Source organism: Arvicola amphibius, chromosome 10, assembly GCF_903992535.2.
Source record: "Arvicola amphibius chromosome 10, mArvAmp1.2, whole genome shotgun sequence".
NCBI lineage: Eukaryota > Metazoa > Chordata > Mammalia > Rodentia > Cricetidae > Arvicola > Arvicola amphibius.
This window is the reverse complement of record NC_052056.1, coordinates 104671365-104743453: the sequence shown is the minus strand read 5'-3', so window position 1 is coordinate 104743453 and position 72089 is coordinate 104671365. Positions and strand designations below refer to the sequence as shown.

Below are 72089 nucleotides of genomic sequence, written 5' to 3'. Positions count from 1 at the left end.
TACACATGGAGAACAGAAGATGGTTTTGGAGCCCATAGAGATTGAGTTACAGGCAGTAGTAAACCTGTTGCCATGAGATATGATTTTTTTCTTGGCAAATTCTTTCTACCAAATAGTGTAAATACTTGCTACTAAATTGAAAATGGACTATAAACCCACAATCAGAGGTTATCTTTAAAATTAATATGTTTTAGCTATCAAAAATGAAACATAAGGACTAAGGAGCTAGCTGATGGAGAGCTAGCCTGGCATTTCTGAAGCCATGTGTTCCATCTCCAGCACTTTATAAACTAGACATGGTAGCATAGAAGTTAAAAGGTCATTTTCAGGCACACCATGAATGTCAGCTTGGGCTACATAAGACCTGGTCTCAAAAGGTGGAGATATAGAAGAATTTGGAGTTAGCTGAGCACATGAAAGGATTTCAAGTGAAAAGACTGGAGAATATTTTAACACAAAGCACATTGATGAATTTATAAAGCAAATTTGGGGTCCTGGAAGATCATATTGCTATATATAAGTGATTGTGTGCACTAGAAATAAGAAGATATGTAAGAACAGAAGATTCCCTTTACATTAGCTACTGATGCACACATGTAGATTTAAGCCTGGAATTGGGATGCTATCATTTTGCCACTATGATAGTGATAGTGGTTTTAAATTAAAATGAAAACCTAGGGAGGCTAGAGAGATGGCTCGGTGGGTAAGAGCACTTGCTGTACAAGCATGAGGACCTGAGTTTGAATCCTCAGTCCCCATAGCAAAAGCCAAGTGTGGTAACACATGATGCCTGTAACCTCAAATCCATGGATCACTGGGACCTGCTAACTGCCAGACTAGCTCCAGGTTTAATAAGAGAACCTGTCTGGAGGAAATAAGGCAGAGAGTGATTGAGCAAGATACTTGTTGCCTTCCTCTGATACCCATTCCCAAACCTAGTGTTGTGCACATATGCAATACACATGCACACACATAAATATGCCACCTGAAAAGATAAAATTCTTTAATTTAGATTTAAGTATGTAAAATAGCGAAGAGAACCAGTGTGTTTATTCAAAGAAGGTTTCCCCAGATGCCACTTATTCAACCCACAAAGAAAAGTAAATCTTCACTATAGAATAAGATAGAGTACTTGTACACCAGGGACTCACAGAAAGCATCAGTACTATTTGGGTACATGTCTCCTTACTGAATCTAGACTCAGGTATCTAGGCATAGTTCCTAGTTTGTCTTTCTGGGAAAGACATAAACAGCATCTGTGCATTCCTAAGTAACACAGAGAGTCCAATGAAGACTCCCATCATGGCTACCCTTCCTTTTTGGAATGAACTTGTGCCCATGTGCTTCTAGAAAATTCCATTTATATAATAGCCATCTCCTTCTTTCAGTAACCTGACAGAGGTATTCTTCTGCTAAAAAAAACTTCCCGTACATTTTCTGTACAACCTGTCCATTCCCTGAGATTTTCCTTGTACCTAGACCAGGGAGTCATTGGTTACCTTTATGAGACTCCTTGTCTGTGGAAATACTTTGAGTGTTCATCATCAGCTGAAGAAAATCCACTCGGTGCTGGAAGCAGAAAGAGAAGTTGCAAAAATGGAAGGTCAATGGTAAAGTCAGAAGTCAGAGGTCAGAGGTGGACCAGGAGTGCAGAAGCTTAACCTCCTTTCTGAGAATGTAGCTCCCTTAAATTCACAAGTGTGGTTAGTGTTGTTTGAGTCATCAAAGAACAAGAACACCAGTGGCTAAACCAGGAAGCAATACATGTATACTACCAATCACTCTTGCAATAAATCACAATAGGTACATTTTAAAACAATAAGTGATTCAAGTGATTCTCTGAAAACAATATTTCCCCTTTTAATCATTTTTGTCTATTCTTAGAGAATTTCATAAACATACAATAAAATATGGTCATATCTACTCCACCATTTCTTTCATTTAATTCCAATTATATCTCTTGTAATGTTTCTTCCAACAAACTTCATTACCTTTTCTTATTAATAACCCTATGAGTTCAATTGGAACTGCCTATATGTGCTTGACTGTGGGGTCATACACTGGTGCATGGGTAACCTACTGCTGGACACACCCACACTCTTCAGTCATCAAAAGCCAATAGTTCCTCAATTAGGCGTAGGGATTGAAAAGTTCCTCTCTCGTCTAAGGTGGATATTTGGTAGTATTAATCTTTCACAGATCTTATGCTTTGTGAATATTTTTATTTCAGTCCTTATGCAGGCCACTCTTGTTTTCATTCTTACTGCTAAGGGTTAACTTTCTGTATTATTTTCAATCAAGTTTTCAAAACTCCATCTACTCATCCTCCAGAAAAAAAGAAGTGCTCCTTCTATTTCTCTAAATCTAGCCTTCTCTGAATAAATTTAGTGATTGATGAAGGGAAATACACAGCTGACATGTTCACAGCCCAATACATTATCAAATCCTATACCTCTCATGAGACCACCACTTTTTACCTTCTGGTTAGAATCTAGGCGATTTTCTTTCATTCTGCCAACAAAGTTTTTGAAAAATGCTACAGAATCCTTTGGAAATATGGAGACATTCAGCATCTCATATATTGGGATGAGAAATGGAAAGATATCTGGAAAAGAAAGATAAAAAATAAGTTTTAGTGGAAATGCAAGTTTCTTTTAGAGAAATCATGAAGCAATCCAAATAATTAGTCACCAGTGTCTCATGCAGATCATTCTCACTGTGACCTTTCTCACACTGGGTCACCATCACAATGTTCCTTCTGCACTCTGGAGTAGCCATATGAATAAATCTGACTCTTGGTTTTAACTCTGCTCCTGACGTTTGTGTGAATCCAAAATACAGACAGGGAGCATTGACATGGTTCAATAGCTAAAGGATCCTGCAGAAAAGTCTAACAACATGAATCTGAATCCTGCATCCCATGCAGTGGAAGGAGAGAACCAAGTACTCTAAGTTGTCCTCTGATCTCCACATGTCACACACCACACAAACACCAAGACAGACAGACAGACAGAGACAGGCAGACAGACAGACAGAGACAGGCAGACAGACAGACAGACACACACACACACACACACACACACACACACATGCACGTTGTGGAATATTTGTTTACACTGTGTGAGGATATGTAATTGTGGTTGTTTTAACAAGAACTAATGGCCAATAGCTTGGGAGAAGAGAATAGGCAAGGTTTCTGGGGAAAGACATCAACTCTAAGAAGGAGTAAGGCAAAGAGCTGCCAGGAAAACACTGAAGAAGTCAGACATACAGTATGGAGGAGAGTTACCTGTGCCATATGAAAGAACATAGATTAAAAGAAACACATTAATTTAAGTTGCAAAAGCTATCTGGGAAAAATATATGTTAAAGCCAAGTTTTCATTATTAATCCTAAGTCTCCCTGTCATTATTTGTGAGGTGGCAAGTCAAAAAAAAAAATTTAACTGCACTCACACAAACACACACACATGCACACACACTCACACACATAAATAAATAAATAAACTTATTACTATTGAAAAAAATAATAAAGAAAGTACAGCCAAAATTGCATTTGTTTCTCAACTGACATGATGGAGTTTTGTTTAAACTGGCACCAGAATGGAGATGAGGAAAGTCAGAGTTATGGGAAAATTAATCATTACACTCTGATCAAATAAAAATATGTCAAAGAACTCCAGGAGGTGATAGTAACATTTGTTGAGATACAGTTTCATGACAGACTACATGCCTAGCATGCATGAGATTTTAGGATCTCCTCCACATAGCAAGGAATGGAAAATGTCTCAAAAGAGTATAAAATGAAGATACACCAAGATCATGAAGAGAAAAGGCAGAGAGAGGCTTACAGCCCTACAGTTTTAATCTCAAATATGGGAATAAAGTGAGAGCCAAGGAGGGGTGGTGTGAAATGTTATATCTAGGACATGGCACGGTTCACTTATTAACTGACAAACTGAATGAAACTGTACTAATTATATTGATCAGCATCCTAACAGGAAACACTGATTGAACTCAATGGGTGACTAAAAAAGAAAATGGGACATAAATTGGGAGGAAGATGTGTTGGGATGTCTCAGGGAAGTGGAAGGTGAGAATTAGGGGAGGGTATAATCAAGATAGATTGTATATCTGTATGATGTTGTCAAAGGATACATAAAAGAACTCCAAAACAAAGCCAGAAGTAATGGCTTAAGCCTTTAATCCCAGCACTCAGTAGACAGAGGAGGAGGGATCACTTTAAGTTCAAGGCTAACCTGGTCTACCCAGTAGCTTTCAGGCAGGCTATAGCAACACAGTTAGAGCCTGTCTAAAATAAAAGTGAATTTCCAAAATAAAAGTAATGGGCTACATATTTTTGAATGCATTAAAAATATTGGATTATGCCATTAAGGGGGTGAATTTTATTTCATTAGAGCTGTTAGTTTTGGTAAATGTGGAAGAGAAAGACAGAATTGAAAAACATGGTTACAGATAAGAGCATTGGGTCAAAATACAGAAAAACCATCATACATACTTATTGACAAGAATACTGGATCAAAAAAATCTATTTTTATGAGCTTCCTGGCCTTTTCCACAAAAGGGTCCTTTGGGTTGTTGAGGGAATCGACGCTCACACCAAATGCTGTGCTTGTAATCACATCCATGCTGTAGGCTCCAAACACTCTGAAGAGAGAGACATGGGATTTAACACATGCAGCAAGAAACCTGAAATATTCACATTCTTGGCCAAGACAGGCTAAGCCACCTCATCTCGGTATTGACCAAACACCTTCTCTTCCTACCCACACTCTACCCTTGTGAGCTGGGCACTCTCGTGTTCCTTTCTCAATTGTACATTTGTCACCCAGTGTCTAAAAGGGAAGAAGGAGCAGCAGGACATGTGGGACATACAGAAGGGTGACCCTTTTGCCCCAGTTGCCTTTCCTCTCCCAGAACCACAGTGGATGTACCACTACTCACTCTTTCATGTTGAGAGGCTTGCCTTTCTCTGCCTCTCTTCTCAAGTATTTCACCAAAATATCTCCATACTGGTCAATGATGGGGAACATCTAGGCATAAAACACAAAGGCATCCATGGTTATTAGGTGTGGAGACTCAAGTAACACAAACATTTCAGCTAGAAATCCTTTTAGTCACCTCTTTGAGTTTTCCACTGGTGAAGGTGGGAGACAGCAAGGCTCGAATTCTCTTCCACTCCTCATCCTTAGATATAGAGATGGCTTTGCTCATTATCCCCACTGGGCCCATATCCTAGATTCCAAAAATATACAAATATTGTTCTCTGTAAGTCCAAAAGTTGCTATGGTTGCAAAAGTACTAAGTGGATATTGGTGTATAACAATTAGTTACTGACTGTTTACTGTGTCTCAGTCCTCATGCCAGATACAAAAATAGTCAGAATCTCCTATAACCTTTAAAAAATCAGGTGCTCACTGGGTTTCCTGTTGAGATCTCAAACCCTTTTATTTCAGGATCCTTCTAAATGTAAATATCTCTGTGGTTGGAAAATTACTTCCAGGGTTGGGGTAGAAGATGGGTACAAAAATTTTAGTAGATTCTCCAGAGCTATGCAGATAAAAAATGGACAGACATAAAGTTAACTTTGCATCAAACAAGTTCTCCAGCTCTGTATTTACAACAAAAGCAATGTTGAAAAATAAGGGATTTCTAAATATGGTGTGTGTGTGTGTGTGTGTGTGTGTGTGTGTGTGTGTGTGTGTAGACTAGAGTACCAGTGTGCATGCTCATTTGGACACCAGAGGTCTGACATCTTCCCCTACAACTCTCTACTTCCTTGTTTGAGACAGGGTCCCTCAGTAAATCTAGAAGTTTCTGGTTTGGATAGGGTAGCTAGCCAGCAAGCCTGTAGGATCAATCTACTTCCAAACAGAGTTCTGAGGTAGCACATGCCTACTGCTATGCTCAGTTTTTATGTGATGCTGGCATCCAAACTCCGGTTCTTTATCTACTAAAACATCTCCTTGCCTGAGACACGTAAAGGATTTGGAGTTTGAGTTTTAAAGATGCATTTTAATATTTTATATATGTCTGTATGGATGAGTGTATAGAATGTATGCATATGTGTGTGCAGTGTATTCAGAGGCCAAAGAGAGTTGGAACTTGTGAAGTAGGAGTACTTCACAGTACTTGTTGATCAGTACTTGTTGATAGGTACTTGTTGATCACTGGATGTGGATGTAGGCAACAACCCCCCATCCTCTTTCAGACCTGTCAGTCCCTAGGTCATCTCTCCAGATGTTTGTTTGTTTGTTTATTTAGAAATAGTGCTGAAGATGTCTCTTTCCTTTATACATTATGCAGTGATAAAAGGAAAAATATAATTTCCCTGGTGGGAACTTCCTTCTATCTTCTGATGTGGGATTCCCCTCTGTATGATGTGAATACCATTGGCTGATAAAGAAACTGTCTTAGGCCTGAGCAAGGCAGAACTTAGGTAGGTGGGGAAATCTAAACTGAATGCTTGGAGGAAGAAGGCAAAGTAAAAGAGAAGCCACGAAGCTGCCACTAGAGATAGACATGCTGGAACGTTGCTGGTAGGCCACAAGCCTTGTGGTAAAACATAAAATAATGGAAATGGGTTAAATTAAGATATAAAAGCTAGCCAATAAGAAGTTAGAGCTAATAGTCCAAGCAGTGATTTAATTAATACAGTTTCTGTGTGGTTATTTTGGGAGTCTGGGCCGATGGGAAACAAACAAGCAGCCTTTTTACTACAATCTTCCACACTTTTATTTTATACAGTGTGGAGTCTCCCAACTGCCTTTATATTAAAGCACTCAGCACAACAGGAAGGAATGAAAGTGATTTCTCTTGATGAAGGGCAGATCCAAATTAGCCCTTCAGTCAACTTCACCAGATGACCAAAGGCTGAAAGAGGGACAGAGAGATGACTCAGTAGACAAATGTGCTTGCTGACAAGCCCACAACCTGAATTCAGTCCCCAGGATCTATGGCATTTAGAGAACCAATAGGTTTCCCGTGATAGAACAGTGGAGCAGCCATGATTATAAAAAAAGAGAAAGAACATTGAGCTCAGAATCATGTCTCACACAAAATTAACATAAATAAAGCCAGAGACTTGAGAGATAATCTCAAAGGGATATAATTGTACACAAGCAAATCCACACAGGCAGACCAGGTGAATAATCATCAGACTGCACACTAACTGCATAATCCACTGGGGAGGGGAATGGATACAAAAGGAGAGAAGAAGGCAAGCCATATGTGGTATCTAATGGGCTAGCAAGAGGGAATAGCAAGTCAAGGAGCTGCTTTCTATTCTGAGTGCTTGTCACCACATAAATCTAGACCAGTGATAAACTGTACTGCACCACATAGACATAAGAAAGGACCTGTGAAACAGGAAATGTAAACACAATCTAGATGACAAGTGTCCATCTACAACTGGATCAAAATAATATAGTATATTTACACTTTCTCCAGCCATCAGTATTAGCAAAATGAATTCCTAGACCCTGCTTGTATATTATTATGAAAGCCATTGTGAATATATATTCATTTCATTCATTAATTAAAGAAGTAGCCAGGTTGTACAACTTTATATCAGGTCTCGGGAGGCAGAGGAAGGTAGATTTCTGTGAATTTGAGGTCAGCCTAGTCTACAAAGTGAATTTCCGGGCATCCAAGGCTGCATGAGAAACCCTGTCTTGAAAAAGAAAAAAAAAGTGAGCATCCAAACAGACTAGGCAGGGGAGAGGACCTTGGACTTCCCACAGGATAGGGAACCCCGACTGCTATTAGGACTGGAGGAGGAGGGGAGTGGAGGGAAGGGGAGGGAATTGGAAGGAGGGGAAGAGGTGGAAATTTTTAATAAAAAATAAAAAAGAAAATAATAAAAAGGTTTTCTGGAAAAAATAAAAATAACAAAAAAAAATACAAAAAAAGAAACCAAATACAAAATCTTGTTAAGCAACACTGGCACATGCCTTTAAGCCCAGCTCTTGGAAAGCAGAGGCAGGTAGAGACAGGTAGATTACTAAGCTGGGGCAAGTTTTGTCTATAGAGTGTGTTTCAGGAGAGTTGGGGCTACATGTATCTAAAAAGAATTCAACGAGTAAAATGTGAAGGTTTGCATTATTAAATGGCTTATTATTATTATATGGCTTGGGAGAAGGCTCAGTGGTTAAGGGTGCTTGTTGCTCTTCTGTGGGAGCCAGGGTCAGTTCTCAGCACCCATGTCAGGCCACTCACAACTGGTTGGAATGCTAGATACAGGAGATCTCACACCCTCTTCTGGCCTCCATAGGAACCTACACACATGTGGCATTCAGCCATATAGACACGTCAATAAATATAACAAAATGAATCTTTCTTCTTTCTTTTTTAGTTAAAAAAGGAAGTTACTTACTGGTCGGTTTGTGAAGACAGAATAGGATTCCTTCACAAGTACATTCTTGATCATGTCTGGGTCTGTGATAGTAAACAGGGGTGTTGGACCATCAAACAACCTGTGTGGGGGGAAAACAACTGATCAACCTGTAGTGATATTTTATTTGTGTTTTATAAATAAAGTTTGTCTGAATACCAGAAAATAAAACTAAGTCACTAGAGGCCAGGCAGTAGTGTTGCACTCCTTTAATGCCAGGATTTGGAGGATGGAGGGAGATGGATCTCTGTGAGTTTAAGGTCAACCTGGACTATATAAGATCAATGCAGAAACAGATTCAGGTGGTGGTGGCTCACACCTTTAATCCCAGCACTAGAGAAGAATATAAACCAGGATGAGACAGAAACTTTTTCTCTTTCAGTCTGAGGATTTCTTAGCGTTAAGAGCTCTTTAGTGGATTTGCTGCTTTGATTTTCTGATCTTCAGGTTAAACCCCAATTATCCGTCTTTGTTTTTTTCTTTTAAATTATTCCTGCTACATTTGGTGCCAAATGTTTTGGGTATGAATTCATAAAAAAGCTGTTTGCCTGAGGCTTTTTATTTTATTTTTATTTATTTTTTATTTTTTTATTTTTTGGTTTTTCAAGACAGGGTTTCCCTGTAGTAGAGCCTGTCCTGAAACTAGCTCTTGTAAACCAGGCTGGCCTCGAACTCAGATATTCGCCTGCCTCTGCCTCCCGAGTGCTGGGATTAAAGGCGTGGGCCACCACCACCTGGCTCTGTCTGAGGCTTTTTAATGCTGTGGGATAATGCTCTTGTATGCTGTAAGGTTTTGTTACTTGTATTGGTTTAATAAACTGCTGATTGCCCTATAGCCAGAGAGGAAGTATAGGCAGGATAATCAGATTAGGAGAATTCTGGGAAGAGGAAAGGCAGAAAGTCAGTCACAAGCAAGACACAGAGGAAGCAAGATGAGAATGCCTGGCTAAGAAAAGGCCCTGGCTTTGATACTGAACCAAAACACAAATGAAAATACAGAATTTCAATGAGGATCCTATACCAATGTCTTCAAGACTTAGGTAGGATAGAAGCGAGCACAGAAAGAACATTAGAGCCAGTGGATGGAGACTAGAGCTGCAATGCTATCTTCCATATCCTTGAGTTCCCTGCAGCTAGGGCTACCTCCACAACCCCTGTGGGTGATTTGACAGTCAACACTCCAGTAGGAACCTCAAGGTCTTGAGCCTGTCTGAGGACTTGCACACAGCTAGCTCCTGGGATGGAAAAGCAAAATGACTCAATCAACACTAGTCCAATCCCTGAGATCTACAGGGTGGTGTGAAAGAACTGACTGCCACAAGTTGTCCTCTGACCTTTACATGTGCTACATGGGAGACATGAGCACATATAATAGAAAAATCAAAAGAAAATAGTTGCTGGGGGAGGGCAAGAAGTCTATGTCAGTAGTGAGCCATTGGTAAGTTATTCACACTCCTGTAAATACCCTCTTGCTTACTCATGGTTCTGTAAATCCAGTTAAATTCACTGTTATACATACAGACACACAAAACATATAAGAATTGTTAAAAATATTTCATATGAAAACTTATTAGGTCCAGGCATGACATACAACTTTAATCTCAGTACTTGAAAGACAGAAGGAGATAAATCTCTGAGTTCAAGACAAGCCTGGTTTACATAATGAGTGCTAGGACAGCAGGGCTACATAGAGAGATCCAGTTTTTTTAAAAACCAATAAATGAATAAATAAAATAAAAAGATATTAGGTCGGTGAAAAGCTAAAGAAAAATACTATCAAATGTTGACAATCAAGAATATTGCAAGAAGACATTCACACAGGGCCATTGCACAGACAACAAAGCCTGATATTGACTCTGAGTGACATGGTCTTTATGGGGTGTGCATCTCAGCAGATCCCTGTGTTCAGGATGGATGAGAAGATATGAAGAAGGAGGAAGAGCCAGAGCCTCCTCCCATTTGTTTCTGTCTAATAGTGTAATGATAACACCTACTCCAAAGCTCTAACCAAACTCCAGCATCAGTAATAGGGAACAATTCCTGCCTCTGCTTCAGACATTTTACAGAACCATTAAGGACATACAACCAAGGAAGAACACTTTGGTTTTTAAATACATTGGTTCTCCAAAATCAGCTCAAGAAGACAGGACAAAGTGATATACACTTCTATCAAATGTCTTGTCCAGGGTAGTAATGGCCCACACCTTTATTTAATTCCAGATCTCAGGAGGCAGAGGCTGGTGGATCTCTGTGAGTTCGAGGCCACCCTGGTTTACAGAGCTAGTTTCAGAACAGCCAGGGCTGTTACACACAGAAACCCTGTCTCTGAAAAACAAAATCTTGACAGGGGATGATAGATAGCTCAGCAGAAAAAAGGCACTTGTACCATGCCTGATCACCTGAGTTCAATACTCTAAAAGTAGAGGACCAACTACCACAAGTTTCCTCTGACCTACATATGTGTACCATGCTATGTGACTCTCTCCCAGGAAGGATAAAGCACCTTTGACTTAAAATAAAATATAAGCAACAATAAAAAATCTCTATGCTGCAATGGAATTTTATAATGCTAAGCATTAATCTCTTCCCAAGTGCTTAGCTATGTCCTCCCATCCCTGCTGTCAATAGACATGCTAAAGTCAACATTGAATAAGGAGTAAGAGCGTCTAAAGGGAAATGAGTGAATGTGGCAAAGAGATGATATCACACCCTGTGTAAACCAGGCTGGCTTCAAACTCGATCTTCTTGACTATGAATCCTTCAACAAATCCTCCCAATATGCTCCACTGATACTGGTGATATCACACATTTATCAGAGCAGATTAGAGGGATATAAAACAGTACATTTTATGTAATGAAAAGGAAGTTTCGGAAGAGAAAAAATAATATGCCTGCACTGGATAAAACACAAGGCCTTGCTGGCCTTGCTGGCCCATGTTTTTAATCCCAGAACTCAGAAGCAAAGGCAGGTACATCTCTGTGACTTTGAGACCAATCTGGCCTACAAAGTGACTTCCAGGACAGCCAAGACTGTTACAGAATAACCCTGTCTCATAAAATAAATAAATAAAGTAAAATAATAAAAAACCCATACAGGATGCCCAGGGTCCGTGGAGCCTCAAAGCCTGTCCAAAATTCACAGTATGTTCTAAAAATAATTAGACCTGCAATCCACAGCATTTAATGACACATGGTGTCACCATTATAACAGAAAGTTACAATACTTCATTTCTGAGCTGGCTTTTTCCTTGAGTAAGTAGGGTACATCCTCTTAAAAAGAGTCAACTCACGGAACTTTCCAGAAATACTCACCCCCATATTTTTCCATACTTTTTGTAGCACTCGACATCAAATTTCCATACACCCTGGAAAGAGAAATAACATGCAATCCATTATTGTTCTGTAAGAAATAATAACCCTTCTGTAGCCAGAAAACCAAGCCCTCAAATTCTGTGTAATGAGATTTACCATTTCTGACAGAGAAAAGTTCTTCAATTACATGTAGTGGTACCAGCAAGATGGCTCAGTGGGAAAAGGCAGAATGATAAGGCAGGACATATGACCCCTTTCTCTGGCCTCTGCATGCACAGTCATAGACATACACCAGATACACATCACACACACCTAATGATAACAATGGTTATGATATTAATAATAATAATAATAAAAATAATAATAAATTGTCTTAAAGAATGTGGTAGTTAAGCATAGGAAATTTGGGAAGAAAAAACTGAGATGACGGCAGAGTAAGCTTTGCCACTCACCCTCCCGATGTGAACTTGGGAAGGTCTGCTGTGGATTGACCATGGGTCAGGTATCAAATCAGGTTTGTTACAAATGATCCAACAAGACTTAAATGTGGCAAATGACATACTTATTACTGATGTTTCTATTTTGTTAAACCATTTTTCCCCAGTGGTTTTGCCTTTAATATTTTAAAATGAAAATACAAAGCCCATTGTGTAGTGCAGTATATGAGGTGACTGACAACCATCATCTTGTCTCAGATTTTCACACTGGCTGTTCACACTCATGTACAGGCTGGTGAAGCAGCTTTAGGTACATTTTAGTGTTAGAGCACTTGCCTGTCATGTCTAAAGCCATGGATCCCACTTTCAGCACCACACAAACAAAACAGAATAGAAAATCTGTCAGTAGGGCTAGAGATGTGACTCATAAGTTAAGAGCAGTTGTTGATCTTTCCAAGGGTCCAATTTCTGAACCAAATTCCCACATCCAACAACTTGTAACCATCTGTAACTCTGTCTCCAACAAATCCAGTGTCCTATTTTAGCCTCTGTACATACTTCACTTATGTACATAAACTCACTCGCAGGTACAAATCAAATATTTCTAAAAGAAACAATTACTAATCTGAATACAAGTTCCTATAAGTAGAGACAAAAGCAAAATGCTAATTCTCAAGAAACTCCACCATGCCATGAAGATCTTACCATGGTGAGGTTAGATCTATAGATATACCTTCAAGTATAATAATTATGCAAAGAACTCAAGTATATGAAAAGTCCCCAAAAGATGTGTATGTGGGTCTGTGTTATGCTGATGCTTCAGAAATAGTCAGCAAAAGGAGAAAATGTTGCTCATGAGCCAGATACAAAAAGGAGAATTTTAATTTAGTGAATAAGGATTGATGTCCTAGAAGCTTAACAAACCCCCTCAAAATTTTCTTCAAATAAGTATAGAAGTGCTTTCCTGGAATCTGCACTGGGTAAGAAACAAACTTCCTTTTGTTCACAAAGTCTGAGCAACATGTCCTGAATATCAAGATTAAATGGGCTGGAGATCTGCGCATTTTACCTAATGCAAACTTGAGGCTCAATAAACTGACATCAGAGCCAGTGAGATGGTTCCAAATGAAAACATACTTGTCACCAACTCTGACAATTTGAGTTTCATCCCTAGGGATCATATGGTGGAAAGAGAAAACTAACTCTCACAGATTGTCCTTTGCCCTACAAATGCATGTGGCACATACACACTCACTCCAAAATTAATAAACATGGGGGGAATTGATTATGGTAGCTGTGGAGATGGTTAAGTGGGAAGAACACACCATAAAAAACAGAGTTTGGATTCCCAGTATCTGTGTAAATAACAGTCAGAGGTTAAAGAACTCCTGATGGGGGATTTCCCTCTGTATGCTGTGATTACCATTAATGATTAAAGAACCTGCTTTGGCCTATTGATAGGACAGAACTTAGGTAGGTGGGGAAGATTAAATGGAATGTTGGGAAAAACAAGGACAGAGTTAGAGAGAAATCATGGAGCCACCGGAGACAGACATGCTGAAACTTTACTAGTAGGCCATGACCTCATGGTGATGGACAGATTAATAGATATGATTTAAATTAATATAAAAGTTAGTCAAAAAGAAGCTAAAACTAATGGTCCAAGCAGTCATTTAATTAATACAGTTTCTGTGTGATTATTTCTGGCCTAAGCTAGCCAGGTGCTGGGAACTAAGTAGCAGCCTCCTTCTACACACTCCAGTATCCCCACTTGTAAGAAGCAGAGTCAAGAGATCCCTGGAATGAACTGGCCAGTTAAACTAGTCAATTCAGAGAAAGCTAAGTTCAAGTGAGAGACCCTGCCTCAAAGTATGAAAGAAGATCAAAAATACCAACCCCTGGCTTCTACATGCAGGTGCATATCCATATACATGTACCTGCATGCTCATGGCACTCATGTACATACAAATACATAAATACACACGTCAAAACACATATACACACAAATATTTTATAGTTTTAAGTTGGCAATATATCCCTGATAAATCACTGGACATTATATAGCCTCATCAGAGCACATAGTATGAGGACATGGAAGCTCAGAGTTTCCTTCCAAGAAACATTTAATAGAACTAAACCATTATTGACTATCATGAATCAACACTTACCTTGTAATAATTCAGCAGAGTCCCCCAAATTGGCAGAGGTTTGGGTCCAGGAATTCCCTGCTTCTTAAAAATGTCATGGTTTTTAGTCCCAAATCTATAAAGTAAAACAGAAAAACTTGTCACCACACATACAGAAGAGAAGAGATAAACATGACCAAAACCACAACATGAGACAAACCAACAACTTAGCTGCCTCTCCAGTTTTTAGAGAGCTTACAAAAAGGTGAGGGATCCAGTGTGTATTGCAGCCCATGGTTTGTGTCTGTTTCTACTGAGTTCTTGTAGATTTAACGAGAACCTGAAAGTCAATCATTGGTGTGGGAGGTCCTTCTATCTATGTGTTGCTTTTATTGGTTAATGAATAAAGAAACAGCCTTGGCCTGATTGGGTAGAACTTAGGTAGGCAGGGAAGACTAAACCAAATGCTGGGAGAAAGAAGGGCAGAGTCAGGAGAATCCAAGGAGCCTCTGGAGACAGATGCTGGGAATTTTAGCCAGTAAGCCACAGCTTCGTTGTGATATACAGATTACTAGAAATGAGTTAATCTAAGATGTAAGCATTAGCCAATAAGAAGTTTGAGCTAATGGGCAAAGCAGTGATTTAATTAATACAGTTTCTGTGTGATTATTTCAAGGCTGAGCAGCTGGGAACCAACAAGTGACTCCTTGCAACAAATTGGCACCCACATGGGCCTGATTAACAGTGCCCCCAATCAGCAGGAAGAAGTATGGTTAAAACTATGCCCATATTCCCAAATATTATCTATAAATGTTTGTTTACATTTAAAGAGAGATATGCTATAGAGATTTGCATTGGTATGGATCTTGCTCTATTGATATAAATTTAAGGTCAATTTTGTTATATTGTGTATATGTATTTCTACTCTTGATTAAGGTATTGTGGTTTTGTAGCCCATTTAAAAATGTAATGTATATTTATGAAATATAGGTTAATAGATAATCATCTATTATAGTCAAGCATATAGTCATGTTAGTTAGACTTTCTAGATGGATGGATATGTATTTCAGATGGATAGGTATTCTTCAAACCTTTCAAAAACTACAGAAAATGGCATTTAAAATGTTTAAGAATTTACTACTTTTTATTGCAATGGGACTCCTCTGTTTCTGGCAGCACCAATCTACTTCAAGAGAAAGGTAGGCATTGAAGAGGCTCCTTATGGAGTTTGCTAGCCATTTGGGCAAGAAACTGCTCTTTCCTGGACTGCTTAACTGAACATGCAGGACTAACAGTGAAATGACTGCTGAACTTGCCTCAAGGTGAGATGGTACTTTAGGGTTCCTGCTTCATGAAAGGGTCTCCTAGACTTTCTCTAGGACACAGGAGAAAGTGAATGACAAACTGCCAATATAGGTAGAACTCTCTTTGAAGTTTCCTGCTTTGTGGAAAAGTCTGCTGGATACTATGGGCCTGTAGGCTCAAGATGGATGCCCCAACAGTACAATAGAACACTGGGTGACTGTCCAGGCAGCAAGATGTCTCTGCCAATTCTAGAGTTTTCAAAGTTGCTTACAATGCACCTCCTGTTTACTTAGGTAATATCATACCCTTCTAGAGTCCTTGATGGAGTTGAAGAATAGATATAGTTTTCCTTTTGTTATGATAAAAGATAAAGTAGATATAAATATTGTAACTATATTTCTTGCTTCATAACTGTTTTGTTATATGTAATTTTACTATGTTAAAGTTAAAGCCTTCCTTTTTCTTTAAACAGAAAAGGAGAAATAATGTGGGAGGTCCTTCTATTTATGTGTTGCTTTTATTGGTTAATGAATAAAGAAACTGCCTTGGCCTAATAGGGTAGAACTTAGGTGGAAGGGGAAGACTAAACCAAATGCTGGGAGAAAGAAGGGCAGAGTCAGGAGAAGCCATGGAGCCTCTGGAGAAAGACACTGGGAATTTTAGCTGGTAAGCCACAGCTTTGTTGTGATATACAGATTACTAAAAATGAGTTAAGCTAAGAAGTAAGAGTTAGCCAATAAGAAGTTAGAGCTAATGGGCCAAACAGTGATTTAATTAATACAGTTTCTTTGTGAATATTTTGGGGCTGAGCAGCCGGGAACCAAGTGACTCCTTGCAACAAATTGGATAGTACGAAGAGTAAATATTGTCACTAAACCTCAACAAGACAGAGTTGACAGTGTGTGAGTTGTCTCTAGCAGATCTCTATAATGTCAATATTAACTTTAAGCGTTAGTATCACTAGGAGTATAGCTTTGTAGTACAGTGCTTGCCTAGCACATATAGGCTCTCATATGAATATCATTCCACCAAAATAAAAATGCACAATGAACTCAGTTGTCACTTTATTTCTGTCCTTTTAGCAGCCTGCACCATAAAGGTACTGGCTACCAATGTTCATAATCTGAGTTTCAGCTAAAAGACTCACACGATAGGAGAGAACTGACTTCCCAAAGTTGTCTTCTGACCCCCCCCCAACACACACTGTCTCACATGCTGCCCCTAGCCCCAATAAATAAGAACATGTAAATTCAAAGTGTTTTTACAAGAGTTAATTTCAACTTCTGCTATTACTTTTTAATATTGTGTTCCAGTACCTGTGGAGGGCATGAGATCCCCTGGAACTGTAGTTGTAGATCATTGTGAGCCACATGTGGAAGGCAGGATACAAAAACAGGTCCTCTAGAAGAGCAGTCTGTATTCTTAGCCACTGAGACATCTCTCCTAGCCCTGATTCCTATGTCAGTTTTGACCTTCTAGTCAATACCAGAATGCATGCCTGAATATAACCCCAAACCAAAGACACAGTGGGAGAGGGACTTTGGTGGTTACTCACAGGTATAGGAGCATCAAACTGATTGCCAGGAGCACCCAGGTTTCCAGTGAGAGAGCTGAAATCAGGTCCATTGTTACTTGTCTATCAGCAATGTACCTTTCTGTGTTCCGACTCCAGTTGTGTGTGCTACACTTTGCAGGGCTTTCCTTCTGCCCCCTTGTGCTGAAGTGTTCCCAGCCTGTGGTATGTATACCCTAGAAGGATGGGTGGGGCCACGGCTCCAGCCAGTAGATGGCTTCATATCTGCATCATCTGGACTTTGGTATTCTCTTAGCCTTGACAGATTATAAAGTACCTGTACTTCCTATTTTGATGTTCTGTGAGTTAACATTCTGGGAAGAATCAATAAATGATGTTGTCATTTTAGGAAGACCAAAGGTTCTTACTTTTTACGAAAAATTAAACAAATTCATTGACATGAAATGCCCTCTCACCAAGACTTTCTTCATTCAAAAATACATGAAATAAAGCCAACATTTTGCCATCTGCATGGAGATATTTACAGAATGTCTTTGTCCCTCTCTAAAAGATATTTTGTCATTTTTGACAAGTCAACTCAGTAAAACAATAGCAACCTATTAGAATCTGTCCTTACCTCATTCCCTAACAAATAAAGTCACTTCACTCAAGGTATGACTCACACATGTATCTCCTTCCCTCTAGCCCATCACTAAGTGTCTTCCTGCACACCCAACTTATAAGATTGTGAGAATATTCTTATCAGTCAGCACCACTATGTAATAGAGTGTTATATAGTGGTCATTCAGACCTTTCAAATTTAGTTGGGAGAGGTGGCTGGGTCTAATATGTTCCAGGGGACGAGATGCTTTACACAGTTTAATGATGTTATGCTTTACAAAAGAAGGAAATAAGACTCAAGCCTGCAGGGGGCCCTAATAGCTATGTGTCAGTAAAACAAAGCTTATATAAAAAGGAGGAAGTGTGTGTGTGTGTGTGTGTGTGTGTGTAGGAGGTGATATGGTGTTCCCCTCTGGATGATGTGATTACCATTAATAAATAAAGAAAATACTTTGGGCCTATAGCAGGGCAAAAATTAGCTGGCTGAGAAAAACTAAACTGAATGCTGGGAGGAAGAAGGCAGAGTAGAGAGAAGCCATGGAGCCTCAGATGGAGACGGATATGTTGAAAACTTGCCAGTAGGCCACAAGCCTCATGGTAAAATATAAAATAATGGAATGAGTTAAATTAAGATGTAAAAGGTAGCCAATAAGAAGTTAGAGCTAATAGGCCAAGCAGTGATTTAATTATTACAGTTTCTGTGTGGTTATTTGGGGTCTGAGTGCCAGGTAGCCAGGAAACAAACAAGTGGCCCTCATAGAATGGAGGGAATCCCTCTTATTTATTGCTTGTAAATGTTCATGGAGCTTTTTTTGAGTAATGAAGGTGTTCTTAAAATCACTGACTGTGTAGTTTTTGTAGAACCATATTAAAACCATTGAAAATTACATCGTGAATGGATAAATCACGCAGTATGAACTATGCATACCATGAAAGCTGATATATTATCTAAAGTTTTTTATTTTTATTTAAGACCACTGATGCTTGTTTGTTTGTGAAAAAAGGAAAATCGAGGAGTAGTAATAACAGTCAGCTGGGAGAGATACTCTATTATAAAAAATAACTGTTGGACCTGGAGATATAACTAAGCAGTTCATAGTGCTTGCTACTTCCCAGAAGTCCTGTGATTTGCACTCACATCAAGGTGCTTGTAACTGCTTGTAACTTTATCTCCAAGGGGATCCAATGCTGTTTTTTGCCACCAAAGGCACCCAGGTACAATGGTACACACACACACACATACACACACACACACACACACACACACACACACACACACTCCTAAACCATATATCTCAGCAGGATTAATATCCATAACTACTTCTTTATTATGCTCTTATCTGAAGTAACTGAAGTTATGACATGGAATGAGAAGTGTGTGTAGCTTTCCTAGACTTGTCTCTTCATCCATGTAAAATAGAAATTGAAAAGAATTGAAGCAAGGCTCAAGTGACCTCCCAGAGTAGGCAAAGAAGGCCAGGGTGACATTCAGGATAGGGCATGAGTGGGCAGGAGGGCCCAGGTGACCTATGGGAGCAGGCAGGAATGCCCAAGTGACCTTAGAAGACAGGCAAGCAAGATAAACCTCCCAGAGCAGGCAAGAGGCCAAGGCAACCTTTAGGCACAGGCAAGCAAGGTCCAAGCCCTGAGCACCTAGGAAGGTCCAGGCCACCTCCGGGAGTACAAAGCAATCAGAACCATAGTCCCCACTTCACCTCAAGGAGTGCCCATCTCAGCCTTGGACCCACTGGCACTGGGAAGAGTAATTACCAGAGAAACAGACTCAAATACACTGATTGGAGGAGAAGATGAATAGGCAACAAGGTAAGAACACACTCAACAGCACAAAAGGCAACATAGCATCAACAAAAAATAGTGGTTCTATAAGAGTAAGACTTCAACACATCAACTCAGATGAAGCAGAAGAAAATGTTCTTAAAAATAGCTTTAAGAAAATATTTGAGACTCTTAAAGAAGAAATGAAAATTCCCTCAAAAAAGTAGACAAAAAGACAAACAAAAAATTGGAAGAAATGAATAATACCTTTAATGAAAACCAAGAAAAAACAACTAAACAGGTGAAAGAAAAAATTTAAGGCTTGAAAACCGAAATAGAGAAAACAAAAAAACCCACAAACCAAGGGATTCAGAAAGCCAGATGGTGCTGATCGGGTATGCTGCAGACACTAAAAGATCATGGATATAAGCCCAGACTACTGTAAGCAGCAAAGCTTTTAATCACTGTAGATGGAGAAAACAAGATATTCCATGACAAAACCAAATTTGAACATTAACTATCTACAAATCCAGCATTACAGAAAGTACCAGAAAGAAAACTCTAACCCAAGGAAAATGAACTGCACTGAAGGAAACACAAGTAACAAGTAATGTCACATTTCACACTAGCAAACCTCAAAGAAGGAAAACACACAAACCCTACCACCAAAAAATAACAGGAATAAATAATCACTGGTCACTAATATCACTTAATGGGCTCAATTCACCTACAAAAAGATACAGATTAACAGAATTGATCCAAAAACAGGATCCATTCTTCTGCTGCATACAAGAAAAGCACCTCAACCTTAAAGACAAACATTGCCTCAAAGGAGAGGGTTGGGAAAAGATTTTCCAATCAAATGGACCAAAGAAACAAGCAGGTGAAGCTATGCTAATATCTAACAAAAATGAATTTCAAGCTAAAGTCAATAAAAAATAGAGGAGAACACTTCATACTTATCACAGGAAAAGTCCATCACATACTTATCACAGGAAACAGTGTTCAAATGAATCACCTCTGGATAGAAAAAAATAAAGAAAGAAATTAAGGACTTCCTAGAATTCACTGAAAATGAATGCATAGCATATCCAAATCTATGGGACACTTGAAAGCAGTGCTAAGAAAAAAGTTTATAGCACTAAGTGCCTATATAAAGAACCTGGAGAAATCTCATACAAGTGACTTAACAGCACATTTTAAAGCTCTAAAACAAGAAGAAGCAAATGCACCCAGGAAGAGTAAATGCCAGGAAATACCAAATTCAGGGCTGAAATCGATAAAATAGAAACAAAGAAAGTAACATAAAGAATCAATAAGACAAAGAGTTGGTTCTTTGAGAAAATACTAAGAGACAAATCCTTATCCAAACTGACCAAAAGGCAGAGAGGGAATATGCAAATTAACAAATTCAGAAAAGAAAAGGTGGTCATAATAATAGACAGAGGAAATCCAGAGAGTCATCAGGTCATACTTCAAAAACCTGTATTCCACAAAATTAGAAAATTTAAAAAATATGGACAATTTTCTGGATAGGTACCTACCACATACCGAAAGTAAATCAAGAACAGGTAAACAGTTTAAATAGACTTTTAACACCTAAGGAAATAGAAGTAGACATAAAATGTCTTCCAACCAAAAATGCACAGGGCCAGACAATTTCAGAGCAGAATTCTACCATAATTTCAAAGAAGACATATTCTCAATACTACTCGAAATGTCCAGATTCTATTGCCATACTCATGAATATCTTGTATATCTCCATAGAACCTTCACCTGGCGATGGATGGAGAAAATGACAGAGCCCCACACTGGAGCACCGGACTGAGCTCTCAAGGTCCTGATGAGGAGCAAAAGGAGGGAGATCATGAGCAAGGAAGTCAGGACCGTGAGGGTTGCATTCACCCATTGAGACGGTCGGACAGAACTAACAGGAGATCACCAAGTCCAGTTGGAATGGGACTGATGGAACAGGGGACCAAACAGGACTCTCTGAATGTGGCTGACGGTGGAGGAAGACTGAGAAACCAAGGACAACGGCGATAAGCTTGAACTCTACAGCATGGACAGGCTCACTGTGAGCCTTGTCAGTTCGGTTGCTCACCTTCCTGGACTTAGGGGGAGTTGGGAGGACCTTGGACTTAACATAATGAAGGGAACCCTGATGGCTCTTTGGCCTGGAGAGGGAGGGAGTGGGGGGTATGGGTGGAAGGGAGGGGAGGGAAGAGGGAGGAGCAGGGGAGGAGAGGGAAATTTTTAATAAAAAAATAAAAACAAAACAACAAACACAAAAAGTAGAAAAAAAAGAAACACAAGGGACATTGTCAAACTCTTTTTATGAGGTGACAGTTACCCTGGTACCCAAGCCACATAAAGATGCAACTAATAAAGAGAATTACAGGCCAATTTCTGTCATGAACATAGATGCAAAAATATTCTATAAAATACTGTCAAAACAAATTCAAGAATACATAAAAAAATCATCCACCATGATCAAGTTGGCTTCACCTCAGAGAAGCAGGGATGGTTCAACATATTAAAATCTATCAAAGTAATCGATCCATATAAATAAACTGAAAGAAAACAATATGATTATCTTATTAGATGATGAAAAAAAATTTGACAAAATCCAACCAACAACCCTTCATGATAAAGGTCTTTGAGAGATCAGGGATTCAAGGAACATATATAAATATAATAAAAGCAATGTCGATCAAGCAGACAGTCAACATCAAATTAAATGGAAGGAAAATGAAAGCAATTCCACTAAAATCAGGACCAACACAAGGCTGTCCACCCTCTCCAAACCCATATGAGTACTTGAAGTTCTATCTAGAACAATAAAAAACAAAAGGAGATCAAAGGGGTAAAAATTGGAAAAGACTAAGTCAAACTTTTGTTATTTGCAGATGATATGATACTATACCTAAGTGACCCCAAATATCTGAGAAGGGAATTCATGCAGCTGATAAACAGTTTCAGTAATGTAGGAGGATATAAAATCAACTAAAAAAACCCCAGCAACCTTTCTATTTTCAATTGATAAAGGTATTGAGAAAGAAATCAGAGAAATATCACCATTTTCAATAGCCACAAAAACATATCTTGAAATTTGTAGGTAAATGGATGGATCTAGAAAAAAACATATCATGTGAGGTGACCTAGACTTTATGATATATATAGGAAATACACCTAAACATCAAAGAAAGAAATTGCCTCAGAGTAAAGGGTTGGGAAAAATTTTTCCATCAAAAGACCTAAGAAACAAGCTGATGTCACTATCCTAGTATCTAAGAATATAGATTTCAAACTAAAATCAATCAAAAGAGACAAGAACATTTCATATTAGACATAGGAAACATCCATCAAGAGGAAATCTGAAAACTGAAGACCTAGATATCAATCCACATACCCACAAACACCTAGTTTTTGACAAAGAAGCAAAAAATATAAAATGAATAAAGAAAACATATTTAACAGATTGTGCTGTCATAACCGGTTATCAACATGTAGAAGAATGAAAATAGATCGATATTTATCACCATGCACAAAACTCAAGTCCAAGTGGACCAAGAACCTTAACATAAAACTAACCACACTTAACCTCATAGAAGAGAAAGTGAGAAGTACACTTGAACATATTTGCACAGAAGACCACTTCCTAAATACAACACCAGTAGCACAGACACTGAGAGAAACAGTTAATAAATGGGACCTCCTGAAACTGAGAAGTTCCTGGAAAACAAAGGGCATGTCAACGAGACAAAATGACAGCCTACAAAATGGAAAAATTTCTTCAACAACCCTACATTTGATAGAGGACTGATCTCTAAAAATTACAGAGAACTTAAGAAATTGGTCATCAAAGGAAAAATAAACTAATAAAAAATAGTGTAGAGACCTAAACAGAGAATTCACAGCAGAGGAATCTAAAATGGCTGAAAGATACTTAAAGAAATGCTTAACATCCTTAGTCATCTGAGAAATGCAAATCAAAACAACTCTGAGATTCCATCTTACTCCTGTAAGAATGGCCAAGATAAAAAACACTGATGACAACTTATTTTGGAGACGATGTGGAGTAAAAAGATCACTCCTCCATTGATTGTAAGAGTGAAAACTGGTACAGCCACTTGGGATGTCAGAGTGGCAATTTCTCAGAAAAATTAGGAAGCAACTTACCTCAAGACCCAGCAATACCACTTTTGGGTATATACCCAAAAGATGCTCAATCATACCATAAGGACATGAACTGCACTATGTTCATAGCAGCATTATTTGTCTTAGGCAGATCCTGGAAACAACCCAAATCCCCCTTGACTGAAAAATGTATAAGGAAAATGAGGTACATTTACACAATAGAGTACTACACAGCAGAAATAAATAATGACAACTTGAAATTTGCAGACAAATGGATGTATTTAGGAAACATCATATAGAGTAAGGTAACCCAAAACCATAAAGACAAATATCATATTGCTCACTTATGAGTGGTTTGTAGTCATAAAGCAAAAAGAAACCACCCTAAAATTCAAAATCCCAGAGAACCTAGACAACAATGAGGACCCCAAGAGAGAAATACATGGATCTAATAATCTATTTGGGTCATAGAAAAAATAAAATAAATTGGGAGCATGGGGACCATGAAAGAGGGTAGAAGGGAAGGGGAGAGGAAGAGAGGGAGTGAAGTAAAATATATAGCTCAATAAAAACATATAAAAACTTGAAAGAAGAATAACACATTTTCACCTCATGAGATGTTATAAAAGCCATTGAAAATATACAATACCCTTTCATGATGAACAACTTGGAGATTTCAGGAATGTAGTAATATACCTAAACATAATAAAAGCAATATAGGGCAAACTGACAATCAACATTAAATTAAATGGAGAAAAATTCAAAGAAATTCCAGTAAAATCAAGAACAAGACAAGGATGTCCTACTCTTTCCATACCTATTCAATATAGTACTTGAAGCTCTAGCTAGATCAATAAGACAAAGGAGATCAAGGGCATACAAACTGGAAAAGAAGAAGTCAACAATCACTATTCACAGATGATAATGTACATGAGTAACCCCCAAAATTCTACCAGCAAACTCCCACAGTTTATAAATACCTTCAGCCATGTGACTAAATATGATATTAACTAAAAAAATCATTAGCCCTCCTATTTACAAATGATAAACTGCCTGAGAGAGAGATCAGGAAAACAACATTATTCACAATAACCACAAATAATATAAAATATTTTGGAGTAAATCTATCCAAGCAATTAAAAGACCCATATGATAAGAATGTTAGCCACTTTGGAAGCCAATATGGATTGCTCAGAAATTTGAGAATCAATCTACCTCACAACCCAGCTATACCAGTCTTGGCCATATACCCAAAGGATATTAAACCATACCACAAGAACTCTTGGTCAACCATGTTCATTGCAACATTATTCATAATAGCCAGGACCTAGAATCAACCCAGATGTCCCCAACCAAAGAGTGGATAAAGAAAATGTGGCACATTTACACAATGGAGAATTATTTGACTATTAAAAAGAATGGCATAGGGAAATCTGAAGGCAAATAGATGGAACTAGAAAATAAAATCATCCCGAGTGAGGTACTCAGATCCAGAAAGCTAAACTTTACATGTACTCATTCATAAGTGGTTATTAGCTATAAAGTAAAACAACCCAAAACCCTGGACAGGCTAGGTAAAATGGACCGCCCAAAGAGGAATACATGGATTTCCCTATGAAGGGGAACTAGAAGAGATCTCCTCGGTAAATAGCAGGCAGGTGGGAATGGGAAAATGAGGGATTATGTTGGGAGTAAAACAGAGGGAGAGGGTAAAGAAAGAGATGTTTTGATGAGAGTAGGGAGACAATATCCCCATGTCAGGTAGAAACCTGGGGCAAAGGAAACTCCCACAAACCTACAAGGATGATCTCAGCTAAGACTCCTAGCAATTGTGGATAAGTAGCCTGAACTGATTCTCTCTTATAATCAGATTGGTGACTACACCAATGGTCATCACAGATACTTCCTCCAGTAACTGATGGAATCAGATGCAAAGATCCATAGCCAAACACTGGGCCTAGTTTTGGGAGTACTGTTGAGGAGAGGGGCGAGTGATTGTATGAGACAGGCAGTCAAGGTCATCACAAGGAAACCCACATAAACAGCTAACTGGGACTCATAGAAACTCACAGATACTGGACCAAGAGCTAAGGAGCCCACATGAGATTGAACTAGGCCCTCTACACATGTGTGACAGTTGTGTAGCTTGGTCTACTTGTAGGACATCTAGAAGTGGGAGAGAAGCCTGTCCCTTAAGCTTTGGCAGGCTTTTGGGAACTGATTCCTCATAATGGGTTCCCTATCAAGCCATAATATGAGAGGAGGAGATTAGTTCCACCTCAACTTGATGTGCCATGCTTTCTTGATATCCATGGGAAGCCTGCCCTTTCTGAATATAAACAGAGGAAGAGTAGATTGCTTGAAGGGGACAAAGGGGAGGTGGAAGAAGGGAGTAGAAAAAGAGGAGTGAAGGAAAACTGTTGTTGGAAAATAATATAATTGAATAAATTTAATTTTGAAATATTAAAATAACAAAAATATATAAAAGAACTACATATAAATAGACATTTATAGATGATTGAAACAAACAAACAAACAAGCAAATAAATAATATCATACCCTACTGAAATTTAAAATGTTGCAATTTAGTTATACTTTGTCCTATGAGAGCTGGTATATTCAAATTTTGGTACCAAATCTCCTGATAATAAGAGATAGTGAAACCTTGGAAGATATACAACCTAAGTAGAGGCCAACCCTGGGTATCCCTGAGCTCTGCCTCCTGTTTTACCCAAGGAACACCTTGAGATTCAGCTCCCTGTTGCCCAGGTGATCAATGCTCAGCTGCAACCTTGGTTCATATAGGCTTAAGCATAGTTTGTGCACGTGGCAGTTGGAGATATCTACATGGTGTTTGGTCTTTCGGATTCCCAGAATGCAAGAGTGATGGAGTCATGGGGGTTCCACTGACATTTCCAAGGACATCTTGGTAGGTCAGACAAATGTCTTCTGCAGTATTAGAGCCCCTAAAGAAGGTCCCAAATGGGTGATGCCTGGTAGAAGTACGCAAATAAAGCTGAGAGTATTAAAAGACAAGGGCAAGCAACCTGTACTATGGAAAACCTACATAGAAAAACTGTTGTTAGTGTAGGAAGTCACCTCAATCATGTTGGAACCCATTCAGCCTCTCACAAGCAATGTCACTGAAGCAGATTTGTCCAAGTCCTTGTGACCCTGCTGCAGTGTGCACAGAATATCATTCTTGAATATTTAGGATTTAATACCATTCTTGGAAATATACCCAAGAGATGCCCAGTCATACTACAAAAGCTTTTGTTCAACTATGTTCATAGCAGCACTATTTGTAATAGCCAGAACCTGCAAACAACCTAGATGCCCCTCAATGGAAGAATGGATAAAGAAGGTGTGGCACATATACACATTAGAGTATTACTCAGTGGTAAAAAAAACAATGGCATCTTGAATTTTGAATGCAAATGGATGAAACTATAAGACACTATCCTGTGTGAGATAACCCAGACCCAAAAATACGAATATGGTATGTACTCACTCATAGGTGGATTCTAGCCATAAACAAAGGACATTGAGCCTAGAGTTCCTGATCCTACAGAAGCTAAATAATAAGGTGAACTCAAAGAAAAACATATATAGATCCTACTGGAAATTGGAAGCAGACAAGATCGCCAGGCAAAAGTTGGGAGCATGGGGGGTGGGGCTGAGGTAGAGGGAAGAGGAGATTGGGGAGAACTTGGGGGAGTGGGATGGTTGAGATGGAGGAAGGGTGGATATGGGAGCAGAGAAGAAGATATCTTAATTAAAGGAGCCATTTTAGGGTTGGTAAGAGGCTGGGTTCTAGAGGGGTTCCCAGGTGTCCACGGGGATGTCCCCAGCTAGGTCCTTGGGCAGTAGAGGAGAGGGTGCCTGAACTTGCCTTGTCCCATAGCCACACTGATGAGTATTTTGAATACCACCATACAACCCTCGTCTGGTGATGAATGGAGATAGAGACAGAGACCCACATCAGAGCACTGGACTGAGCTCTTAAGTTCCAGTTGAAGAGCAGAAGGAGGGAGAAGATGAGTAAGGAAGTCAGGACCGTGAGGGCTTGGTGCACCCACTGAGACGGTGTGACTGATCTAACGAGAGCTCACCAAGGCCAGCTGGACTGGGACTGAACGAGCATGTGATCAAACCGGACTCTCTGAATGTGGCTGACAATGATAATGGCACTGGGATTTGATTCTACTTCATGTGATGGCTTTTTGGATCCTAGTCCATTTGGAAGCACACCTTCCTAGGCCTCAATGGAGTGGGGAAGGCCTTGGACTTCCCACTGGTTAGGGTACCCTTCCCTTTCTTTAGGACTGGAGCTGGAGCGGGGAAGATGAGTGGGGGAGCAGGAAGGAAATGGGAGGAGGCTGAAATTTTGAATGGTATTATTTATAAAGCAATAAAAACAATTTAGGATTTAATGGTTGCATTGGTAGCTTTGCCTCCCTTCTCAGTGTACCTGTTTATGTTTTCATTTGTAGCTCCTGATCATTTGCCCATATTTTCTGCATTCCACAGCCCACATACACAAACACCCACACATAAATAAGTATGAAGTAAATATATTTGAAAATGATACACAGAGATGGTTCAGCACATAGAGCACTTGTTGGGGATATAGATGGCCTAAATTAGGATCTCAGCACCCATGTCACATGGTTCATACCAGCTTTAACACCAGTTCCAAGGAAACCAAATTGGCCTCTGCAGGCACTACTTTCAGTCTCTCTCTCTCTCTCTCTCTCTCTCTCTCTCCCCCTGTGTGTGTATGTGTCTCCCCTTCCTCCCTCTTTCCCTCCCTCCCATTCTCCCTCCCTTTCTCCCCCTCTCTCTTTCTCTCTCTCATACACACACAGAGACACACACACTAAAATGGGTCTTTAAAATAATGAAAAATTCATTTCATCTCAAAGTTCCATATCTAATTATAATAGTGATAATAAACAACTTATTTTGTATATGAGCAGTTAAACTGTTAGGTTTTGTTAACAAAAATATCCTCTAAATAAATGAAGAAAAACTTTCTTCACTTTTTAAAAGAATTTTATACTGAATACTGTATTTACATCATTTCCACCTTTCTGTCTCTGCCCTCCAACTCCTACCATTACCCCTACCCCCTTTCAACTTCATGACTTCATCCTACACAGTCCAAGGAGTGTTGCTTGAGTGTACATTAATTTTGCAATGACCACTTGCAGGTGTGTCAACTCAGGCCACAGGATACACAGTCAAAAGTAACTCTGAACTCAGACCAACAAAACATCATGAAATCATTTAAAACATTTTACATTCAGAGCTTTGGGAGAAAATTCAACTTTTAAATTTGTAACTCAGCTTGTGGTTCTGGGACATGAATTTTGGAGACAAAAATGCTGTGTTAAAATATGAAAAAGATGGACTCCCCTGCACTATCTGACAAGTTGATCATAACGACATTCAACTTTTTCTCCAGACATCTCCCACCCCAAATTATTTCAAAACTGACCCATCATTTTAACCGAAAGTATCTCAGTTGACTTTTCTGTCAAAGCGTGTCTTCATTTCGCAAGTCCATCATGCCAAGCCAGAGTAATCAGGAGGCAAAGTTTGAAAATCACTGACAAAAATAAACATTTGCTCGACCTCCCTGTTCTGATTGAACTCACCTAATATCGAGGCAGCTAGGGGCAGGGGAACTGAGTGTATCCAGAAGGTCATTTGCCCTGGATGGGTTCATGAGTTAAAGCTCTAGACCATTAACTGAGACAATGTCTCTCTTGATAATTAGCAAACAAATAATCAGCCATAGAAATTCAGCAAACAGAAATCACTTTTTATATATTCTTTAAACTATATTTACTTGTTTATTGGAGGGTCATTCCATCGTACATGTGTGGGTCAGGAGACAATGTTGAGTTATTTCTTTACTTTCACCATGTGATTCACCACCTGCCCTGGGGACAGATCAAGTCCTTAGATTTGCTAGCAATTGTCTTTTCCACTGAACCACATCACCATCCATATACTTTTTTTTAATGTGAAAAAATTATACTATAATATAGCTGTCTTAGGTAGCATTCACTATTCATTTGGCACAGCCTAGAGTCACCTGAGGAAGGAACCTCAATGAAAATCACATAATCCTGTAGGCATATCTTATAAGGATTGTCTTCATTATTAATTAGTGTAGCAGAATTCAGTCAATCTTGCGAATCATCATTCCCTAGGCAGATGATCCTGGGCTGTATGAGAAAGCTAAATAAGCATGAGTTCTCATAATTTCTGAATGGCTACAAAAAGTAATACATTTATAATATGGTACAACTCCCTGTCTGTCTACTTAATGGATCAACAGGAAGACATGACAGATATAGACAGAGATGATAGTACTTCTTAATTGCCCACATAATGGGTTTTAGAGTCACCATGGAAACAAACTTAGCATGTCTGCGAGAGAGTTTCTAGACAATGCTAAGTGACATAAGAAGATTCATCTGAATTGTAGATGACAACATCCCATATACTAGAATCCTGAAAAAAGTCTCTCTCTGTCTCTCTTTCTCTGTCTCAGTCTCTTTCTCACACAGGATACAGTGTGAAGTGCTGCCTCATGCTCCTGACACTATGCCTTCTCCACAGTGATTGATCACTGCAGCTTTGAAGTGTGAGCTAGAATGAACCTTAAACAGCTCCTGTCTGGTATTGTGTCACAGCCTCAGGAAGGCAAAGGAAGCAGGGTTGGGATTCTGGTGTAGGTGGCTCTGGACTTTCTGTAGACTCTGAAGACAGCTTCATCTGTGTTATAGACAGCTAGTGAGTTGGCATCCTTGAATATGATTGATGGTAAGACCCTTGGGGGATACAAACTTCCTTAAGCTCAGTGGTCTGCTTATAACATGGATGCCATATGGTACACACCTTCCCTTTACAAAAGTGTCATCTCCTGGCCCATGACCTGTTGTGATGGTGGGTGCTAGATCCATGGTTCTGGTCATGCCACCTTTTACCACGAGGAATGTAAACTGGCTTGCCACTTTAACCTAGTGAAATAAGTTCAACTAGTAATCCAGAGAGGACAAAGTTATAGATTAACATCACATTACCTAACGGATTTTCTTTATCAACAAGAATAAAACGCAAAGCTGAAGAGTTAGCACAGAAATTGAGAGCACTAGCAATTATTACACAGAACCTCTTGTGGCTCCCAGAAACCAGAGTGTTGACTCACAACCCTATGTAACTCCAGGTCCAGGGGACCCAAGCCTTCTTCTGACATAGGTTAGTACTAGAAACAGACATGATGCAGGTGAAATGTTCATCCATGTTTTGATTTCTTTTGTTTTGTTTTGTTTTGTTTTTGAGACCGGGTTTCTCTGGGTAGCCCTGGATGTCCTGGATATTGATTAGTAAACCAGGCTGACACTGAACTCAGAAATTCACCTGACTATGCCTCCAGTATGCTGGGATTAAAAGTTTGTGGTACCACATCCCTGCTTTATTTTTAATATAAAATAAGAATGTGAGGAAGAGGGTAGACATGACCAATGTAGCATATCCTTAGGCCCACAGGTGTTCAGGAACCTGAAACTAAATAAATCATGAGTCTAGGAAAATACCTACTACTACTACTAATTTCTTAAGTGAGTATAATAATCGACCTTAAACAGTACTTTATGAAAATAATAGAGAACCTTAAACAGGAGGTAAAAAACTGCCATAAAGAAATGGAGATGACAAACAAAAAGGTAGAAGAAATAAATAAATCTCTCAAAGATACCCAAGAAAAGAAAGAAAAACAAGAAAAAGCAATCAAACAGGTAAAGGAAACAGTACAAGACCTGATAAATGAAATGGAGGTAATTAAGAAAACACAATCTGAGGGAAGACTGGAAATGGAAATTCTGAGTAAATGAACAGAAATTACAAAGTATTATCAAAGGAATACAAGAGATGGAAGAAAGAATCTCAAACTCTGAAGATACTATAGAGGAAATAAATTCACAGATTAAAACTAAATAAATCCAACAAATTCTTAACACAAAACACCCAGGAAATCTGGGATACCTTGAAAAGACCAAACCTAAGAATAATAGGAGTAGAAGAAGGAGAAGAATTACAACAAAGGCTGAGAAAATATATTCAACAAACTCATAGAAGAACATTTCCTCAACCTAAAGAAAAATATTCCTATGAAGGTACAAGGAGCCTACAGAACACCAAATAGACTGGATCAAAAGAAAGCATCCCCATGCCATATAATAATCAAAACACAAAACATACAGAATAAAGAACAGATATTAAGAGCTGCAAAGGAAAAAGGTCAAGTAACATAAAAAGGGAAAGCTATCAGAATTACACCTGACTTCTCAATAGAAACCATGAAAGCCAGAAGGTCTTGGATAGATGTGCTACAGACACTAAGGGAACATGGATGCAAGCCCAGACTACTATACCCAGCAAAGTTTGCATTCACCATTGATGGAGAAAAAAAGATATTCCAGGACAAAAACAGATTTAAACAATACATAGCCACAAATCCAGTCTTGCAGAAAGTAATAGAAGGAAAATCACAAACCAAAGAGTCCAACAATGTCCACAATAACTCAGACATCTAGCGACCCTTCACCAGCACAACTAGAAGAAGGGAAACACACAAACGCTACTACAAAAAAATTACCTGAGTTAACAACCACTGGTCATTAATCTAACTTAATATCAATGGACTCAATTCACCTGTAAAAAGGCACAGGCTAAGAGATTGGATACGAAAACAGGATCCAACATTCTGCTGTTTACAAGAAACATACCTCAACCACAAAGATAGACATCTACTCAGAGTAAAGGGTTGGGAAAAGGTTTATCAAGCAAATGGACCTAAGAAACAAGCCGGTGAGGCCATAATAATTTCCAACAAAGTTGACTTCAAACTAAAATCAATCAAAAGAGATGGAAAGGGACACTTTATACTAATAACAGGAAAAATCCATCAGAATGATGTCTCAATCCTGAATATTTATGCCCCCAATATAAAAGAAACATTACTAGAACTCAAGGCAGCCATCAAACCACACACACTAATAGTAGGAGACTTCAACACTCCTCTCTCACCAATGGATAGGTCAATCAGACAGAAACCTAACAGAGAATTAAAAGACTTAATGGAGGTAATGAACCAAATGGACTTAACAGACATCTATAGAACATTCCACCCAAATAGGAAAGACTATATCTTCTTCTCTGCGGTTCACGGAACCTTTTGGAAAATCGACCACATACTTGGTAACTAAGCAAACTTCCACAGTTACAAAAAAATATTAGTAACCACCTGTGTCTTATCGGATCACCACGGATTAAAATTAGAATTCAACAACAATGCTACCCCTAGAAAGCCTACAAACACATGGAAACTGAACAGTCAACTACTGAACCACACCTGGGTCAAGGAAGAAATAAAGAAAGAAATTAAAGTCTTCCTTGAAGTTAATGAAAATAAAGACATAACATTCTCAAACCTATGGGAAACAATGAAGCAATGCTAAGAGGAAAGTTCATAGCACTAAGTGCCCACTTAAAGAAAATGGAGAAAGCACTCATTGGAGACTTAACAGCACACCTGAAAGCTCTAGAAAAAAAAGAAGCAGACTCAACCAGGAGGAGTAGAAGTCTGAAAATAATCAATCTGAGGGCTGAAATCAACAAAATAGAAACAAAGAAAACAAGCCAAAAAATAAATGAAACAAAAGCTGGTTCTTGGAGAAAATCAACAAGATTGACAAACCCCTATCCAAACTAATCAAACGGCAGAGAGAGAACAAGCAAATTAATAAGATGAGAAATGAAAAGGGGATCATAACCACAGACACAGGAGAAATTCAGAGAATCATTAGATCTTACTACAAAATCCTGTATCCCACAAAATTGGAAAATGTAAAAGAAATGAACATTTTTTGATAAGCACCATATACCAAAGTTAAACCAGGACCAGGTAAATGCTCTAAATCATCCTGTAAGTCGCGAAGAATTAGAAACTGTTATCAGAAACCTCCCTACCAAAAAGAGCCCAGGACCAGATGGTTTCAATGCGGAATTCTACCAGAACTTCCAAGAAGACCTAATACCTATACTCCTTAAGGTATTTCATAATATAGAAACACAAGAGTCACTGCCAAATTCCTTCTATGAAGCTACAGTTACCCTGATACCTAAACCACACAAAGACTCAACCAAGAAAGAGAATTACAGGCCAATCTCACTCATGAACATTGATGCAAAAATTCTTAATAAAATACTGGAAACCGAATCCAAGAATACATTAGAAAAATTATCCACTACGATCAATTAAGCTTCATCCCAGAGATGCAGGGCTGGTTCAACATACGAAAATCTATCAATGTAATCCATCATATAAATAAACTGAAGGATAAAAACCATATGATCATCTCATTAGATGCTGAAAAAGCATTTGACAAAATTCAACACCCCTTTATGATAAAGGTCTTGGAGAGATTAGGGATACAAGGGTCATTCCTAAATATAATAAAGGCTATTTACAGCAAGCCGACAGCTAACATCAAATTAAATGGAGAGAAACTCAAGGCCATCCCACTAAATTCAGGAACATGAAAAGGATGTCCACTCTCTCCCTATCTCTTCAATATGGTGCTTGAAGTTCTAGCAATAGCAATAAGACAACATAAGGGAATCAACGGGAGTCGAATTGGAAAGGAAGAAGTTAAACTTTCATTATTTGCAGATGATATGATAGTGTACATAAGCGACCCCCAAAACTCCACCAAAGAACTCCTACAGCTGATAAACTCCTTCAGTAATGTGGCAGCATACAAGGTCAACTCCAAAAAAATCTGTTGCCCTCCTATACAGAAAGGATAAGGAAGCAGAGAGGGAAATCAGAGAAGTATCACCATTCATGATACCACAAATAGCATAAAATATCTTGGGGTAACTCTAACCAAAAAAGTGAAGGATTTATTTGACAAGAACTTTAAGTCTTTGAAGAAAGAAATTGAAGAGGAAACCAGAAAATGGAAGGATCTACCTTGCTCTTGGATTGGGAGGATCAACATAGTAAAACTGGCAATTCTACCAACAGCAATGTATAGATTTAATGCAATCCCCATCAAGGTCCCATCAAAATTCTTCACAGACCTTGAGAGGAAAATAATCAACTTTACATGGAAAAACAAGAAACCCAGGATAGCCAAAACAATCTTATACAATAAAGGAACTTCTGGAGACATTTCCATCCCTGATTTCAAACTCTATTACAGAGCTACAGTATTGAAAACAGCTTGGTATTGGCACAAAAACAGAGAAGTTGACCAATGGAATCGAATAGAAGACCCAGATTTCAGCCGACAAACCTATGAACACCTGATTTTTGATAAATGAGCCAAAAGTTCACAATGGAAGAAAGAAACCATCTTCAACAAATGGTGCGGGCATAGCTGGATGTCAACCGGTAGATGAATGAAAGTAGATCCATATCTATCACCATGCACAAAACTCAAGTCCAAATGGATTAAAGACCTCAATATTAATCTGAACACACTGAGTCTGATAGAGGAGAATGTGGGAAGTACTCTACAACATATGGGTACAGGAGACTGCTTCCTACATATAACCCCAGCAGCACAGACAGTAAGGGCAACATTGAATAAATGGGACCTCCTGAAGCTGAGCAGCTTTTGTAAAGCAAAGGACAAAAAGGCAGCCTACTGACTGGGAAAAGATCTTCAACAACCTTGCAACAGACAGAAGTCTGATCTCCAAAATATATAAGGAACTCAAGAGACTAGACTTCAAAATGCTAATTAACCCAATTAAAAAATGGAGCACTGAACTCAACAGAGAATTCTCAACAGAAGAAGTTCAAATGGCCAAAAGACACTTAAGGTCATGCTCAACCTCCTTAGCAATCAGGGAAATGCAAATCAAAACAACTTTGAGATACCATCTTACACCTGTCAGATGGGCTAAAATCAAAAACACCAATGATAGCCTTTGCTGGCGAGGCTGTGGAGTAAGGGGTACACTCATCCATTGCTGGTGGGATTGCAAATTTTTGCAACCACTTTGGAAAGCAGTGTGGCGGTTTCTCAGGAAATTCGGGATTAACCTACCCCAGAACCCAGCAATTCCAGTCTTGTGATTATACCCAAGAGATGCCCTATCATATTACAAATGCATTTGTTCAACTATGTTCATGGCAGAATTATTTGTAATAGCCAGAACCTGGAAGCAACTTATATGCCCTTCAGTGGAGGAATGGATGAAGAAACTGTGGAATATATACATACATATATATATATATATATATATATATATATATATATATATATATGAGTACTACTCAGCGATAAAAAACAATGACATCTTGAACTTTGCATGCAAATGGATGGAAATAGAAAACACTATTCTGAGTGAGTTAACCCAGACCCAAAATGATGAACATGGGATGTACTCACTCATAATTGTTTTCTAGCCATAAATAAAGGACATCGAGCCTATAATTCGTGGTCCTAGAGAAGATAAATTAAGAAGGTGAACCCAAAGCAAAACAGATAGTTATCCTCCTGGATATTGCAAGTAGTCAAGATTGCCAGTCAAAAATTGGGAACTTGGGTGAAGAGTGAGATAGGGTTAAGAGATGATGGGGAGAGAAAAGTGTGAAGGGGAAGATGGGGAGACCTTGGGTGAATGGGATGGTTGGGATACAGGAAGGGAGTTTATGGGAGCAGGGAAGTATATATCTTTATTAAGGGAGCCATTTTAGGGTTGGCAAGAGACTTGACTCTAGAGGGGTTCCCAGGTATCCAGGAAGCTACCCCCAGCTAGTTCCTTTGGTAGCTGAGGAGAGGGAGCCTGAAAAGGCCAGATCCTATAGTCATAATGATGAATATCTTGCATATCACCATAGAACCTTCATCTGGCAATGGATGGAAATAGAGACAGAGCCACACATTGGTGCACCGGAGTGAGCACCCAAGGTCCAAATGAGGAGCAGATGGAGGGAGAACATGAGCAAGGAATTCAGGAATGCGAGGGTTGCTCCCACCCACCGAGATGGTGGGGCTGATCTAATCGGAGCTCACCAAGGCCAGCTAGACTGGGACTGAAAAAGCATGGAATAAAACCTGACTCCCTGAACATGGCGGACAATGAGGGCTGCTGAGAAGCCAAGGACAATGGCACTGGATTTGGATCCTGCTACACATTACTGGCTTTGGGGGGGGGGCCTAGCCTGTTAGGATGGTCACCTTCCTGGACCTGGACGGATGTGGGAGGAACTTGGACTTCCCACAGAGCAGGGAACCCTTACTGCTCTTCGGACAGGAGAGGGAGGGGGAGTGGAGGGGGGAGGGGTAGATGGGAGGTAGGGAGGAGGCGGAAATTTTTAATAAACTAAAAAATAAAAAATGAAAAAAGAAAATATAAACTGGGGTGGGACAAAGATAGAGGAGGATATGGTAGGATTTGTGGAAATTAATTATTATAATCAAAATATGAAGTTCTTATCCTACATAAAAAGGGATTTTAAATATGAGGACGATGCCAAGATATCCTTGGGAAGTGAAAATAGAAGAAATGTTGTGAAAGGACTGAGGGCAGATGCTTATATTAGTGGAAACATGAGTGATCCAGTTGCAGGGGCACAGAAGAGGAGAGTGGCAATAGATACTATTGGAAAATGGGGGCATTTCAGAGTCTGGTAAAAGTCTGATGCAAGGTGATCTCCCAGAAATCTACAAGAATGACTGTAATAAAGATTCCTAGCAATAGCAGATACATAGCCTGAACTGGTCATTGCTTATGACCAGCCTGGTTCCTAGCCCAATTGTCATCAGAGAGGCTTCATCATATACAACTGATTTAAGTAGTGCAGACTCACAAACAAACATTAGGTGGCATTCAGGGAATCCTGCTGAAGTGGGGGAGAAAGGATTGTAGGAGCCAGAGAAGTCAAGGGCACCACAATAAAACTCACAGAATCAGCTAACTTGGCCTCATAGGAGCCCACAGAGACTGAACTGACAACCAGGTAGCCTGCATGGGATTGACCTAGGCACTCAGCATGTATGTTAGAGCTGTGTAGTTTGATCCTCTTGTGGAACTCTTAACATCAGGAGCAGGGGCTGTCTCTGATTCTCCTATTGACTTTTGGAACTCTACTCCTCATTCAGTCCAGTCCTAACACATGGGAGGTGCTTAGTCTTACTGCAGCTTGATAGCCTTTGCTTTATTCACAATTCTCATGGGAGACCTGACCTTTCCAAAACAGAAATGGAGGAGGAGTAGATGGGGAAATGGGAACAGAGCAGGGTGGTAGGGGAAAAGAATGGGAGGAGAGGAGGAAGAAGAAACTTGCCAGGATGCAAAAAAACAAGCAAATGATTTTATTTTTAAAAAGAGATATTTATATTTTCAGTGTAATGTTTATTGTAGAATGTTGCAACTAAAATATCTGGTATCAGTTTTATGATAAGAGATGTCACAATGCTTCATATTTTCATAATACATATTATTGATCAAATTGCAGAGGGAGGCAAGGTTACTTTCACAAGAGCTCAGAAGAACGGATGGAGCCAACCAGATGTGGATTGAGGTGCTCCCATGAGGACCAGAGGAAATGAATTTCTCATCTGTTATTGACTTAGTCATTTTTCTTTATACTGAATATTCGCACTGACAAAGCTCAATGGATGTATGAAAGCTCATAATGATCTCTCAAGGCCACTCAACTAAATCCTATCTTCTGGGTTTTATTCAGGAAGTAAACTAAAGTTTCCAATCCTCTTAGGTTTCAGCTTCTTGAAGAACACAACAGAAACCCTTGATGGAAAATCACGCTCCAGTTATGATTGCATTCCTTGGCACAACTTTTAGAACAATGGGTTCTTCTGTTTTAAGCAGTGGTGTTCGGCTTAATTTCAGAGGGATCTGCAATAATGTAAAAAAATAAGAAAATTAACAAGTAAACTAACAGCAATCCCAGAAGAAAAGCTTAAAAATTTCAGGATGGAAATTCTTTGAAGAAACATAAAAGCTGCATTTTAACATCAAATATTGTGACTTTCTTATTCTCCAAGATGTGTCAACTAAATGGTAAGAGCATACATCCAAACAATGCATTGGGTAAAATGTTGATTTAGAATCTACTGTATACGGGACCTGAGATGAAGTCATGTTGGTTTAAGTTATTTCTGTCCTGTGTTGATTTAGAGTAAAACAGACAAGTTTAATATTTTGAACCTAATTCCTAGTTATTATGTCATATTATTTTTCTAAGCCCTGAAATGCTATTTCTTTTTGTTTGTTGATACTTGCAAGCTAACTCTGAGAAGATACATTTCAAGTCTGTGGACAGTCTTCAGCTCCTAGTTCATGTGTCGCTACTGCAGTTGAACCCATCTAGTCAAGGCTTTAGGAGGACAGATATTTGCTTGCTTTTCTAGAGTCGACTTTTGTCTTGCAAGGGAGGGTTTAATAAAGGATTCTGAGTTCTCCAGTGTTTTCCATGCCGTTTTAGTCTCATGCTATTCAGAGATGGTGGGGAAATGCCTCCGACACAGTTATCTTCTCATCACAGGAGAAGAAAGGGGAACAAAGTTGTCCTGGATATAGAGAAGTGTCAAATTTAAGATGACTGGAGTTTCCCACTGCATCTTCCTGTGTCAGGTTTGTCATGGTCTCTCAAAACTAGTACCATGCTTTGTCTGTCTAAATCCCTGTACATGCTTATGATTTAAATGCTTTAGTGAGAAAGTCGTAAAATAAGTGAAGCTATATGGAAGTAAAATGACACAACTGCCATAGCCACAAATCACAAATAAACATTTCAATCCCTCTAATCACCCTGAATAAAATTAATTGACAAAGAGAAGACAAATCCTAATACACAAGTCCTGTAAATTTTAGCTATCCTAGTGTGTGAACAGAAACATTTTTTTTTCAGAAAATACAAACTCTTTTTGCAAATGCTCTATCATATTCCTTTACAATATTATGTAGTGTATATGTGTTTTTCATAGAGGCATTCAAAACAGATGCTTATAAAAATATACATGCTAAGTAGGGTGGTGGTGGCATAGGCTTTTAATCCCAGCACTCAGGAGGCAGAGGCAGGTGGATCTCTGTGAATTCGAAGCCAGCCGTGTCTACAAGAGTTAGTTCAAGGACAGGCTCCAAAGCTACAGAGAAACCCCGTCTTGAAGAAAACCATATATATATATATATATATATATATATACATATATATATATATATGTATATATATATATGGTATCTCTACTAATGGTATCTCTTATAGATTTAATTGGCTTAAAATTTTCTTGAAAGAATATTATAATTGTTAATCGTACTTTAAACCATTTACTGGGGATTTTCAATGCACAAACACTCCTCGAAGAACCAGTTGCAGTTTGTGGAAGATATAAGATAAGGTGATAAAAAAAGAAAAATTATGTTCTTCAATACAGAGAGAACAAACATAGTCAAACTGATGACTTTAATGATGAAGTATTAGCATAGGTTATGAAAAATGCCTGAAGGAGCCAAAAGTAGAGCATAAAATAAATGAGGAAAGAAACTCAAGAAGAAGAATATTGATTTGAGGAATGAAAAGAACTTAAGGTAGGAAAGCAGAATAAAAGTGGGAAAGATACATGATCTATGGAAATATGACAACTACCTGTTTCTGGAGCAAGAACTCCGGAGAAGTGAGGCAGAACTGTTAAGAAACCCATTAAAGTTGGAGTTCATCATAACCAGCAACTTTGGAAAGATTCATTTATTTTTATTTCATGTATGGGAAAGTTTTATCTGCACATATGCATACATATCACATGTGTGCACTCTCAACAGAAGTGAAAGAAGCACTTCCTAGCCTTTGTAACTGTAGTTGAAGATGGTTATGAGGCACCATGTAGGGGCTGGGAACTGAACTCAGGTCCTATTCAAGAGCACCAACTGTTCATAACTCCTGAGCCATCTCTTGAACGCTAGCAATTGTGCTTTAAAATAATGATTCTCAACTTGGTCTCACATGCTGAGCCAGCAATGAGCTTTTAAAGCCAAACTGTGGGTCAATTATTTCAGGATTTCAGAAATAGCCAGGCATAATGAGTTTTTTTGAGACCAGGTGTCATGTAACCCACACTGGCTTCAAATTCACTAAGTGGCCAAGAAACAGTTGGACTTGTTCTGATTTTCTTGCCTCCACCTCATGCATTCAAGGATTACAGGAATGCACAGTAACAGCTACTCCATGCAGTACTATGGAGGGGAACCAGGGCTTTGTGGATGCTAGGGAAGAACTTTTGACAACTGAGAAATATCTCAGACCCCGTAAATGAATTGTAAAGCTCCTCGGTGATTCAAATGAAGCCAGGCATTGACAAGACTGTCAGAGGAGGGCTTCTTTGAGCTCTTCAAGAAGAGAGGACCGCCCAAAAATCATGAACTCATGATCACTACACCTCTGGCTAGCACATGATATACCGTAACTTTAACTAACTTGACTGGAACTTCAAACAGAATGCATATAATCTTTACATTCTGACCTCATAACTCATCAGAATGCTACAGTTGTACTCTACATTGACATAGAACCAAAGACCCCTAGGTACAAATAAGTCATTTGGCCATAAACCAAATTAGTAAAACTCAAAATAATTTTCAATTTTCTACACAGAAGCTTCAGTTGAAAAAGATGTCTCCGGTACAGCATTATTTTTTGAGATAATTTTAATCCTCACCTGTGTTTCCTTACAAGGCCGGAAGGAGAAGTTCTGCAGGACTTTAGTGAGAGCAACTTTCATGTTCATGAAAGCAAACCTCATGCCAATGCAGTTCCTGGGTCCATACCCAAAGGGCAGGTATACATAAGGATTGATGCTGCCCTTGTTCTCCTTGCTGAACCTGGAGACACACAGTAATGACAAGTTAGCAAATGACAGAATCATAAGAGCTACATACAACAATTTCTCTTTAGACACCGACCAGTAACATATAGATGAGAATTGTACACTAAATGTCCTTTCAAAACCCCTTGTTCTACAGCCTTTCCATATGGTAGATGAAACAAATGCTGTCAGAGAGAAAATGCATCCTATGTGCCCACTAGTGTTGTTATGAGTTATAGGTAATCAACCACTGCCTGTTTGGATTGGAGTTCCAATTTATAGGGGGGGATTAATGCCTGATACTATAAATCTGCTCAAAATCTGATGGGTAGGGTGGTCATAGGCTCTATGGAAGATTGAACTACTGTTGTTTTGCTAAGTGGACATGATATCAAATTGTTGTCTAAATATTTATGTTTATACACAAAAATTAGTGCTGCTATTAGCCTTGGTCATAGAAGCTTCTGATTGCAGTGGGAGACAGTTAACACAGAGACTCATAACTGGTCAAAATGCTGAGAATGAGTGATGATGGAGTGCTCAGCCCTTAATGGTACATCTGTATCATCCCCTCCAATGCTCAGAGAACATCTCATTAAGAGGGATAAGAAGAAGGTAGGAGCCAGGGAAAGAGAGGGGTGCTGTGAAAGACTATCTTCTGGACCTGACACAGCCATTGCACTCATGAACTCCCAGCAGCTGTGGTTGTCTACACAAGGCTAGACCATGTTGATGCATTCCATCAAAAATATTGGAAGAAGTTAAAGAAATTTCACCTCAGTAAACATTTTTTTTTAAAATGAATATTTGCCGGGGGGAAGGGAATTTTCTCTTCAATGGTGTAGCCTTGGTGATTTGTCCATACTCCAGTAAATAACTCCTAGACCTACACTTATGCAAGCAACCCTAATTAAACTCATGAGTCACAAGAAAAATGGAACTCATGAAAACAGGAGGAAGCCTTCATGGGAACAAATAGTGATTCAGCAAGTGTAGGAGGGAGAAAAGGCAGAGTAATGTCAGATAGCAATGTCCAAAATACATAATATATGCATGTAATTTTCCAAGAATGAAAAAGGAGAGAAAATAAAATACATCTTTAAATCTGAAAGTTTATTCAGCATAATGCTGGGTTCATGCTTGAAAAATCACATGTCAGTCAGACTGACGGAAAATGAGCTCCTGTCTCATAATTCAGTCGGTTATTTGCTACTTGGGGAAAGAAAAAAACACTCTGTATTTAAATTGTCACATTTTTCCTGTCTCTCTTCATCTCTCCTGTTTTTCTTTCCTTTCTCTGCAAAAGGCAAATGGGTGCAAAATCACATTTAGAGCATCATCCAATACAGACACCATAGCATATATAGGCCATCATAGCTCAAAGCGGGTTCCCATTCCTGGGATCCTGGTACCTTTCAGGGCGGAATTCTGCAGGCTCTGGCCAGTACTGTGGGTCATAGTGAAGGGCATAAACTGGTATAATCACTACAGACCCTTTTGGAAAAAACACACCATTGATTTCCACATCCTCTTTACAGACTCTTTCAAGTCTAGTACCAATTGGGTATAATCTGAGGGTTTCATTCAGCACCATGTCGAGGTACTCCATCTCCATCACTTTATCATAGTTGAGAGGTGCCTGGGAAGAAGAAAAAAGTTTGTGCTGAGATTTTACATTAACATTCAATAGGTCTGCATCGTACCTTTGCATTCTCAGTAGCTCCAAAGATGACCTTGGCATTTAAGAGACCGAGCCACTTACAATCCATTTCAAAGGGATTTTTAAGTGTTTTATTTTATGTTTGGAGGTGTTTTGCATACATATGTGTATATGAACCTTATGAGTGTACTGTACACAAAAGTCAAAAGAGGGTGTCAAATGCCTTGTGACTGGCATTATAGAGAGTTGAAAACTGCTATCTGTGTCCTGGGAATCAAACCTGAATTAATCCTCCAAAAGTGCTGTCATAGTGACATCTATCCAGTCTCCTACACAGTGGTTAGACTAACTAACACTTCGGGCTGGGAAAATGTCTCAGTTAAAGAAGTGTCTACTATACAAGCCTCAGAACCTTAGTTTAGATGTACACTATTCATAAATCCAGACACAGTGGCAAACATCTATAATCCCAGTGCAGGGGAGGGAGCAGAGAAAGTGTGTTGGTAAGATAACGTTTCCAAATTTCAAAACTCCATGTTCACTGAGGAAGCCTGACTAAAACATTTTGGAGAGTGATTAAGAATAATCGCACTGTATCTATATACCTACATACATGTGAACACACACACACATGCATGCACACACATGCACACATACAATGACACTGACACACACTGTCTCTCTGTCTCTCTGTCTGTTTCTCTCTCTCTTTCTCTCTCTCTCTCTCTCACACACACACACCATTGCACGTGATGAGAAGTTGTGTCTTTTTCCTTCTACTCCAAGCATCATCCATTCACCTTATTGGGCAGAGCCATATCGATCTCTTCTTGCAGTTTCTTCTGGATATCAGGGTGAGTGGCCAGTAAATACAGGGCAAAGGCAAGGGTGCTGCTGGTGGTGTCATAGCCAGCAAAAGTAAAGATAATTGACTGGGCTGTGATCTCCATGTCAGTCAGAACTGAAAGTAAGAAAATATTCAGGAAAGTCAGGTCAGGGTGGACCAACACAAAAGAGGTGAAGAGAAAATCAATTGAGGCTCCTGTTTCCCTATAGATAAATATGGAGAAGTCATTCAGTCACCCTGGGACTGTTATCAATCTGACATACATGTGACACAGTCAGAGAAGGGGAAGATTGCTTCAGCCAGGATGTCCCATGGGTGATATTTTGTTCCTAATCATCATTACGTAACTTCAAGGCACATAATTTATCCTATATTTAAGATTTATTTTTATTTTTTTATTTCCATATATTTATTATATATATATTACTATATATTTATTTTTTTTATTTATGTAGGAATGCTATGTGTGGAGAGGTGCTCATGGAGGCCTGAAGAGGGCATCTGATACCCTGGAGATGGATTTTAGAATGGTGTGAGCTTTCAGGCATAAGTAATGGGACCTGAACTCCAGTGCTCTGTTAGAGCTTAAGTTTTTTCTGTGTATGTGCACATACATGTGCACAAGTGCCCACGGAAAGCAGAAGATGAATTGGAGCCCACAGATCTTGAGGTGCAAGCAGTTGTGATCCTTTTGCCATGAGTGCTACGATTCCGTTCTTGGTAAATTAATTCTACCAATCAGTTTAAGTACTTGCTACTAAATTAAAACTAGACTATAAGCCACAATAAGTGGGTATTTTGTAAATTAACATGTTTTTTTACCTATCAGAAATGAAACATAATGACTGGTGAGTAGGTGGAGAGCTAGCACAGCATGTATGAAGCCACGTTCTCCATCCTCAGCACTATATAAACTAGGCATGGTAGCATAGAAGTTAAAAGGTCATTCTCAGGCACACCATGACTGTGATGTCAGTCTGAGTTGCATAAAACCTGGTCTCCAAAGGAGAAGGAGATATAGAAGGATTTGGAGTTAGCTGAACACATGAAAGAGTTTCAAGCAGACAGACTGGAGAAAATTTAAACACAAAACACATGATGACTTTAGAAAACAAATAGGTGTTCTTAGAAGATCATATTGCTATCTATTAGTGATTGTATGCAGTAGACATAAGAAGATGTGTAAAAATGGAAGATTCCCTTTATTTTAGCTACTGATGCACACTTGTAGAATTAAACCTGGATTTGGGATGCCATTATTTTGCAACCATGATAGTAAAAAGCATGAGAACCTGAGTTTGCATCCTCAGTTTCCATGTAAAAAGCCAACTGTGGTAACACAGGTTACCTGTAACCTCAAATTCACAGATCATGGGAACTGCTGACTGCCAGACTAGCTCCAGGTTTAATAAGAGACCCCGTCTGGAGGAAATAAGGCAGAGAGTGATTGAGCAAGACACTCTTTGCCTTCCTCTGTCACAGATTCACACACCTAGTGTTGTGCACATATGCACATACACATGCACACACATACATATGACATCTGAAAAGATAAAATTTATTAATTTGGATTTAAATATGTAAAATAATGAAGAGACCCAGTATGTTTGCATGAAGAAGGTTTCCACAGATGTCACTTATTCAACACACACAAAAAGTAAAGCTTCACTACAGATTAGGATAAAGTACTTGTACACCAGGGACTCCCAGACAGCATTGGCACCATTTGGGTACATGTTTCCTGACTGGATGTAGACTCGGGTATCTATGAACACATTCATCATGGCTACCCTTCCTGTTTGGAATGAACTTGTGCCCATGTGCTTCTAGACTATTCCACATTGATTAATAGCCATGTCCTTCTTTCAGTAACTTGACAGAGGAATTCTTCTGCTAAAAAACCTTTGCACACATTTTCTGAGCAATGTGACCACTCCCTGAGAGCTTCCTTGTCCATAGACCAGGGAGTCCTTGGTTACCTTTATGAGACTCTTTGTCTTTGGAATTATTTTGAGTGTTCATCATCAGCTGAAGAAAATCCACTCGGTGCTGGAAGCAGAAAGAGAAGTCGCAAAAATAGAATGTCAATGGTGAAGTCAGAAGTCAGAGTTGGATCAGGAGTGCAGAAGCTTAACTTCCTTTCTGCAAATTTACCTCCCTTAAATTCACAAACGTGGCTAGGGTTGCTTTAGTCATCAAAAAAGAAAAACACTCGTGGCTAAACAAGTGAGCAATCCAACTGACATATCAATCAATATTACAATAAATTACAAAGGATACAATTTTAAACAATAACTTTGATTCTATGAAATCAAAGTTTTTGAAGGAGATAAAAATAGTATTCCTCCTTTGAAAGATTTTTATCTATTTTAAGAGAATTTCATAGATCTATACAATAAAATATGGCCATATCTACCCCCACCATTTCCTTCATCCAATTCCTATTATATCCTTATAATATTTCTCCATCTAAACATCATGACCTTTGCTTTTTATCCCCCAATGAGTCCAACTGGTGCTGTCAATATGTGATTGACTGTATGGGAAAATTACTGCAGACCACACCCACCCTCTGCAGTCATCAAAAGCCAATAGTTTCTCAATTAGAGCTGGGGCTTAAAAAGGTGGAGATTCGGCAATGTTGATCTCACACAGGTCTAGTGCTTTGCCATTTTTTAAATTTCAATCCTTAGGCATGGCCCTGCTGTTTTCATGCCTATTGCTAAGGGTTAATTTATGGATTATTCTCAATCAAGTTTTCAAAGCTCCATTTTTTTTTCTCCTCCAAATATAAATGTACTTTCTGTCTCTCTAAATCACATCTTCTCTGTCTAACTTTAGGGACAGAAGAAGGGAAACACATAACTCACATGTTCACAGCCCAACACATTATCAAATATGTACCTCTCATGAGACAACCACTTTTTACCTTCTGTTTAGAATCCAGGCGATTTTCTTTCATTCTGCTTACAAATTTTTTGAAAAATGCTATCGAATCCTTTGGAAACATGGAGATATTTAACATCTCATATATTGGGACAAGGAATGGAAAGAGTACTGGAAAAGAAAGATAAAGAATAATTTTTAGTGGAAATGCAAGTTTCATTTAGAGAAATCATGAAGCAATCCAAAGAATAAGTCACCAGTGTCTCAAGCAAACCATTCTGTCTATGACCTTTCTCACACTGGGTCACTACCATGATGCTCTTTCTGCACTCTGGAGTAGTGATAGGAATAAATCTGACTCTTGGTTTAAACTCTGCTCCTGCATTTTGTGTGGATACAGGCAGGGGCCAGTGACATGGTACAACAGCTAACGGGTTCTGCAGAAAAGCCAAACAACCTGAATTTGATCCCTGAATCCCATGCTGTGGAAGGAGAGAAAAAACTACTATAAATTGTCCCCTGATCTCCCCATGTCACATAAATACCAAGGCAGTCACATATACACACACACACACACACACACACACACAGAGAGAGAGAGAGAGAGAGAGAGAGAGAGAGAGAGAGAGAGAGAGAAACAGAGACAGAGACAGAGAGAGAGAGACAGAAACACAAAGAGAAAGAGAATGCAGAATATTTGTTTACACTGTGTGAAGATGTCATTATGGTTCGTTTAATAAAGAACTGAATGTCCAGTAGTTAGGCAGAAGTGAATAGGCAAGGCTTCTTCGGAAAGAGGGGAACTCTAAGAAGAAATAAGGCAGAGAGACACCAGGGAAACACTGAAGAAGTCAGAGGTACCATACAGAGGAAAGGTAACCAAGCCACAAGGCAGAACATAGATTAAAAAAAACAGGTTAATTTAAGTTGTAAAAGCTAGTTGGGAAAATTCTAAGCTACCACCAAGTTTTCATAATTAATACTAAGTCTCCATGTTATTATTTATGAGGTAGCATGTCAAGGAAAAGTTAAACTGCACACACACAAACACACAGAGATACAAATAATTAAATCAATTTGTTGTTATCTAATAATTAAGTAATAAAGAAAAAACATCCTAGATATCATTTGTTTCTCAACTGACATGATATAGTTTTGTTTAAACTAGCACCAGAAAGGATCAGAGGAAAGTCAGAGGTATATCCAAATTAATTAATACACTTTTATTAAGTAAAAATATGTCAAAGAACTCCAGGAGGTAATTGGAAAATTTCTCGAATACAGTTTCATTATAGAGTACATGCCTAGTTTGCATGAGATTCTAAGATCTCCTCCATATAGTAAGGGAATTGAAAATGTCTTGAAAGAGTATAAAATGAAGATATACCAAGAGAGCTCAGAGAAAGGCAGAGAGAGGCTTACAGCCTTAAATTTTTAAATCTCAAATAATCAAAGTTCACATTATAAAATAACTAACTCCAGGGCAGGAGAGATAGCCCCGCAGGTAGTACTGGTGCTCTACAAATGATCCAAGTTTGATTTCCAGAACCCACATGGCTGCTCTCAACCATGTGTAATTTCAGTTACAGGGGATTCAATGCCCTTTTATGGCCTCAAAGGAACTTCATGCATGTGGTACACATTTATGCAAGCAAAACACCATATATGTAACTTAAAAATATATAAATCTTTTTAAAATGTCAAAGCAATTCAGCGATGTAAAGGACATCACCTAAAAGTAGACATCACCACATCAACTTGGTTTTTTTTTAATTGAATAGGGACTTGGGAAAAGCTCATTAAAACCACAGAACCAGCATACAGCACATCCACTAAGAGGCAATGGTCAAAGTCATGGGGGAGCCAAGTGTTGAGTGGATCATGGAGAAACTGGAACTCTCCTACATTTCCAGAGGCCATAGAAAATGTTGAACCTACTGTGGAACACATGCTCAGTTGTTTAATATGTTAAAAATGGCATTACTTTGTGACTCAGCAACAATAATTCTGAAGGTATATCCCAAAACATAAAACAAATATTCAAAGAGAACCTTGTATGTAAATGGCCATAGCAGCAAATTTCATGGCAAACATGGAATGCTAACTTAACTGTCCATCACAACATATATTAAATATCACTTATTATTAGACAGAAGACACAGTGACTCTTGCTTCAATTTGTAGTATGCTAAATGGCAGGGTCCTGTCACAAAATGACATAGTCTCTAATCCCATTGATGTGAAATACTCAGAATTTTAAATATAGAGAAAGTGAATTGGTGGTGGCTCAGGTCCAGGCTGCTTGAAGGACTATGGTGCAAATGTGCAGCAAGACTAGAACAGAGCACTCTGCAGTTGACATTGGTAACTGGCCATGTAGATCATCAGTCAGTGCAGAGTCCTAAGTGTTCAAAGTGTTGAGAATATGTGACTGTCGAGTGATGAGCCTTACATGGAGCATTTGTGTCAACATTTCCACCACTCCAGGCTCAAGGACCATCATGACGGAGGATGAGGGAATAAAGTAAGAGCCAGAAGGGTGGTGTGAAATGCCAGATCCAAGACAGGGCATGAACTGATTACCTGCATGAGATCATGCCAAGCATATTTGTCAGCATCCTAGCAGGCAGCACTGATTGGACTCAAAAGGTGACCAAAAAAAGAGAATGGGAAATAAATTGGGAGAAATATGTGTTTTGGTGTCTGCGGGAATTGGGACGTGAGGGTAAGGGGAGAGTATAATGAAGATAGATTGTATAGCTATGTTATATTTTCAAATGATAAATAAAAGAATTCTAAGACAAAGCCAGGATTGGTGGCACAACCCTCTAAACTCAGCACTCAGGAGGCAGACAGAGGCAGGGGATCACAGTGTGCTCAATACCAGCCTAGTCTACACCGCAACTTTCAGGCCAGCTATAGCAACACAGTGAGACTATGTCTAAAAGGAAACCAAGTTATAAAACAAGAGTAATGGGATACATGTCTTTGAAAGCACTAAAAATGTTGGATTGTGCCTTTAAGGGGGTGAATTGCATTCCAATAGAGCTGTTAGCTGTGGAGAGTGTGGAAGAGAAAGGCAGAACTGACAAACATGGCCACACACAAGATCAGTGGGGCAAAAGACAGAAGAACCATCATGCATACTTAGTAAAAAGAAAAACGGGTCAAAGAAGTCTACTTTTAAGAACTTCCTGGTCTTTTCCACAAAAGGGTCCTTTGGGTTGTTGAGGGAATCGACGCTCACACCAAATGATGTGCTAGTGATCACATCCATGCTGTAGGCCCCTAAAGATCTGAAGAGAGAGAGACATGGGATTTAGCACATGCAGCAAGAAGCCTGAAATATTCACATTCTTGGCCAAGACAGGCTAAGTCACCTCATCTCAGTATTGTCCAAGCACCTTCCCCTCCTACCCACCCTCTACCCTTGTGAGCTGGGCACTCTCGTGTTTCTTTCTCAACTGTACATTTGTCATCCAGTGTCTAAAAAAAAAGCTGGACATGTAAGACACACAGAAGGATGATCCTTCTGCCCCTGCTGCCCTTCCTCTCCCAGATCCACAGTGGATGTACCACTACTCACTCTTTCATGTTGAGAGGTTTGCCTTTCTCTGCCTCTCTTCTCAAGTATTTTACCAAAATATCTCCATACTCTTCAATGATGGGGAACATCTAAGCACAAAACGCAAAGGCATCCATGGCTGTTAAGTGTGGAGACTCAAGTCACACAAACATTTTAGCTAGAAGTGCTTTTAGTTACCTCTTTGAGTTTTCCACTGGTGAAGGCAGGAGACAGTAAGGCTCGAAGTCTCTTCCACTCCTCATCCTTGGATACAGTCAGGGCTTTACTCATTATCCCCACTGGGCCAATCTCCTAGACTCCAAAAACATACAGATATTTGCTCTCTGTAAGCCCAGAATTTTGCATGGTTGCAAAAGTGCTAAGTGGATATAGCTGTATAACAAATAGTTTCTGACTGTTTGCTATGAATCAAGCCTTATGCTAGATGAAAAAATACTCAGAATTTACTCACATCCTGTAAGAAATGAGGTGCTCACTTGGCTAGCTACCTGTTGATATTTCAAACCCTTATATTCCAGGATCCTTCTAAACATAAATCTCTTTGTGGTTGAAAAATTATTCTCAGGGGTGGGGGTCAAGATGGGAACAAGTGTAGAAGGATCTGTAGATGGAGCGGCAGGGCTGCGTCCCGCCACCTGGCTAGCTTTACCTGAAATAATTACACAGAAACTGTATTCTTTTAAATACTGCCTGGCCCCTGGCCCATTATCTATAGCTTCTTATTGGTTAATTCTCATATCTTGCTTTAACCCACATTTAGTAATCCGTGTAGCACCACAAGGTGTGGCTTACCAGGAGAGATCCTAACCTGCGTCCATCTTGGAGAGGAGAGGCATGGTGACTCACTATGGCGACTGTCTGAAGCATCTCCCCTCTCTTTCCCACAATTCTGTTCTGTCTACTCTGCCTACCTAATTTTCTGTCTCTTAAAGGGCCAAGGCAGTTTTTTTATTAATAAATGAAAATAACACATAGACACTCCTCCAATATTTCCCCTTTTTCTATTTAAACAAAAAAGAAAGGCTTTAACTTTAACATAGTAAAATTACATATAACAAAACAGTTATCAAGCAAGAATTACAGTTGCAATATTTAAATCTATTTTATATTTTATCATAACTAAGGAAAACTATAACTATCTATTTATTCTTTAACTCCATCAAAGACTCCAGAAGGATATAATGCTACCTAAGTAAACAAGAAATAAGTAACTTATAAAACTCTAGAAAGGACAGAGACATCTCGCTTCCTGGACAGTCACCCAAAGTTCCTCTGTACCGTTGGGGCATCTATCTTCAGCCTTCAGGCCCATAGTATCCAGCAGACATTTCCATGAAGCAGAAAAATTCCAAAGACAGTTTAGTCACTTTCTGCTGTGTCCTGCAGAACATCTCGCAGACTCTTTCATGAATCAGGAACGCCAAAAGACCATCTCACCTTTAGGCAAGTTCAGCAGTCCTCTCTCTGTGGGTTCTTTGTATCCAGTTTATGCAACAGTCCAGGCAAGAGCAGTTTCTTACCCAAATGGCTATCAAACTCCATAAGTAGCCTCTTCGATGCCCATCTTCCTCTTGAAGTAGATTGGTGCTGCCAGGAGCAGACGTGTCTCATTGTCATGAAAAACCCTAAGTTATTAAAACATTAAATGCCATATTCTGCAGTCTTTGAAAGATATGAAGAATGCCTATCTGAAATATATCTATGCACATCTAGAAAATCTAACTAACATGACTACAAGCTTGACTATTATTGATGATTATCCATTAACAACCTATATTTCCTAATTATACATTACATTCTTAAATGAACTACACAATCACAATAGCTTAATCAAGATCAGAAATACATATACATATAACAAATTGACCTTAAAATCCATACCAATGCAAATTACTCATATCTATATCATTTCTCACTTTAAATGTAAAAGAACATTTATAAACAGTATTTGGGAAAATGGGCGCAGTTATTTTTCTCCAAACTGTTTTCTGCTGAATGGGGGCGCTGTTATTTAGGTCTTTCATAGTGTAACCTGTCTGCTAGGTTTATCTCAGTCGGCAGTTGAGTGAAGTAATTTTTGAAGGTGTTTACAGCAACCTTTCAGGAGGGTGTGGCCTATCATACCATATTGGGATAGAAGCAATCCACAGGGTGTCATCCTCTGTGAAAATAAAACAAGACCCTCTTTTCCAAAGCATCATGTTCTTAGATCCAAATTCTGAAGTCATACCATTAAGATGTGCATTCTGGTCTAGCCTGGCAGCCCATATAATGAAATGTCTCTCTGTATTTAGCTCCTTTACAGTCAAAAATTTCAAAGAAAACACAATAAAATACATAATCCAGACTCTCTGTGAATTTTTTATTTTTACATGGCTTATTTTTACTCTATCACTTTACTTTATTCTGTCTCTTTAAAGACTTTACCCCCTTTTTTTAAAGGCATTAACTTTATTCTCTATATTTTTTCTTCTCTCTCTCAAGCCTACATACATTTATCCAACATTGTGACTCATTTTAAAGTCTTTTATGTCTGAATCTGTCCTATTGTGAATCTGTAATTTTTTTACTGTCGAGAAACATGTTTGATTTGTGCCTTTATGTCGCTAAGCGCTTAAGACTCAAAGCTGTGACAATCCTAGGTCAAAAACAGGTACTGTGAGCTTGTCACACCCAGTCCAACATGGCGGAGCTGCTTGTGACTGAATCAGTTGCAGCTCTGGGCTGCAGAGCCGCCCGGGCTGTTCTGGATGTTGGCTCCACCTCTCTCCAATTTCAAAATGGAGGATGTACCATTTTCTACTAACTATGGGGCCACCAGGTAGGAGCCACACTCAGCACTTTAACTCTGAGACTGAGCGTGCAGCACAGAAACTCTTTTCATCCAAGTTACAGCCAAATCTGACACGCAGAGCACCGTGCAGCCTGGAAACATCTCTTTGTATGGCGGCAGAAATCCGCCATGCTCTCCTGCTCGCCAAAGCCTGATTCCGCCATCTGCCCAGGTGCAGGCAGGGAGCAGTGAGCCATTGGCATGGTCTCAGAGTGCTTTCTTTCCAATCCTGAACAGGAGCACAAACATCCAGTCCTATAAAAGCCATTGAAATGTTTTATAGCCAGAGTTCCACACCGGTGGCACAGCGCAGGAAGCTGTGTTTTAAAACCGCACAGGTTTTTTCCTGTTACGGTGGCTGAGTCAGGGAAATTTCTCCATGGCATGCCAGCAAACAGCAAAAAGCTGTGTTAAAGTCTGTCTTTTTTATTGAAAGCCCTCTCAGGTTTTTAAGTGGATTTAGTCCATCACGTTAGAGTGCCAGTCTGTAGAAGGAATGGCTGGCTGTGTCCCCCCACCAGGCTAGCTTTACCCGAAATAATTACACAGAAACTGTATTCTTTTAAATACTGCTTGGCACCTGGCCCATTATCTGTAGCTTCTTATTGGTTGGTTCTCATATCTTGCTTTAACCCATATTTAGTAATCCATGTAGCACCACGAGGTGCGGCTTACCAGGAGAAATCCTAACCTGCATCCATCTTGGAGAGGAGAGGCATGGTGACTCGCTATGGTGACTGCCTGAAGCATCTCCCCTCTCTTTCCCACAATTCTGTTCTGTCTACTCTGCCTACCTAATTTTCTGTCTCTTAAAGGGCCAAGGCAGTTTTTTATTAATAAATAAAAGTAACACATAAACACTCCTCCATCAAACAAGTCTTTTAGTAGATTCTCCAGAGCTGTGCAGATGGCAAATGGCTTGGGGAAAGGTAAGTTAACTCTGCATCAGACAAGTTCACCAGCACAGTATTTAAAAAGGATTTTTGATATGGTGTGTGTGTGTGTGTGTGTGTGTGTGTGTGTAGAATAGGGTACAGAGTGCATGCTCATTAGGAGACCAGAGGTCTGGCATCTTCCTCTATAACTCCTTAATGCATTTTTGAGCCAGAGTCCCTCAAAGAATCTAGAATGTTCTAGCTTGGCTAGAGTAGATTGGGAGTAAGACCCTAGGGCCTACCTATTTCCAAACACAGTTCTGAAAGTTATGTCTGGGTTTTATGTGATGCCTAAATCCAAACTCTGGTCTTTTACCCACTGAGCCATCTCCTTTTCCTGAGACACTTAAAGGATTTGGTGTTTGGGTTTTCAAGATGTATTTTAATATTTTATGCATGTATCTCTGTATGTGTGTATGTGTTATGAATGTATACATATGTGTGTGTGAATGTATACATATGTATGTCCAGTGTAATCAGAGGCTGAAGGAGTGAGTGGGAGCTCCTGCAGCAGAACTTACAGGTACTTCTGAGCCCCTGGATGTGCATGTAGGCAACTACGTCCTCATCCTCTTTCAGATCTTACAGCCACTAAGTCATTTCTCTAGACCCTGGTTTGTTTGGTTTGGGTTGTTTTTCATTCAGAAATAGTACCGTAGAAGTCTCTTTCCTTAATTCTTTATGCAATGGTAAAAGAGATAATATAATTCCATTTCCCTCGTGGGAACTTCATTCTGTCTTCCACAATTATATTTTATACAATATGAAGTCTCCCAACTGCCCTTATAATAAAACAGCACAATAGGAAGAAATGAAAATAGCTTCCCTTGATGAAGGGCAGCTGCAAACTAGCCCTTCAGCCAACCTTACCAGATGATCAAAGACTGAATGAGGGTCTAAGGGATGTCTCAGTAGGTAAATGTGATTGCTGCTAAACCCAACAATCTGAGTTCAATCCCAAGGACCTATGGCATAGAGAGAACCAACAGGTTTCCCCAGATAGAACAGTGGGATTGTCATGGGTTTAAAAAAGAGAGAGAGATCATTGAGCTAAGTATCATGTCACATTAAATTAACATAAATAAAGATGTAGATTTGAGAACTAATCTCAAAAGGATATAATTTGTACACAAGCAGATCCATATAGAAAGACCAGGTGAATAATTATAAGACTTGACCCTGACCACACCATCCACTGAGAAGAGAAATGGATATTCAAGTTGAAGAGAAGTTAGGCTGTACATGGGAGCTAATGGGCTAATAAGAGGGAAATACAGGTAAAGAAGCAGCTCTCTTTTCTGAGCTACACAAATCTAGATCAGTGATAAACTGTACTGACCCAAATAGACATAAGAAAGGACCCAGGAAACAGAAAATGTAAACACAACTTAGATGAAAGCAGTGTAGATCTACAACCTGAATACAATAATATAGTACATTTACACTTCTTCATTAGCAAAATGACTACCTAGACCCAGCTTGCATGTTATTATGGAGGCAATTGTGTATATATGTGTATATATATATATATATATATATATATATATATATATTATGATATCTCTTGATGTGGGAGAGTCTTCTGTTTGTGTTGATTTCATTCATTAATAAAGAAACCGCCTTGGCCCTTTTGATTGGCCAGCCCTTAGGTGGGCAGAATAGACAGAACAGAATGCTGGGAAGGGAAGTTAATAAGTCGCCATGCTTCTCCTCTCCAAGATGGATGCAGGTTAAGATCTCTCCTGGTAAACCACTCCTCATGGTGCTACACAGATTACTAAATATGGGTTAAAGCAAAATGTGAGAATTAATCAATAAGAGGCTACAGCTAATGGGCAAGCAGTGTTTAAATGAATACAGTTTGTGTGTTGCTATTTCTGGGGCTAAGCTAGCTGTGCAGGAGCTGGGTGGGATGAAAAGCAGGCCTGCCTGCAGCCCATCACTACAGAATGGCGCCCACATGGATAACTGAATCCACAGAAAGCTTGAGAAATCTTGGGAAAGCATAGAGTAAAGCATGTTTTCTTGGTGGCAGCAATTGCTTGGGTCTGCTCTGCTTTCTAGAGGCAAGCGAGCGCTCTCATCTAAGAGAGGCTTCCTGACTCAGCTTTAGCTGCAAAACCATGCAGCTCTTTTAAGAGGTCCTGCCAAGAAACACTTAAATGATGTTGATGAAAAGCTGAATGTGTGTTTTTCAGTTTTTAGCTGTAGCAGGAAAAAAGTTGTGCTGTTTTAAAATGCTGGCTTTCTGGTCCATCCTGCCAAGGCAAACTCTGACTCAGGCAGGCAGTCTGCCAGAGTGTGGTCTATGAGCAGAATGCTGCAGCTTGCTTGCTGGCAGGGACCTTGAAATGCCATAGAGTTGTGGCAATAAAATGGGTACAGCTGGTACCTCTGCCATGAGGCTTGAAAGCTAAGGAATGGGCTGGATCTAGCTGACAAAGCCATGGCTTTAGTTCTACCAATATTGTTTGGTAAATTAAAGACTCATGTAGTCAGAAAAAGAGAGATATACAGTAAAAGAAATATTCAAAGTCAAAGAAAACGTCAAAATGGTTTACAAAGTGTTAAAAATATGTGCAGGCTAAATGTTAAAGTTCTTAAAAGTAAAAAAAAAAGGGAGTAGATGGGTATGGTAGTACACACCTTTAATCCCAACACTTGAGAGGCAAAGGTAGATTGATCTCTGTGACTTCAAGGGGTAGAGGTAGATTGACCCCTGTGACTTCAAGGTGTGGTAGCACACACCTTTAATCCCAGCACTTGGGAAGCAGAGACAGTGGATCTCTGTGAGTTCAAGGACAGCCTGGTCTAAAGAGTTATTCCAGGACAAAGATATACAGAAAAGCTGTCTCAAAAAGTAAAAGTAAAAATAAAAGAAATAAGAGGTTAAAACAAAGCTGCACAAAGATGGAAAATACACAGAATCTTGATACTGTATACTATTATGCTCTCTTTGAATTTTTTGAATGCTGAGGAAGAAGCAACAGCTGCTAAAAGATATTTGTTTATAAATGCTGCTGAACTAATCCAACATAGATATTTTGAAAATACCTTGACTTCGGGATTTGGATCTAAGGATATGATACTTTGGAAAAGAGATTCTTCTTTTGTTTTCACAGAAAATGAAACCCTGTGGATTGCTTCTATCCTAATATGGTATGATAGACCATGCCCTCCTGAAAGGTTGCTGTGAACACCCTCAAAAATTACTTTGCTCAAATGCTGACTGAGAGGAAACTAGCACACAGGTTACACCATGAAAGATCCGATTAACAGAGTCCCCATTCAGCAGGAAGCTGTTTGGAGAGAAATAACAACACCCATATTCCCAAATATTGTTTATAATGTTCTTTTACATTTAAGGGGGGATATGATATAGATATGAATAATTTGCATTGATATGGATTTTGCTTTAGTGATTTAAATTTAAGGTTAATTTTGTTATATGTATATGTATTTCTGATCTTGATTAAGGTATTATGATTGTGTAGTTCATTTAAAAATGTAATATGTAATTAGGAAATATTGGTTGCTAATGAATAATCATTGATAATAGTAAAACTTGTAGTCATGTTAGTTAGATTTTCTAGATATATAGAGATTATATTTAAGTTAAATAGGCATTCTTCATATTTTTCAAAGTCTACAGAATATCGCATTTTAAATGTTTTAATAACTTAGGGCTTTTCATGACAATGAGACACATCTGCTCCTGACAGCACAAATCTACTTCAAAAGGAAGATGGGCATTGAGTATGATAGCCATTTGGGCAAGAAACTGCTCTTGCCTGGACTATTGCATAAACTGGACACAGAGAAACCTCAGAGAGAGGACTGCTGAACTTGCCTATAGGTGACATGATCTTTTGGGATTCTTGATTCATGAAAGAGTCTGCAAGACATTCTGCAGGACACAGCAGATACTGACTGAACTGCCTTTGAAATTTCATGCATCATGGAAATGTCTACTGGAAACTATGGGCCTGAAGACCCCAACGGTACAGAGGAACTTTGGGTGACTGTCCAGGCAGCGAGATGTCTCTGTGATTTCTAGAGTTTTGTAAGTTGCTTACTTCTCATTTACTTAGGTAATATTATATCCTTCTGGAGTCTTTGATAGAGTTGAAGAATACATAGATAGTTATAATTTTCCTTAGTTATGATAAAAGATGAAATAGATATAAATATTGTAACTGTAATTCTTGCCTGATAACTGTTTTGTTATATGTAATTTTGCTATGTTAAAGTTAAAGCCTTCTTTTTTTAAAACAGAAAAAGGGGAAATGATGTGGGAGAGTCTTCTGTTTGTATTGATTTCATTTGTTAATAAAGAAACTGCCTTGGCCCATTTAATAGGCCTGCCCTTAGGTGGGTGGAGTAGACAGAACAGGAAGAAGGAAGTGAGGTAGATGGCTCAGTCAGATGCCATGCCTCTCCTAAGTGAGACAGATGCCATGCCTCTCCTCTCTGAGCCAGATGCGATGAAGCTCCAGCCCAAGATGGACGTACGCTAGAATCTTCCTGGTAAGACACCACTTCATGGTGCTACACAGATTATTAGATATGGGTTAATCAAGATGTGAGTAAGAGGCTGAAACTAATGGGCTAGGCAGTGTTTAAATGAATACAGTTTGTGTGTTGTTATTTCGGGTGTAAAGCTAGCCTTGTGGGAGCCGGGTGAGACGAAAAGCAGGCCTGCCCACAGCTCCTCACTACAATCTATATCTATCTATCTATCTATCTATCTATCTATCTATCTATCTATCTTTCATTTAATTAAAGAAGTAGCCATGGTGTTGTAAAACTTTATACCAGCACTCAAGAGGCAGAAGAAGGCAGATCTCTGTGAGTTTGAAACCAGTCTGGTCTACAAAGTGAATACCAGGATAGTCAGGGCTACATTACAAACCCTGTCTTGAAAGAGACAAAAAGGAAAAAAAGGCTCCACATACCCAGTCTCACTAGGCAGCACTGGCACATGCCTTTACACACAGCATGTGGAAAGCAAAGGCAGGTAGAGGCAGGCAGATCTCTGAGTTGGGGCAAACTTTGTTTACAGAATAGGTTTCAGGAGAGTTGGGGCTACACAGGGAAAAACTGTCTCCAAATAATTTAATAAGCAAAGTAAAATATAAAGGTTTGCATTATTAAAGGGGGTAGCTTAGTGATGACTCAGTGGTTAAGGGTGCTTGCTGCTCTTCTGGAAGAGCCAGGTTCAGTTCCAAGTACCCATGTCACAAATGCTTGGAACACCAGATTCATGGGATCTCAAATCCTCTTCTGGCCTCCACAGGAATCTATATACTTATAGCATTGAGCCATATGGACACACATACATACACATCAAGAAACACAGCAAAAATGAATCTTTCAATTTTTTTTTAGTTAAAAAAGGAAATTACTTACCCGTCGGTTTGTGAAGACAGAATAGGCTTTCTTTACTAGTACATTCTTGATCATGTCTGGGTCTGTGATAGTTAAGAGGGGTGTTGGACCTTCAAACAACCTGTATGAGGAAAACAGCTGATTAACCTATAGTGATATTTTATTCATGCTTTATAAATACAGCTTGTCTGAAGACAGATGATAAAACTAATCCACTAGAGGAAAAGCAGTAGTGTTACACACCTTTAATTCAGGATTTTGGAGACAGAGGCATATGGATCTCTGTGAGTTCAAGGCTACCCTGGGATACACAAAATCAATGCAGAAACAGATCCAGGTGGTAGTGGCTCACACCTTTAATCCCAGACCTAGGGAAGAATATAAACTGGACTGAGACAAGAGCTCACTCTCTTTTAATATGAGTATGTCTTAGAGTTAAGAGCTCTATAGTGGCTTGACTATTTTGCTTTTCAGATCTTCAGATTAAAGCCCAATATCTGTCTTTAGATTTTTATTATTCATGCTACATTTGGCACCCAATGTTTGGCCTATACATATATAAGAATTATGGGTTAATTTAAGTTGTAAGAGCTAGTTAATAATAAGCCTGAGCTAATAGTCCAAACAGTTCTTAATTAATATGAGCCTCCATGTGTTTCTTTGGGCCTGAACAGCTGCAGGATCAGGTGGAATAGAAACTTCTGTCTACATTAACCCAAGCAAGGTTCTGACGGGTAGCCCCAAATCTAGATATTGATTCTCACTTTACATGCCCCTCACTCTGGTTATAGTTATACAACTTGTTCTCACAGAAGATCCCAGTCTAACTTAAAAAGTCTGCTCATGGATACAGTGGAATCTTAGTAAAGTAACAGGTAGTGTCATTCTAGTCACAATGAGTCACTTAAAGACAAAAGAGTTCTGAAAGACATCATAATTAGAAAATACAAGTGAAATTTTTAAGTCTACCTGTAAATATATTAGTGTTGCCTATACCATTTTTTATGATTTTTCACATTTAAATATGGCAAGGGACTGGAGAGATGGAACCTCAATTAAGAGCACATATTGTTCTTGCAAAGACCTTGCGTTTGGCTGCTAGCACCCATGTTGGTTGGCTCACACCTTCTTGTAACTCCAGCTACAGGATGATAACGCCTATGGCCTTCATGATAATCAGCACTCTTGTGCACACACACACACTTGCACACACATATAAATATAATAAAAGCTATAGAAATAGATGGTAAACAATAAAATATTGAACTAAAATTTATAATAAAAGGTTTAAGATAGGACATTAAAGTTAATATAAAATATTTTAGAGTAAAACCAAATCACTATTTCAAAACTTGAAATGAAAAATTAATCTTAATAAAAATAAAATATTTCAGTTTCTGGGCTTCAGATGCAACTCAGTGGTAGAAGGACTACCTAGAATACAGAAGGCCATGGTTTTGATACATTGAGCTTTAAAACAAATGGAAGTACAGAATTTAAGTGAGGCACCTATACCAACTTCCCCAAGACTTAGAAAATATAAAAGTGAGGGCAGAAAGAACATAAGAGCCAGGAGGTGGAGGGGAGAGCTGCAATGCTGACTTCTACATCCTGGAATTCCCTGCAACTAGGACTACCTTAGCCACCACTATGGGTGATTTGGTTGTCAACACTCCTGCAAGAAGCTCAAGGTCCTGCACCTGTCTGAGGACTTGCACACAGCTAGTTCCTGGGGTAGGAAAGCAAAATGGCCCAATCAACACCAGTACAATTCCTGGAATCTATAAGGTGAAGTGAAAGAACTGAGTACTACAAGTTGTCCTCTGACCTTTACATGTGCTCCATGGGACATATGTCCCTCTGTAATAAATAAACAAGTATAATAAAAAATCAAAAAGAAATAGTTGCTGTGGGAAGGCAAGAAGTCTATGTCAGTGGTGAACCATTGGTAAGTTGCTCACATTCCTCTAAATACCCTGTCATTCACACATGGTTCTGTAAGTCAGTCCAGTTAAATTCATTGGTACACATACAAAAATAATAAAAATGTAAGAAATATAAAAGCTATATTGGGTTCAGGTATGACACACACCCTTAAACATAGCACTTGGAAGGCAGCAGGAGGTGGATCTCTGAGTTCAAGACAAGCTTGGTCTACATAATAAGTGACAGAACAGCCAGAGCTACCTATAGAGATTCACTTTTCAAAAAAGCAATGAATGAATAAATAAAATAAAAAGACATTAGGTCAGTGAAAAGCTAATATATAAACACTATCGAGTGTTGACAAGCAATAATATTGCTAGGAGACATTCACACAGGGCCATTGGAGAGATAGATAAGCCTACTGTTGGCACTGAATGGCATGGTGTTTATGGGCTGTGCATCTCAGCAGATCCCTGTGTTAAGGATGGATGAGAAGAGATGAAGAGTCAGGAAGAGCCAGAGACTCCCCCCACTTGTTTCTGTCTCATAGAATAATGATGGCACCTATTTCAGTGCTCTAACCAAACCCCAGCATCAGTGGTAGAGAACAGTTCCTGCTGTTGACTCAGCAACTTTACAGAACCATTAAGGACATAGACCCAAAGAAGAGCACTTCGGTTTTTTATATACATTTGATCTCCAAAGTCAGTTCAATAAGACAGGACACAATGATATACACTTCTATAAAAATCCTGGCAGTGGATAGTGATGGCACACACTTTTAATTCCAGAACTCAGAAGGCAGAGCCAAGTAGAACTCTGTAAGTTCGAGGTCATCCTGGTCTTGTAGAGCTAATTTCAGAAAAGCCAGGGCTGTTATACACAGACTCCCCGTCTCTGAAAAACAAAATCTTGGCAGGGGCTGATAAGGTAGCTCAGTAGAAAAAAACACTTGTACTATGCCTTGTCACCTTAGTTCAATGCCCTGGAAGTAGAAGGCCAACTACCAAAAGTTTCCTCTGACCCACATATGTGCACCATGTCATGTGCACCCAACCCTGGAAGGAAAAAACATATCTGGCTTAAAATAAAATATAAACCACAAACAAAATCTTTACATTTGCAAAGGAATTTTTAATGCTAAGCATAAAATTGTTAACAAGTGCTTAGGTATGTCCTTCTATCCCTTCTGCCAATGGACATGCTAAAGTCAACACTGAGTAAGGGGTAAGCACTTCTAAAAGGAAATGAGCAATGTGGAAAAGAGAAGGTATCACACCCTTGTGTAACCCAAGCTGGCCTCAAAATCATGATCCTCCTGACACTGCCTCCTTCAGCAAATCCTCCCAGCAAGCTCCACCAATACCAGTGATACCACACATTTATCAGAATAGATTAGAGGGACATAAAACAGTGCCTTTCATGTAATAAAAAGGAAGATTCACTATGTAGATTCTACCAATCCATGAGCATGGGAGATCTTTCCAATTTCTGGTATCCTCTTCAATTTCTTTCTTCAAAGACTTAAAGTTTTTGTCAAACAGGTCTTTCACTTCCTTGGTTGGTGTTACCCCAAGATTATTTTGTGCTATTTGTGGCTATTGTGAAAGGTCATGTTTATCTGATTTTCCTCTCAGCTTTATTATTTTTTGTGTATAGGAGGACTACTGATTTTCTTGAGTTGATCTTGTATCCTGCTGCATCAATGAAGGTATTTATCACCTGTAGGAGTTCTTTGGTAGACTTTTTGGGGTCAATTGTATACACTATCATATCATCTACAAATAATGAAAGTGACTTCTTGGGCTGGAGAGATGGCTCAGAGGTTAAGAGCACTGACTGCTCTTCCAGAGGTCCTGAGTTCAATTCCCAGCAACCACATGGTGTCTCACAACCATCTGTACTGAGATCTGGTGCCCTCCTCTGGCGTGCAGGCATACATTGAGGCAGAAGGTTGTATACATAATAAATAAATAAATCTTTAAAAAAAGAAAGTGACTTCTTCCTTTCCAATTTGAATCTCCTTGATCTTTTTATGTTGTCTTATTGCTATAGCCAGAACTTGATATAATGGATTACATTGATAAATTTTCATATGTTGAACCAGCCATGCATGTCTGGGATGAAGCCTACTTGATCATAATGGATGATTTTTTCATGTGTTCTTGTATTTGGTTTCCCAGTGTTTTATTGAGAAGTTTTGCATCAATGTTCATGAGTGAGCTCGGTCTGTAATTCTCTTTCTTGGTTGAGTCTTTGTGCGGTTTGGTATCAGGGTAACTATAGCTTCATAAAAAGCATTTGGCAATGACCCTTGTATTTCTATTATGTGGAACACATTGAGGAGTATAGGTACTAGCTCTTCTTGGAAGTTGTGGTAGAATTCTGCACTAAAACCATCTGGCCTTGGGCTTTTTTTTATTTGGGAGGTATTTGATGACAGTTTTTATTTCCTCATGACTAATAGGTCTATTTAAATTGCTCACCTGGTCTTGATTTAATTTTGGTATATGGTATCTATCTAAAAAACTGTCCATTTATTTTAAATTTTTCAATTGTGGAGTACTGGCTTTTGTAGTAAGACCTAATGATTTTATGAATTTCCTCAGTGTCTGTTGTTATGCCCCCTTTCTATTTCTAATTTTGTTAATTTGGGTATTCTCTCTCTCCCTTTTGATTAATTTGGATAAAAGTTTGTCAATCTTGTTGATTTTCTCAAAGAACCAGCTCTCTGTTTCATTGATTCTTTGGATTGTTTTCTATGTTTTTATTGGGTTGATTTCAACCCTCAGTTTGATTATTTCTAGTCATCTACTCCTACTGGGTGAGTCTGCTTCTTTTTGTAGACTTTTCAGGTGTGCTGTTAAGTTGCTAATGTGAGCTTTCTCCATTTTGTTAATGTGGACACTTAGTGCTATGAACTTTCCTCTTATCACTGCTTTCATAGTGTTCCATAGGGTTGGGCATGTTATTTCTTCATTTTCATTGAATTCAAGGAAGAATTTAATTTCTTTCTTTATTTCATCCTTGACCCATGGTGGTTCAGTAGTTTACTGTTCAGTTTCCATGAGTTTGTAGGCTTTCTGGGGGTAGAATTTTTGTTAAATTCTAACTTTACTCTATGGTGACCCGATAAGACACAGGTATTTGCTCCAATTTTCTGTATCTGTGGATGTTTTCTTTGTTACTGAGTATGTGATCAATTTTTCAGAAGGTTCCATGAGATGCTAAGAAGAAGGTATATCTTTCTTGTTTGTAGGGAAAGTTCTATATATGTCTATTAAGTTCATTTGATTCATTACATCTGTTAGTTCTCTTATTTCTCTGTTAATATCCTACCAAAAACAATCTATAGATTCAATGCAATCCCCATCAAAATCCCAACAAAATTCTTCACAGACCTAGAGAGAATAATAATCAACATATATGGAAAAGCAAAAACTCAGAAGAGCCAAAACAATCCTATATAATAAAAAAAACTGCCGCAGGCATTACCATCCTTGATATTAAACTCTATTACAGAGCTACAGTAATCAAAACAGCTTGGTACTGACATAAAAACATAGACATTAACCAATGCAATCAAATTGAAGACATGAATATTAATCCACACACCTATAAATGCCAGATTTTTTATAAAGAAGCTAAAATTATAAAATGGAAGAAAGAAAGCATCTTTGACAAATGGTCCTGGCATAACTGGATATCAACCTGTAGAATAATGAAAATAGATCCATATCTATCATCATGTATAAAACTCAAGTCCAAATGGATTAAAGACCTCAATATAAATTTGACCAAACTCAAACTGATAGAAGAGAAAGTGGGATGTATCCTGCAATGTATGGGCACATGAGACCACTTCCTATGTATAACCCCAGTAACACAGAGAATAAGAGCAACAATAAATAAATGGGACCTCCTGAAACTGAGAAGATTCTGTAAAGCAAAAGACACAGTCAATAAAACAAAAAAGCAAACCTACTAAATGGGAGAAGATCTTTACCAACCCCACATCAGACAAAGGACTAACCTCCAAAATACATAAAGAACTCAAGAAACTAGACATTAAAATTCTAAATAACCCAATTAAAAATGAGGCTTGGAACTAAACAGAGAATTCTCAACAGAAGAATTTCAAATGGCCAACAGATACTTAAGGACATGTTCAACTTCCTATCTATCAGGGAAGTGCAAATCAAAAAACTCTGAGATACCATCTGACACCTGTCAGAATGGCTAAAATAAAAAAATGATAGCTTATGCCGCAAAGGATGTGGAGTAAGGAGAATACTTGTCCATTGCTGGTGGGAATGCAAACTTGTGCAACCACTTTGGAAATCAGCATTGAAATTCCTTAGAAAACTGGGAGTCAACATACTTCAGGATCAAGCAATACCCCTCTTGAGAATTTACCAAAAAGATGCCAAATCATACTACAAAAGCATTTGTTCAACTAAGTTCATAGAAGCATTATTTGTAATAGCCAGATCATGGAAATAACCTAAATGTCCCTCAATGAAAGAATGGATAAAGAATGTGTGGCACATCTACACATTAGAGTACTACTCAGCGGTAAAAATAAATGACACCTTGAATTTTGCCTGCAAATGGATGGAAATAGGAAACACTATCCTGAGTGAGATAAACCAGACCCAAAAGTATGAATATGGTATGTAATCACTCATTAATGGTTTCTAGCCATAAACAAAGGACATTGAGCCTATAGTTCATGATCCTAGAGAAGCTAAGAAATAAGGTGAACCCAAAGAAAAGCATATATAGATTCATCTGGAAATAGGAAGCAGACAAGATTGCCTGGCAAAAGTTAGGAGCATGGTGGTGGGGAGTTCAGGAAAGCAGAGCGGGGAGGGAGAGGGGAGAAGGGGACAATTGGGAAGAGCTTCGGAGAGGGGGATGGTAGGATGGAGGAAGGACTGATATGGGAGCAGGGAAGGAGATATCATAATTGAGGGAGCCATTTTGGAGTTGGCAAGAGGCTTGGCTCTAGAAGGGTTTCCAGGAATCCATGGGGATGACCCCAGCTAGGATCCTGGGCAGTGGAGAAGAGGGTGCCTGAACTGGTCTTGTCCCATAGTCAGACTGATGACTACCTTGAATATCACCATAGAACCTTCATCCAGTGACAGATGGAGACCGAGACAGAGACCCACATTGGAGCAATGGACTGCGCTCCCAAGATTCAGTTGAAGAATAGAAGGAGGGAGAATATGCACAAGGAGGTCAGGACCACAAGGGGTTGATGGACTGAGATAGTGTGCCTGAGCTAATGGGAGCTCACCAAAGCCAGCTGCACTGGGAATGAATGGAAATGGGATCAAACTGGACCCTCTGGATGTGGCTCACAGTTAGGGCAGACTGAGGGGCCAATGACAATGGCACTGGGAATTGTCTCTACTGCATGTACTGGCTTTTTGAGATCCTATTCTCTTTGGATGCATACCTTCCTAAACCTGGATGTAGGGGCAAGGGACTTGGACTCCCACATGGCAAGGTGCCTTGCTTTCTCTTAAGGCTGGAGGGGGTGGGGAAGGAGAGTATGTGGAGGAGCAGGAGGGAAGTGGTAGGAGGGGGGAGTGGGAATTTTGATTGGTGTTATTTTTAAAGTATAAAAAAGAGAGAGAAGAAAAAGAAAAGGAAGTTTTAGAATAAAAAATATAAGGTGCCAACTCTGGATAAAATACTAGGCCCTGCCAGGTGTTATGGCCCATGTCTTTAATCCTAGCACTCAGAAGCAAAGGCAGACAAATCTCTGTGACTTTGAGGCCAGTCTGGTCTACAAAATGACTTCCAGAACAGCCAGGACTGTTACACAGAAACCCTGTCTCAATAAACAAACACAAACAAACAAACACACACACACACACACACACACACACACACACACACACACACACACACACGTGGCCCAGAGTCCATGGGGCCTCAAATCCTGTCCAAACTCCATAGCATACAATGTGCTCAGGATAATCTGACTGTGAACCATGGCACTTAATGACACACATTGTCACCTTTACAACAGCGAAGTCATCACTACAATTCTCAGCTAGATTTGCCATCGAAAGAAGAGAGTACATCCTCCTAAAAAACAACTCATGGATCGTTCCAAAACACTTACCCCCATATTTTCCCATACTTTTTATAACACTCGATATCAAATTTCCATATACCCTGGAAAGAAAAAGAGAATGAAATACATTATTGTCCTGTATGTGTCAACTCTTCTGTAGCCAAGGAACCAAACCCACAAATCCTGTGAAACAAGGTTTACCATTTCTGACAGAAAAAGTTCTTTAGTTACATGTAGTGGCACCAGCAAGATGGATCATCAGGAAAAGGCAGAATGATAGGGCAGGATACCTGGAACATTCCTGTAGTCTATGCACACACACTCATATATATATATACATGTGCACAGCACCAGAAACAGCCACACACAAAATAATGATGATGATTATGAATATAATCATAATAAATTATTTTAAAGGATGTGGTAGTTAAGTATAGAAAACTTTAGGAAGAAAACCTGAGCAGACGGCAGCACTAGCTTTGCCTCTTGCCCTCTGGATATGAACTTGGGAGTCTGCTGATGACTGATCATAGGCCAGGTGTCAAATCAGGTTTGTCTCTAAAGATCTACCTATACTTAAATGTGGCACACGACAGGCTCATTATTAATAATTTGGTTAAAACATCCTTTCCCCAGTGGTTTGGCCTTTAATATCTTTCAACGAAAATACAAAGCACACTGTGTAGTCCAGTATGTAAGGTGACTGACAGCCATCATCCTGTCTCAGGTTACACCCTTGCTGCTCACACTTATGCACAGGCTGCTACTTTAGAGGAAGAGAAGCAGCTGTAGGTCCATGTAAATGTAGAGCACTTGCTGTCATGTCTAAAGCTCTGAATCCCATTTTCAGCACCACAAAAAAAGAGAAAGAATAGAAAACCTGTCTTTAGGGCTGGTGATGTGACACCACAGTTAAGAACATTTGATGATCTTCACAATGGTCCATGTTCTGTCCCCAGAATTCAAACCCAACACCTTACAACCATATGTATCTCTGGCACCAGTAAATCCTGTATCCTCTTTTGGTCGCTGTACGTACTGCACTTATGCGCATAAACCCACATGCAGATATTCATGTATACAAATAGAATCCTTCTAAAAGAAGCAATCACTAACCTGGACACAAATTTCTACAAGAAGATCCAAAAAGAAATCATTATAATTCTTATCTCCCTCAACCTGCCATAAATAGTAAATGGTGAGGCTAGATCTATAGAAATAGCTTCAAGTTTCAATGGTTATGCAGAGAACCCAAGCACATGAAAAGTTCCCACAAATATGTGTGTGTAGGTCTATGATATGCTGATGCTTCAGAAATATTCAGCAAAAGGAAAAATGTTGCTCATGATCTGGATACAAAGTGGAAAATTTTAATCTAGTGCATCAAGGTTGATGTCCTAGAAGTTAGAAACCCCCTCAAAATTTACTTCAAATAATACAGAAGTGCCTTTCCAGAATCTGCACTAGGTAACAAATAAACTTCCTTTTGCTCCCAAAGTCTGAGCATCGTGTCCTTAATATCAAGATTGAATGGGCCAGAGATCTGTGCATTTCACCTAAGGCAAACTTGAGGCTCAATAATCTGACATCAGAAAAAAAAATAATCTGACATCAGGGATCACAATAAGATGGTTCCAAATGAAAAGGCATTTGTCACCAACTCTGACAACCTGAGATTTATCCCTAGGACTCAATGGTAGAAAGGGAAAACTGACTCCCACAAGTTGTCTACATATGCATGCTGTAGTACATATACACTTACCCCAAAATGAATAAACATGGGGAAAGTTGACAATGAGAACTGTGGAGATGGTCAGTGGGAAGAGACATTATCATAAAAGTTAGAGTTTGGATCCCCAGTATCTGTGTAAATGCCAGGCACGTGTAAAAGTCCTCCAGTATCCCCACTTGCAGGAGACAGAGACAAGGACGCCCTGGAGGAAGCTGGCCAGCTAAACTAGTGATGTCAGAGAAAGTTGAGATTCTAAGAGGCCTTGCCTCAAAGTATAAAGTGAATAGCAATCAAGAAGACACCTGCACCAAACTCTGACCTCAAAATGCACACACATATATCCATGCATATGCATCTGCACGCACATGGGCACTCATGCACAGGCAAATACAAGCGTACACATTATAAATACATGCATGCAGGCATTTGATAGTTTTCAGTTGGCAATTAGTCTCCAAGAAACAACTAGACATTCTCTAGTATTATGAGAACACATAGCATGAGGGCAGGAAATCTCAGAGCTTCCTTCCAAGGAGTGTTTAATAGAAAACCAAACCATTATTGACTGTCAATAATCAATACTCACCTTGTAGCAATACAGCAGAGTTCCTAGAAATGGCAGAGGTTTGGGCCCAGGAATTCCCTGTTTCTTAAAAATGTCATGGTTTTGGGTCCCCAATCTATAAGTGAAACAGAAAACCCCGTGACAACACATACAGAAGAGAGGAGATGAACATGACCAAAACATGAAACCAACCAATAACTTGGCTGTCCCTCCATCTCCCATACAGCTTAAAGAAAAGGTGAGTGGTCCCGTGTACACGGCAGCCCATGGTTTGTACTTGTTTCTACTGAGTTATTTTGAATCTAGCGGTAACCTGAAAGTCAATCAGGTCATACTGAGTATAAATCTTATCTCCTTAGGAAGAGGGAGTTAACAGTATGTGGGGGTGTCCTTAGCAGAGCTGCACAATGTCAATATGAGCTTCAAGAGTTTGTACCACTGGGGCTATACCACAGTAGTGGAGTGCTTGCCTAGCACATATAAGCCCTTGTTTAATGCTTATTTAGCCAAAAATAAAAATGCACAGTGAACTCAACTCACTTGTTACATCATTTCTGTCCTTTGGGATGACTGCACAGTAAAGGCACTTACTGAAAAATTTTGTTATTCTGAATTTGACTTACAAGACTCACATGATAGGAGAGAAAGTTTTCTTCTGACTTACACACACATTCACATACAAACATGCACACATGTGGGGTCCCTCTGTAGACCCCACCGAAAAGTTGATTTAGGGAGTTGAGTCAAGCAGAAACTTATTTCCTTACATGCAACTTGTAAAGCAAAAACCCACAATCCTAGAAGAAGCAGAAGGAGAAATAACGAATCACGTCAGCAGTCACATCCATATTATCTGAAGCTCCTATAGCCCCTAATGGAGATCACAAGGGCATCAGGCATTTTCTGTCATCTTACCCCATCTTTAACGCCAATTATCCTTTTTGTAAATAAGTCAGGCCTCCTCCCCGCTTGCTCCCCTTCAGCACAATTTTGGCAGGGAATATTTTTCGTGGGCTTTGTAAGGTCACTGTTTTTGAATTTCATGCCCTTCTCCAGCTGTTACACTTTTGGCATAGCTGTCAAACTTTTGGTGTAACTGTGCCTTTTTCTAACTGTCACAGTGTTTAGTGTTAACTTGGTCACTCTAGCCTTCTTAAGCTTGATTCACCCCTCACATGCGCACACACACACAGACACAGACAGACAGACACACACACACACACATATACTGTCTTATGTGCTGCCCCTACCCCCAATAAATAAAATCATGTAAATTCAAAGTGTTTTTACAAGAGTTAACTTCAACTGCTGCTATCAGTTTATAAAATTGTATCCTAGTGCTTGTGGAGGACATAAGATCCCCTGAAACTGTAGTTTCAGATGATTGATAGCCACATGTGGATGGTGGGATTCAAACATGTGTCCTCCATAAGAGCTATCAGTTCTCTTAACCACTGAGCCATCTCTCCTAGCCCTGCTTCCTATGTCAGTTTTGACTTTCTAGTCAATACAAGAATGCATGTCTGAACACAACCCAAATCCCAAGGACACAGTGGGAGAGGGACTTCGGTGGGTACTCACAGGTATAGGAGCATCAAAATGATTGCCAGGAGCAACCAGGTTTCCAGTGAGAGAGCTGAAGTCAGGTCCATCACTGCTTGTCTGTCAGCAATGTACCCCTCTGTGTTTTTCCTCCAGTTGTGTGCTGTGCTCTGCAGGGCTTCCCGTCTGCCCTCTTGTGCTGAAGAGTTCCCAGCCTGTGATATTTATATAGTTGAAGCATGGGTAGGGCCAGGTCTCCAGCCAGTAGATAGCTCACTACTGCATCACCTGGACTTTGATATTCTCTTAGCCTTGATAGATTATAAAGTTCATGTAGAGCCTGAATTGATGTCCTTTGAGTTAACATTCTGGGAAGAATCAATAAATGATGTTGTAATTCAGGAAGACCAAAGGTTCTTTCATTCCACCAAAATTTCAAGCAAATTCATTCATACGAAATGCCCTCTCACCAAGGCTGGATCCATTCAAAAATACATGAAATAAAGCCAACATTTGGCCATCTGCATGCAGATCTTTACAG

At 39.2% G+C, this 72089-nt stretch overlaps 2 protein-coding genes across 3 annotated transcripts in view; both read right to left on the bottom strand.

The window, feature by feature from the left end:
* LOC119824660 (cytochrome P450 3A31-like) overlaps positions 1–17322 on the bottom strand; it is a 23646-nt gene extending 6324 nt beyond the window's left edge. Inside the window, exons 1-9 of one of the 2 annotated variants that reach the window (XM_038344980.2) lie at positions 17148–17322; positions 14330–14423; positions 11725–11777; positions 8395–8494; positions 5142–5255; positions 4965–5053; positions 4519–4667; positions 2478–2605; positions 1500–1569 (exon numbers count right to left, since the gene is read on the bottom strand). In XM_038344980.2, coding sequence (XP_038200908.1) covers positions 1500–1569; positions 2478–2605; positions 4519–4667; positions 4965–5053; positions 5142–5255; positions 8395–8494; positions 11725–11777; positions 14330–14423; positions 17148–17218 — 868 coding nt within the window. In that variant the 5' untranslated portion in view covers positions 17219–17322. Of the gene's footprint in view, positions 1–1499; positions 1570–2477; positions 2606–4518; positions 4668–4964; positions 5054–5141; positions 5256–8394; positions 8495–11724; positions 11778–14329; positions 14424–14546; positions 14596–17147 lie in introns of those variants that run through there. The other variant, XM_038344981.2, reaches the window with a different exon arrangement.
* A 20705-nt stretch (positions 17323–38027) lies between these two features.
* Positions 38028–71757, bottom strand: LOC119824661 (cytochrome P450 3A11-like). The gene is made up of 13 exons (XM_038344982.2): positions 71588–71757; positions 70028–70121; positions 67758–67810; positions 59714–59813; positions 50714–50827; positions 50537–50625; positions 50098–50246; positions 46994–47121; positions 46044–46113; positions 44018–44178; positions 42970–43196; positions 41411–41573; positions 38028–38594 (listed from the first exon to the last, which is right to left on the bottom strand). Exons 1-13 carry the CDS (start codon positions 71656–71658, stop codon positions 38499–38501), a joined length of 1515 nt encoding a protein of 504 aa, XP_038200910.1. The 5' UTR covers positions 71659–71757; the 3' UTR covers positions 38028–38498.
* Between the last annotated feature and the right edge of the window lie 332 nt (positions 71758–72089).

Excerpts from the sequence above, each read along its gene's own strand:
- LOC119824661 (XM_038344982.2), bottom strand. The coding sequence starts at position 71,658 with ATGGACCTGACTTCAGCTCTCTCACTGGAAACCTGGTTGCTCCTGGCA. Across the intron at positions 67,811-70,027 it reads CTCTGCTGTATTGCTACAAG|GGTATATGGAAATTTGATAT; the intron begins GTGAGTATTGAT and ends TTTTCTTTCCAG. Across the intron at positions 50,626-50,713 it reads CCAGTGGAAAACTCAAAGAG|ATGTTCCCCATCATTGAAGA; the intron begins GTAACTAAAAGC and ends TTTTGTGCTTAG.